Genomic DNA, 72,089 nt, shown 5'->3' on the forward strand with positions numbered 1-72,089 from the left:
GGTGAGACAGTGGTATGATGGTGTGAGCACAACCAACCACTTTCTCACTGGATATAAAGTCTGACAAGACTCATGACTGGCACTATTGATTGAACCAAATACCCATGAATGCTCAGAGCACAGGACCTAAAGGAGTTCTTACTAGTAATATCCTGCTATATGGAAATGGCATAAAACTGTCTCTTACTTTTACCTTTAGATATAAAGAGGAGTACACCTTTCACATCATCAGAGAAAATTCCCTTTACAGTAGACAATGATTATTAGAGACCCATAGTACCAGTTTGTAATTGTACATGGAATAAGAGACAATTGAGTGCTCAGAGCTCCATGACACGGCTATACATCAACCATAAATCCCAGGCCTAGGGAACGCATCAGAAGAAAAAGAAGAAAATATTGTAAGATCTACACATAGTGGGTAGGTATAATAAAACAGTTTTTCCTGGCTATGACAGGGATGTTGCACACATGAAAGCACAGTAACTGTAACTGTATGCACAAGACATACACAAGATATTTTCCAAGTAACACAGGCATTAATGAGGGAGGGACTCATGAAGTCCTATTCTTAAGTGAGGTGCTATTGGTTACTGACTGCTGCTGAGGAGAGGAGAGTCACTTTTCTTCAGGGATGAATAAATAGGCTCTGTTTTATTTTTCAACAGCACATGAATTTGGTCAGAAAGAGTGGTGTGAGCAGATATGGATGATTGGGAGGGGAGTAAAGTGTCAATATGATCAACATATATGTGTGTGTAATATTTTCAAACAGTAAAATAAATAAATTAAAAATAAATATGTTCTCCCTATCAATAGAGACAGGGTACAAATACAGAGATTTATGACTGGGCTATGAAGAGTAAATGTTGACATGCAACCACCCATCAGTATTTCTATACAGTTTACCAGCTGATATTAACTATGATGCAAACAGCAGCTGACAGAATAGAATAGTAGCCAGACAAGTATCAGGGAATTGTCTTCAGCTTGTCATGTGGAATGTGAGGCTCCAGGTAGTATCAGAAGAAACAGCTAACTTAACAGAATAAGTTGAGGTTGCCTAATTGGGAAAAATATATGCATTCAAGAAAGTGAACATTTACAAAGAACACTTCAAAATGTAATCCTACACAGAATTGTGAAATGTTTCATTGACAACACCAGAGGCAGAAGAAGAGTCAGTGGATCAAGTTATCCCATAATGTAAGGCTTTTCAATACAACCACATGCGGTTCTATAATCACATGATTTACTTATTGGAATTATGGGAACCACTGCTCTTCCAGTTTATTAGACTGAGGTACTCGTGTAATATAGCCTTTCTGGTTAATTAAGTTTTGGTTTAAAATGTCTTATTTGCATATTACACATACTAGTTTGTTTCATTTCACTGTATCTTTTAAAAAAGCTTTTAACGTGCTCGCTTCGGCAGCACATATACTAAAATTGGAACGATACAGAGAAGATTAGCATGGCCCCTGCGCAAGGATGACACGCAAATTCGTGAAGCGTTCCATATTTTTTTAATAGTGGGAGACTTCAACACACCACTTTCACCAATGGACAGATCATGGAAACAGAAACTAAACAGGGACACACTGAAACTAACAGAAGTGATGAAACAAATGGATCTGACAGATATCTACAGAACATTTTACCCTAAAACAAAAGGATATACCTTCTTCTCAGCACCTCATGGTACCTTCTCCAAAATTGACCACGTAATAGGTCACAAATCAGGCCTCAACAGATTCAAAAATATTGAAATTGTCCCATGTATCCTATCAGATCACCATGCACTAAGGCTGATCTTCAATAACAAAATAAATAACAGAAAGCCAACATTCACATGGAAACTGAACAACACTCTTCTCAATGATACCTTGGTCAAGGAAGGAATAAAGAAAGAAATTAAAGACTTTTTAGAGTTTAATGAAAATGAAGCCACAACGTACCCAAACCTTTGGGACACAATGAAAGCATTTCTAAGAGGGAAACTCATAGCTATGAGTGCCTTCAAGAAAAAACGGGAGAGAGCACATACTAGCAGCTTGACAACACATCTAAAAGCTCTCGAAAAAAAGGAAGCAAATTCACCCAAGAGGAGTAGACGGCAGGAAATAATCAAACTCAGGGGTGAAATCAACCAAGTGGAAACAAGAAGAACTATTCAAAGAATTAACCAAACGAGGAGTTGGTTCTTTGAGAAAATCAACAAGATAGATAAACCCTTAGCTAGACTCACTAAAGGGCACAGGGACAAAATCCTAATTAACAAAATCAGAAATGAAAAGGGAGACATAACAACAGATCCTGAAGAAATCCAAAACACCATCAGATCCTTCTACAAAAGGCTATACTCAACAAAACTGGAAAACCTGGACGAAATGGACAAATTTCTGGACAGATACCAGGTACCAAAGTTGAATCAGGATCAAGTTGACCTTCTAAACAGTCCCATATCCCCTAAAGAAATAGAAGCAGTTATTAATAGTCTCCCAGCCAAAAAAAGCCCAGGACCAGACGGGTTTAGTGCAGAGTTCTATCAGACCTTCAAAGAAGATCTAACTCCAGTTCTGCACAAACTTTTTCACAAGATAGAAGTAGAAGGTATTCTACCCAACTCATTTTATGAAGCCACTATTACTCTGATACCTAAACCACAGAAAGATCCAACAAAGATAGAGAACTTCAGACCAATTTCTCTTATGAACATCGATGCAAAAATCCTTAATAAAATTCTCGCTAACCGAATCCAAGAACACATTAAAGCAATCATCCATCCTGACCAAGTAGGTTTTATTCCAGGGATGCAGGGATGGTTTAATATACGAAAATCCATCAATGTAATCCATTATATAAACAAACTCAAAGACAAAAACCACATGATCATCTCGTTAGATGCAGAAAAAGCATTTGACAAGATCCAACACCCATTCATGATAAAAGTTCTGGAAAGATCAGGAATTCAAGGCCAATACCTAAACATGATAAAAGCAATCTACAGCAAACCAGTAGCCAACATCAAAGTAAATGGAGAGAAGCTGGAAGCAATCCCACTAAAATCAGGGACTAGACAAGGCTGCCCACTTTCTCCCTACCTTTTCAACATAGTACTTGAAGTATTAGCCAGAGCAATTCGACAACAAAAGGAGATCAAGGGGATACAAATTGGAAAAGAGGAAGTCAAAATATCACTTTTTGCAGATGATATGATAGTATATATAAGTGACCCTAAAAATTCCAACAGAGAACTCCTAAACCTGATAAACAGCTTCGGTGAAGTAGCTGGATATAAAATTAACTCAAACAAGTCAATGGCCTTTCTCTACACAAAGAATAAACAGGCTGAGAAAGAAATTAGGGAAACAACACCCTTCTCAATAGCCACAAATAATATAAAATATCTCGGCGTGACTCTAACGAAGGAAGTGAAAGATCTGTATGATAAAAACTTCAAGTCCCTGAAGAAAGAAATTAAAGAAGATCTCAGAAGATGGAAAGATCTCCCATGCTCATGGATTGGCAGGACCAACATTGTAAAAATGGCTATCTTGCCAAAAGCAATCTACAGATTCAATGCAATCCCCATCAAAATTCCAACTCAATTCTTCAACGAATTAGAAGGAGCAATTTGCAAATTCATCTGGAATAACAAAAAACCGAGGATAGCAAAAACTCTTCTCAAGGATAAAAGAACCTCTGGTGGAATCACCATGCCTGACCTAAAGCTTTACTACAGAGCAATTGTGATAAAAACTGCATGGTACTGGTATAGAGACAGACAAGTGGACCAATGGAATAGAATTGAAGACCCAGAAATGAACCCACACACCTATGGTCACTTGATCTTCGACAAGGGAGCCAAAACCATCCAGTGGAAGAAAGACAGCATTTTCAACAATTGGTGCTGGCACAACTGGTTGTTATCATGTAGAAGAATGCGAATCGATCCATACTTATCTCCTTGTACTAAGGTCAAATCTAAGTGGATCAAGGAACTTCACATAAAACCAGAGACACTGAAACTTATAGAGGAGAAAGTGGGGAAAAGCCTTGAAGATATGGGCACAGGGGAAAAATTCCTGAACAGAACAGCAATGGCTTGTGCTGTAAGATCGAGAATTGACAAATGGGACCTAATGAAACTCCAAAGTTTCTGCAAGGCAAAAGACACTGTCTATAAGACAAAAAGACCACCAACAGACTGGGAAAGGATCTTTACCTATCCTAAATCAGATAGGGGACTAATATCCAACATATATAAAGAACTCAAGAAGGTGGACCTCAGAAAATCAAATAACCCCCTTAAAAAATGGGGCTCAGAACTGAACAAAGAATTCTCACCTGAGGAATACCGAATGGCAGAGAAGCACCTGAAAAAATGTTCAACATCCTTAATCATCAGGGAAATGCAAATCAAAACAACCCTGAGATTCCACCTCACACCAGTGAGAATGGCTAAGATCAAAAATTCAGGTGACAGCAGATGCTGGCGAGGATGTGGAGAAAGAGGAACACTCCTCCATTGTTGGTGGGATTGCAGGCTTGTACAACCACTCTGGAAATCAGTCTGGCGGTTCCTCAGAAAATTGGACATAGTACTACCGGAGGATCCAGCAATACCTCTCCTGGGCATATATCCAGAAGAAGCCCCAACTGGTAAGAAGGACACATGCTCCACTATGTTCATAGCAGCCTTATTTATAATAGCCAGAAACTGGAAAGAACCCAGATGCCCCTCAACAGAGGAATGGATACAGAAAATGTGGTACATCTACACAATGGAGTACTACTCAGCTATTAAAAAGAATGAATTTATGAAATTCCTAGCCAAATGGATGGACCTGGAGAGCATCATCCTGAGTGAGGTAACACAATCACAAAGGAACTCACACAATATGTACTCACTGATAAGTGGATACTAGCCCAAAACCTAGGATACCCACGATATAAGATACAATTTCCTAAACACATGAAACTCAAGAAAAATGAAGACTGAAGTGTGGACACTATGCCCCTCCTTAGAAGTGGGAACAAAACACCCATGGAAGGAGTTACAGAAACAAAGTTTGGAGCTGAGATGAAAGGATGGACCATGTAGAGACTGCCATATCCAGGGATCCACCCCATAATCAGCATCCAAACGCTGACACCATTGCATATACTAGCAAGATTTTATCGAAAGGACCCAGATGTAGCTGTCTCTTGTGAGACTATGCCGGGGCCTAGCAAACACAGAAGTGGATGCTCACAGTCAGCTAATGGATGGATCACAGGGCTCCCAATGGAGGAGCTAGAGAAAGTACCCAAGGAGCTAAAGGGATCTTCAACCCTATAGGTGGAACAACATTATGAACTAACCAGTACCCCTGAGCTCTTGACTCTAGCTGCATATGTATCAAAAGATGGCCTAGTCGGCCATCACTGGAAAGAGAGGCCCATTGGACACGCAGACTTTGTGTGCCCCGGTACAGGGGAACGCCAGGGCCAAAGGGGGGGAGTGGGTGGGTAGGGGAGTGGGGGTGGGTGGGTAAGGGGGACTTTTGGTATAGCATTGGAAATGTAAATGAGCTAAATACCTAATAAAAAATGGAAAAAAAAAAAAGCTTTTAACATCATTCCTATTATTATTATTACTTCAAGAATTCTCATTTGTGTAAACAGCTTGCTAACTTCTGGTTTATTTTATTCATAGTCTAATTTATATACCTTAGAGCTTTAATGATCAATGAGAAGGATATAGAAGGAACTGAGGGTGTGAAGAAGATGCAGGACATGTACAGAGTTGAGATCCTGTTGTCTAGACATTCGTAAGCACTGCAGATGTGGGCGCACACATGCATCTTTGCACTCAAATGACATATACTGTTATTAAAATTAGAATTACCTTTAATCTTATTTTTTCCTTAGAGAAATGAGGTAGGTTTTCTTCCTTGGGGAAACAATATTTCCATGTTTTAAGCACTTCACTTTTACTTTGAAATCTTTTAAAATGACTTCCTTAAGATGCACCAACTGTGATTCACTAGGCTCATGCTGAATCTCCTTCGAAGCCTTGGCAGCAGGTTGATCTAAGAGTAGGGACCTGCTGTCATATTTCTGTTTAGTTTTGCTGTTTAGACAGTTGCTGAAGATGTGCAGGTAGAATGTTTTATGTTTGGTGGGGGGCTTGTTGTCAAAATAACTCTGTGTTTATGTATTGCAGTGTATGAATGAAGAAACAGGAGCAACCACTTTCTATTTATCAGTTAAATATCTATGTATGTGCTCGGCTCCTCACGCTGTTAAAATCATTTATAAAAACATGAACCAGTACACTTAATTTACTACTGATTACTGTGCTGACTACAATAAACACAGCTTACTTGTTAAATCTTCCAAAATGAATTACATGACATTTAATATCGCAAAGGATGCTTCATGTAAAAAATATTGCCTTACCCTGTCTAAAAATCTTCAGATTTAAGAATATGTTAAAGCCCATTTATCAGTAAATAGCTAGTTGGAAAGCTTACCTTCATAAGGCACCTCTGCAAACACCATTCTAGATTACAATTGCTACCATTCTGCTCTTTCAGGTCATTTAAAGGTCCATAGGTTTTTATATCTCCAGAGCTCAAATATCTTCATTTTGCTGTCAGGCTAAGAAAGTGACCTCCCACTCACATTATTAGAACCACTGCTGCCAGGGGCAACAGGTACATAGATGCTTGCTCTTCAATTCAAATCCAACTCTGCAGAGAAATCAGCTTAAATGCCCTGTGGTTGAGAAATGTCAGTTGTTAGGAATATTTAGGCAAGTGTCAGCCAGTGTTCTGTTAAGAGGAGAAAAGTCACTCAGAAATATAAATTCACACCGAAATGGCCTCCTGACCATAGCTTTATTGATTGTTATCCCATCAGTTTCCCAGCTCCCCTCCCTAACCTAATTGAGTATAGATTTTACATACCCACGTGCTTCAATTACTTCTGTCCCCTTCTTCACTGTAAAAGGTAATGGGACTCTTCAGATTACAGAACAAGTACTCACTATAAAAAGAATTCAAAATATCCACTTTCTAGTTTTGAGTCTATTTTTGGATCTTCTAATCCTTCTTGAATGAGGCATGCTGGCAAGTACTAATTTTGGGTAGTATTTATGGAGATTCTTTGCAATGTCCCTTTGCGTTATACCAGTTCAAGTCCTTCCCATACCATTTAATACTCACAAACCTCAAATACACACAGAATGATAAGCCATGCTGATGTCTTCCAAGCAATACAAGCCCAAAACAAAACAGATACACAATCATATTTTGCCACAGATCTTTCAAGGAGAGCAAATGTTTGTATGAGTCAGAAATGGAAGAAACTCTATCAGATTACACAAAATCATGGTTGCCCCGCCCCTCGTATAAACTGGATAACAGTACAACACCATCACCGCAGTTCGCAACAGCTGCAATAACTGAATATTCCTGAAAGTTATATAAGCTTAACAAGCGTTGAAAATTGAATTCCAGAACAAATTTAAAAGCATGGTGTTGTGCTGGGCATGGTGGTGCATGCCTGTAATCTCAGCACTCAGGAGGCAGATGCAAGGGGATTTCTGCATTCAGTTCAAGGTAATCCTGGTCTACAAAGTGAGCTCCAGGACAGCCAGAGTTATACAGCGAAACCCTGTCTCAAAGAAACAAACAAAGAAAGAAATGCCTGGTGTAGTAGCATAAGAATACTTTAATCTCTGCACTTGAATGGCAGCACTTGCAGGCAGATATCTGTGAGTTTGAGGCCAATATGGTCCCATGAGTCCCAAAACTGGCAGGGCTTCATAGAGAGACCCTATCTCAAAGAATGAATAAATTTAAAAATAAAATTCTATACACACAATGAAAATGTGATATAGTTATGCAAGGATAACACAATAGATGTAAATCAAATAAATGTAACTCAGTACAAAAATAGTCTCAAAAATTAATAGTTGAAATGTCATTTCAGTACCTGCAGAAAATGCATTGGACATGTCCATCATCACCTCATGATAAAATTCCTGAAGAAACTAGGAATAGGAGAAACATGCCTCACCCGAATAAATCTTCTATTCAACAAACATAGTCAACATTATAGTAATGGGAGAGAGAAAAAGTCTGTATAAAATAAGAAACAGGACCAGGGTATACATCCTCTCTACCTTATTCAACATAATACCCGAGACTTTGAAGCAATGAGCAAGTATAAAGAAACAAGATAGAAAGAGAAAATAAACATGTGGATCCCTGCAAACTCTACTTTCATTAGGGAAGTGCTCTTGGTGAAGTAAGAAGAAAAGTAAGGTCAGTTCAAATTAGTCAGCAAGGCTGGTTCAAACTTCTGGAGCTTGATGCCTAGTGGATGAATTTTTACAAATCTGAACTCAGTAAAACTTTGGAAAATGTTTCCTGTTGACAGGTACTACAAGAAAACTTTAGTTATGATTAGGTCAGAACTCCTCTTTACAGTATGTGACTTCAACCAAGCACCCATGACCTTTTCACCCAGAATGAGTTGTCCTGACAGAGAAAAGGCATGTGAGTTCTAGTAAGGAAGTCAAACTTACATTGAAGAAAGGATACCGTTATCAAATGGTGCCTGGCCATGTGGGTTCTCATATATGTGAACAGAAATCAGATTCCAAGGTATGACACTGGACTAAAGTCATATCACTATTAATTAAAGATCTTATTATAATAGGTAGAAATTCCTAAGAGAAACCACACCAAGATGTAGGTAAGGACACAGGTTTCTGGGTAGAATTCTAGTAATACAGGGGTTCACAGTAAATGAGATGAACAGATGATTCCAAAAAGGAGTGAAATGGTGAATAAATAATGAACCACATTAAATATTTTCAGGCATAAAAGGAATGAAAATTTAAAGAAAACCACACCAACATGCAATCTCATTCCAGACAGCATCTGCACAATTAAGGGAACAAACAACAAATGGTGTGGAGGATGTGAGGAAGGGAGCACTATTCACTAATACTGGAAACTAGCAAAGCCGCTGGAGAAAACTTTGGTTTAGAGGATGCTCAAAGTCCTGAAATAGAACTGCATTCTATGCTGTAATCCTACATTTAAACATTTAGCTGGAAGATTGATGTCAGTAGAGGTGCCTGCATACAAGGATGTGCACTGCAGCACTGTACACAAAAGCCACATTATAGACTCTGCCTGGAAACACATTACTAGACCAAAACATTGGGAAATAGGAAATGTTATTCAGAATGCACTTATGTCATCTGCTGAAGAATGGAGGGAATCGAAGACAGTCAAAGAGATGAAACGAACCAAAATCAAAAGGACAAATGCCACACATTTTTTCTCATCATGCTGAATCTAAACTTAAATTAAGATGATATCAAAGGTTTACTGGGAATATTCTGAGAAATGGTCAGTATAAAGGATGCGGTGTGACAGGAGATGATGAACAGAGAGAATTCTATGAAATGCATTGATTGCATTTGTGACAATATTGCAATGTGCACATAATAGATGCTATAACAGCCTATGTAATAATACATGGCAGTACATAATATTATACAAAAGCTTGAGGCCTGAGTTCAGAGTCCTATCACCCCTATCTAAAGCTTCTCATGGAGTCATGCACCTGTAATAACAGCAGTGGGGGGACACCTAGGCAAATCCCTGCGTACACTGGGGAGTGTAGCCAATTGCTGAGGTCCCTGATCAGTGAGAGATCTATTCTTCAAAATTACAATGTTACTGTGTTTGAGGCAGATTCCCAGTAGTGACCTCTGACCTCAACTTGTATGCACAACCCCAAACCCCCTAAAAGAATATTGTCATGAAGCATTACTGACTAATGTATTGATGTCATCCCTTGTAAACTTGGTATGCTTCATTATGTCTTCGGCTTCCACTCTGTTCAAACAACTTTCTGACAGTTCATTGCTTGGTGTCTTCTCTCTAAAAGTTGGTTTCTGTAGAGTAAATTGAATTATTTCATTATGGGTTTTTTTTATCATCTTCTTACACTCCAGGTTTTATTCCCCTCCAGGTCTACTATCTAACTCTTCCCCACCCCATACCTCTATCCAGACCCCATCTCTACCTGGATGTTCCCACGATATCCACAACTGTCACCACACTAGCCCTACCCTTCCTTGGGCCTCCAGTCTTTTAAGGGTTAGGTGCATCTTCTCTGACTGAACTTAGACCTGGTAGTCCTTTGCTGTATATGTGTTTGGGGCCTCATAAACGCTGATGTATGCTGCCTGGTTGGTGGTTCAGGGTCTGACAGGTCTCTGGGATCCAGGTTAATTGTGTCTGCTGGTCCTGCCACAGGGTCATCCTGCCCCTCAGCATACATGTCTTTTGGGTTTGAGTTACATCACTCAGTATGATAGTTTGTAATTCGACCCATTTGCATGCAAATCTCAGGAGGTTCTTGTGCTTAGTAGCTTAGTAGTATTCCACTGGGTAAATGAACCATATTTTCTATATCCATTCTTCTGTTGTGGGACATCTGGGTTTTCTCCAGCATCTGGGTATCACAAACAAGGCTTCTATGAACACCGTGGAATATGTAGCCCCTTGGTATGGTGGGGCACCTTTTGGGTTTATACCCAAGAGTGGTAAAGCTGGATCTTCAGGCAGATATATTTTCAATTTTCTGAGGAACCTCCAAATTGATTTCCTGAGTGGTTTTTACAAGTTTCCAATCCCACCAGCAATGGAGGAATGTTCCTTTTTCTCCACATCCTTGCCAACATGTACTGTCAGTTTAGGTTTAGATCTTAGCATTCCAGATGGATGTAACCTGGAATCTCAGGGTCATTTTGATTTGCACTTCTCTGATCACTAAGGACTTTGAATGATTTCTATACTAATGCTTTTTCATTTTGTTCACCCTTGTCAGGATTTTCTTTTTTCTTCTTTCAAAATTATTATGGATGTAAAAGAAAAGCAGGAAAAAATATAAAAGTAGATATATGTGTGTACATGCTTCACTCACTTTCTCCAGAGGTCAACTGCTTACAGTCATAGCAATGTGGTCCACACCAGGAAGTACAGACAGGCATGACACTTTTAGTCAACCTCTTCTCACACGACTCATTGTTCCACTCACCTTCTCTTTTGTCCTGGGTCTGCATCTAAGCCCTGTCTTACATCATGTTGCTTCCTCCTGTTTTCCTCCCATCTGTGAATGCTTTAGACTTCTTCATCTTTCTGACCTTAACTTTTGAAGAAGATTCAGAAAGTAATAAATAACTTCAAACACAAATTAGACAGAAGTGGGGAGGAGACAAAGAAAAGTAATTTTTTTTCAATAATTTGTAAGCCTGGACACATAAACTAATACTATGAAAATGAAAGCCAAGTAGTGATCCAAAGAGAAAAATCTTATGAGGCATTTTGTCCCTTATCTATAATTCTGTCAATTAGAAATCTTAGGCATAGTTTTATTATGAGATGTATGCCAACTTGAGCCATAGTGTTAGAAGCAGTCTCAAAAATTTTCACAAATTTAATTAGAGGAAGAAATAATGAAATAAACATAGATATAAAAAGAAACAAGAGCAAATGAAGAAGGAAATTAATATACGTGGATGAAAGGAAGGAAGGATCTAAGGAAGGTAGGTAGGAAAGAAAGAAGAAAGTATGGCTGGAGAGAGGGAACATGGGAGGGATAGAGGAAAGGAAGAAGGAACTCAGAAAAGGAGGAAGCACAGGATAATCTCTTTTAACTCTGGAGATCCCAAAGAGCTTAAATTCTAATCTCCCTATCTAGATTAAATGAACAAAGGCTCCATTCACTGTTACAATGAACTTCCACTGTACTTTAAGTTAAATGTGATTTCTTAGAATCAGGCAGTGGCATTTGTGGTGCATGATTTTACCTGAATCTCCCAAGGACAGCCTGGTGTATGGAGTGAGGTAGAGACCAGCTAGGAATAAACAACAGAAACACTGTCTCAAAACCACCACGAGAGAGAGACAGAGACAGAGAGACAGAGATAGACAGAGACAGAGAGACAGACGCAAACAGAAACATAATTAAGGGACACAGAGAGAGACAGAAAGAGAGACATAATCTCACTCTGGTCTAGACTATTCCCATGAGGAGAACACAGGAGGTATTCATCTACCTTGCATCACTAATAAGATCATACATTATTTGAACATAAACTGAGTCATGGACTGAGTTGGGAACGGTACAGCAGATCTCTGCTTTGCACACAAAAGCTTCAGTCTTGACAATATCTCTGTGGGAAAAAAAAAACGTTGTTCTCATCACACTCAGAAGAAACTTTTGATACAAGATGGAACACTTTTATGGGTTTCTAAAAAGGAAATCTAGTTTAGTTCCTTAACTTGTTAAGAGGCCTCAACCAGAAACACACACCACACTCTGTTCCTTAGTCAGGAATCAAAAGAATTTTCTTTAGAGAGGGAACTTTGACAGAAGATTTCCATCATTGGTTCCATTTAACCATTTAGGTCCAAGAAAAAGAAAGCAACATTCTATTTCTTGGTGTGAAAAATTAAATCATCGTTACACAATGATATCATTATTTACATACTAACTTAAGAGAAGGTAAAGGTGAGCCCCTTCTGGTCCTAGCAGCACTGGGCAGCTAGGGCGCACAGTCCTCTGACTACCGCCAGCTACCCACAACACGCGCCAAGTGATCTTAAGACTTCTGGTGAGTGGAACACAGCATCTGCTCCAATCCAATCGTGTGGGACTTGAGACTGCATTAGTCAGGGAAGCAAAAACCCGGTCTGAGTAGGGGCACGAGCCCCTTACGGTCCGAGCACCACCTGGGTAGCTAGGGCGCCCAGTCGGCTGACTACCGCCAGATACCCACAACACCAGCCATGCGATCTTAAGAATTATGAGGATTGGGATCTGCCCAGCGCGGGAGCGCTTTGCCTGAGCATCAGCAGCAGACATCTCAGTTCCGGGATCCCGCCGAGTGTATCCTGCACAGGCAGGTGACCATTTTCCCGGCCAGAGGATAGGGATCTGCCCAGCGTGGGAGCATTTTGCCTGAGCATCAGCAGCAGACATCTTGGTTCTGGGATCCTGCCGAGTGTATCCTGTACAGGCAGGTGACCATTTTCCCGGTCAGAAGATAGGGACTTGCCTGGCGCGGGAGCGCTTTGCCAGAGCATTGGCAGCAGACATCTTAGTTCTGGGACCCTGCCGAATGTACCCTGCACAGACATCTTAGTTCCAGGACCCTGCTGAGTGTATCCTGCACAGCTCCAGAGAATACCAGATGGCGAAAGGCAAACGTAAGAATCCTACTAACAGAAATCAAGACCACTCACCATCATCAGAATGCAGCACTCCCACGCCACCTAGTCCTGGGCACCCCAACACAACCGAAAAGCTAGACCCGGATTTAAAAGCATATCTCATGATGATGGTAGAGGACATAAAGAAAGACTTTAATAACTCACTTAAAGAAATACAGGAGAGCACTGCTAAAGAGTTACAAGTCCTTAAAGAAAAGCAGGAAAACACAACCAAACAGGTAGAAGTCCTTATAGAAAAACAGGAAAACACATCCAAACAGGTGATGGAAATGAACAAAACCATACTAGACCTAAAAAGGGAAGTAGACACAATAAAGAAAACCCAAAGTGAGGCAACGCTGGAGATAGAAACCCTAGGAAAGAAATCTGGAACCATAGACGCGAGCATCAGCAACAGAATACAAGAGATGGAAGAGAGACTCTCAGGTGCAGAAGATTCCATAGAGAACATCGGCACAACAATCAAAGATAATACAAAACGCAAAAAGGTCCTAACTCAAAACTTCCAGGAAATCCAGGACACAATGAGAAGACCAAACCTACAGATAATAGGAGTTGCTGAGAATGAAGATTTTCAACTTAAAGGGCCAGCAAAAATATTCAACAAAATTATAGAAGAAAACTTCCCAAACCTAAAGAATGACATGCCCATGAACATACAAGAAGCCTACAGAACTCCAAATAGACTGGACCAGAAAAGAAATTCCTCCCGACACATAATAATCAGAACAACAAATGCACTAAATAAAGATAGAATATTAAAAGCAGTAAGGGAGAAAGGTCAAGTAACATATAAAGGAAGACCTATCAGAATTACACCAGACTTTTCACCAGAGACTATGAAAGCCAGAAGAGCCTGGACAGATGTTATACAGACACTAAGAGAACACAAATGACAGCCCAGGCTACTATACCCGGCCAAACTCTCAATTACCATAGATGGAGAAACCAAAGTATTCCACGACAAAAACAAATTCACACAATATCTTTCTACGAATCCAGCCCTTCAAAGGATAATAACAGAAAAGAAGCAATACAAGGACGGAAATCACGCCCTAGAACAAACAAGAAAGTAATCCCTCAACAAACCAAAAAGAAGACAGCCACAAGAACAGAATGCCAACTCTAACAACAAAAATAAAAGGAAGCAACAATTACTTTTCCTTAATATCTCTTAATATCAATGGACTCAATTCCCCAATAAAAAGACATAGACTAACAGACTGGCTACACAAACAGGACCCAACATTCTGCTGCTTACAGGAAACCCATCTCAGGGAAAAAGACAGACACTACCTCAGAGTGAAAGGCTGGAAAACAATTTTCCAAGCAAATGGTCTGAAGCAACAAGCTGGAGTAGCCATTCTAATATCGGATAAAATCGACTTCCAACGCAAAGTTATCAAAAAAGACAAGGAGGGACACTTCATGCTCATCAAAGGTAAAATCCTCCAAGAGGAACTCTCAATTCTGAATATCTACGCTCCAAATGCAAGGGCAGCCACATTCATTAAAGACACTTTAGTAAAGCTTAAAGCACACATTGCACCTCACACAATAATAGTGGGAGACTTCAACACACCACTTTCATCAATGGACAGATGTGGAAACAGAAACTAAACAGGGACACAGTGAAACTAACAGAAGTTATGAAACAAATGGACCTGACAGATATCTACAGAACATTTTATTCTAAAACAAAAGAATATACCTTCTTCTCAGCACCTCACGGGGCCTTCTCCAAAATTGACCTTATAATTGGCCACAAAACAAGCCTCAACAGATACAAAAATATTGAAATTGTCCCATGTATCCTATCAGACCACCATGGCCTAAGGCTGATCTTCAATAACAACACAAATAATGGAAAGGCAACATTCACGTGGAAACTGAAAAACACTCTTCTCAATGATACCTTGGTCAAGGAAGGAATAAAGAACGAAATTAAAGACTTTTTAGAGTTTAATGAAAATGAAGCCACAACATACCCAAACCTGTGGGACACAATGAAAGCATTTCTAAGAGGGAAACTCATAGTTCTGAGTGCCTCCATGAAGAAACGGGAGAGAGCACATACTAGCAGCTTGACAACACATCTAAAAGCTCTAGAAAAAGAGGAAGCAAATTCACCCAAGAGGAGTAGACGGCAGGAAATAATCAAACTCAGGGGTGAAATCAACCAAGTGGAAATAAGAAGAACTATTCAAAGAATTAACCAAACGAGGAGTTGGTTCTTTGAGAAAATCAACAAGATAGATAAACCCTTAGCTAGACTCACTAGAGGGCACAGGGACAAAATCCTAATTAACAAAATCAGAAATGAAAAGGGAGACATAACAACAGATCCTGAAGAAATCCAAAACACCATCAGATCCTTCTACAAAAGGCTATACTCAACAAAACTGGAAAACCTGGATGAAATGGAGAAGTTTCTAGACAGATACCAGGTACCAAAGTTAAATCAGGATCAAGTTAACGATCTAAACAGTCCCATATCCCCTAAGGAAATAGAAGCAGTCATTAATAGTCTCCCAACCAAAAAAAAGCCCAGGACCAGATGGGTTTAGTGCAGAGTTCTACCAGACCTTCAAAGAAGATCTAATCCCAGTTCTGCACAAACTATTCCACAAAATAGAAGTAGAGGGAACTCTACCCAACTCATTCTATGAAGCCACAATTACTCTGATACCTAAACCACAGAAAGGTCCAACAAAGATAGAGAACTTCAGACCAATTTCCCTTATGAATATCGATGCAAAAATCCTCAATAAAATTCTTGCTAACCGAATCCAAGAACACATTAAAGCAATGATCCATCCTGACCAAGTAGGTTTTATTCCAGGGATGCATGGATGGTTTAATATACGAAAATCCATCAATGTAATCCATTATATAAACAAACTCAAAGACAAAAACCACATGATCATCTCGTTAGATGCAGAAAAAGCATTCGACAAGCCAAGCACTACACTGAAAACCTAAAAGTAAATAAGGCTCAGGATCTACCAGAGAATTGAAAGATGGACTAGAAGAGCCGTATCACTTGATGATGATTGGTTTCCTGTGTGTTTACAGCTGTCCCTTTCTGTGTCAAAGTTAGCTTAGAAAGAGAATGTGACCAAAGACAGTAGGCAACTGAACTTTTCCCCCAATCCTTCTCAGGCTTCTGCTTAAAAGCCCTGGTTTGACAGCACCAGTTTGGGGATTCAGGGGATTAATTCTTTCACAAATTAAGTCTCTGACTCACATTTAGTCTCAGAAATGAGATCTGTTACAGGAGACCTTCAAAAGAATGAAGCATCCACTGGAAGAAGTACTTCCTCAGTACTCTGAGATCTAGTGTGTTAAGATCAATATCATCCATCGCTCTCCCTTCCTAGCCTTGCACAGACATGCTCTCCAACATAGGCATGTGACCTTTATTTCAGGATCCATCCATGCAGGATAGTTTGAAGTTTCATCTCAACACTGGTTAGCTGGCCTTAAATGGTTATTGCTTCCTCTAACCCTACCTACTGAGGAACTTCTCAATTCTGCATTTCATCAATTAGGCACTTCATGCCTAGTCTGCATGGTTATCCTACATGAGAGGTGACAGATCTGATCCAACCTTGACAATTCTATGGCATTATCTTGAACCCACAAGAGCTTTGCATGGGTGCCAGGTAACCTAGGAAAATTAGAATTCCATCTTCAAGCACCTGAACCTATAGGTCTCCATAAACTTCTATCTTTGATTTTGGATGATCTTGTTCAATTAAAAACCACACAATCTGGAAGGACAAAGAAGAAATGTAGTGTAGGACAGGAAAGAAGGCTCTTCCATTAAGAACATTTCTCTACCCACCAGAGAACCCAGAGTGCATCTAACAATCCTATTAATGAGTCTCTGGATTGAACACCATGCCCTCTTCTGGCCTCTGGAGGAATTGCATGCATTTGTTGCACAAATGTGGTCATGGGGGGATTTCTAGAGCCCCCTCTGGTTGCCTTTGGAGGCCTGCCACTCTCGCCTGGCTGGCTTGGGTTTTGCCGTTTTTTGTTGGTACCAGGTGCGGGTTGCAGCAGGCAAAACATACATATAAATAAAAAAAAAATAACAACGGTCCAAATTCAAACAAATAAACATAATCCAAAAAGGCATCAAATGTGTAGTCACACTAATATTACTTAAAAAGAAAGCCATGTCTGAACATGTATGGGAAATCTCAACATGGGTAGTTGGGTGGTCTTTTTCTGGAAAGTCAGTATTTCTGCTTTACAGTTATCACCAATGCTGTACTTCAAGGAAATGAGAGGCAGATAGCTCTGGGTTTCCTGATTTCTTATGAACCCCAAATGAATATTCATTTCCTAAGAAGCTTTAGAGCAATACAGTTGTGACTCTTGGAAGTCGCTACATAAGGGCCGCCCCTTCTCACACCCGCGAGAGCTAGGTTTACTGCCCCAGACCCCCACCATCTTAAAGGCGGTTGCTTTTGCAGGGGTTGAAAACTTAAGGGCCAGTCCCAGTTAGCTAGGAAAGTCCTGAAGTTACTTTTTCAGGACAGGATGAGCGAAAGTGTGATGGACCTGCCTTTCCTACACCCTTGGGATCTTAGTGTTGGTGCGCGGGTGGGGGTAGGTGGCAGGACACTTCTCTTCTTCCAGGGCCCCTCACTCTTCCACCTCTAGTAGCCCCAGCCCTCCCCCAACAGATGGTCTGTCCTCCCTGAGTATCCACCAATTAGCTCCTCTGAGTTGGAGGAGAATTTCGTCTCCCACTAAGCTTGCCATACCCCAAAGCCCATTTGTGAGAGCTAGTCCCTTTCAAATGTCTCCCTGTAGAAAAACTGAAGGTAGAAAGAAAGGAAACAATCTCCAGGCAGATGTCTGACCACCCCCACTGGCATACTAGCAGCATCGGGTTACAGGGTCCTAGGAGCCCCAACCCCATTCTGCGGCCCCACAATGGTGAACCCCTGGTGCTTTCACGCCAGCTTCCGAATTACCCCAGGTTGACCCCCGCACGATTAGGACCCCGGAGTCAGGGAGGGCAGCGGAGAACAAAGATATAGGTATAAATATTGAGCCATGACATTGACGCGCCCGGCTCCTCCCATCCACCCGCGCTCCAGGCACACTCTGGGCTGCTCGGCACGCCCCCTCTCGTCCCGCTGCTTCCCGCGTGGCGCTCATCCCCGAGGGGCCCCAGCAACCTTTTCCTCGCGAACACTGCACGAGCCCTGCTGGAGAAGAAAAGTAACTTGGTTTTTCTCCGAGAAACCCAGTTGGATTAGGCAGCCAGGGCGAGTAGAGGGGAGGAGGAGGGGAGCTAGTGGAACCCGGTGGATGTCTCCCGGGCAGTCTGATCACACTTTCTCCTTGTCCTCCTGTCTCCTCCTCCTAGGTGCAGAGATTGTGGGCGGACCATGTAATCACTGAGGAGGGGGAAGAGGAGGGATAGGAGTTCTCCTGCAATGATGGCGCGGCGCGGCGTGGCGACTTGGCTAGGCGGAGTTTCATTGCTGCTGTGCTTGAGGTCCATCCTTCTAGCCTGGCGGCCGCGAGTCCGACTCCGTGCCTCCCCGAGGCCAGTAAGGCAGCGAGTGCGCACCCCTGTTCCACTGTGTCACGCCGGCAGCCTGAAGCTAGCATGGAGAAGGACAGCCTGAGTCGCTCTGATCACCAGTATGAGTGCGTGACGGAGATCGGCTAAGGCGCCTAAGGGAAGGTGTTCAAGGCCCGCAACTTGAAGAAAGGCTGCCTCTTAGTGAATCTTAAGCACTTGTGAGTGCAGACCAGTGAGGAGGGCATGCAGCTCTCCACCATCCGCGAGGTGGCGGTGCTGAGGCACCAGGAGAATTCCAGCACCACAATGTGGTCAGGTGAGCTGGGAGCCCTGGCCATGGGGTCCAGGAAGGTGCTGGGCAAGGGGCTGCTGGTGGCCCAACTAAAGTTAAGAGTTGAGTTTCCCCAGATAAAACCGGTGACCCTGCTAGACTGGACAGAAAAAGAGACCTACAGTGGCTTCCAGGCAGCCAAGCTATTCTGAAGAGCTTTTGGCTCTGCCTGCCCCAAGGGGTCCAGGGGCATTGGGTGTCTTTTAGGGACAAAACCAGACAACCCCAGAAATGTCCCTCCAGCCCTTACTTAACTTTTTCCGTCCGTGGGGGGATTTTTGAGAGACAGAGTGAGATAGTTATCCAGCTTGCAGATAATTAGAAGGAAACTTTAAGGGTAGAGCACAATGTAAGTAAAGTTTAAGAAAATGCAAAAAATGTGCAAGAATGTGTTTGCCAATCACACCCACAGTGGTGGCTTTTTTTAAAAAAAAATATATATATATATAGTTGTAATATGGCTTCTGATGGTCTTAGAAGTTCAGAAGTTTAGACCCTGACACCTAGTGTTAAACATTGTTTGAAAAATGTCTCTCAAGGCTGGGGTACTGGGAACACTGAACCAGGAAGATCCAGAATTCAAGACCCTCCTGAGCTACAAAAGACCCTGTCTGAGAAAAGAAAGGGAGGGGGAGGGGGTGGTAGGGTGGAGAGGATTGCATCTCAAAAGGTTTTCTGATTGTATCATTTAGTGTCTGTGGACTGGTATGAGCTGACTTAGAATGCCTCTCTCATTGGTTAGATGTGAGTCTGTGCTTTAGATTCTAAAGCCTCTGTTTTCCCTGGAAGAGTTGTGTGGGTGGGTGGGGGAGGCATTCCTAACCCACTCTCCTGTGATTGAAGAGAATGGTGTTTTCTTGAAGATGCTGGGATTTCCCCATTGTGCCTTTTTCTCATTCACTTTTAAAACACATGCATAGCTGGAAGTTAAAAGGGAATGCACAGACTTTTCTACAAATTAGGTGATGAGTTAACATTCTCAGCTCTTCTCTTTAGGGGGATGATCTTGGCATCTTCATCCTGTCTTCTCATTCCTGTAGGGATTCCTTACAACACATATGTGCCTACTGTATGCCCTGGTGCATCCCAGGATTGATGAGCCAATAGTGTCCTACACACAGATTTGCTCTAGTTTTACGTTTCATAATCTTGAATTCTGGAGCCTTTGTCAGAATAAGACTGTACAGCCAGAGTGTTCCCATTCCACAGGTCAGTTCTGTTCGTCATCCTTATAGACTGTGAATCTATCTCTGGAGAAAGTATTCCATGGCCACTGTGTGCTCCCTGAGATTAGTGTTTACTCCTTCAGGTTAGTCCAGCCTTGAGTAGACTTTGAAGGTACAGATAGAACCAGAGGCTGATGAACACCTCTTCCAAATGACTAACTTGTCCAGTCACTGGTTTTTAAGCTTTCCCATGTTATTTTATTACAGGATTATCAAATTGACTCCCTTTCTTTGATTTCTGGAGATCATATACAGACTTTGAAATGATAATCCCAGTCAATCTTATATAAAAGCACTAAGATTAGTGGTCCTGAAACTACTTAAGCAGTTACTCAACATCCTGTAGGAAGACAAAACACAAAATTAAGTACATATAATAGGGGACAATTTACTCCAAAGAGAGAGCAGGGTTTGTAGACAAGAGCAAACAGCCAGTAAGGCTCAGAAACCAGTGGGGCTCTGCAGCCTGGAAACGGGACAACAATGTATGGTTCGGTGCCATTCCTGACAGACAAGGTCAGAATTCATCCTCATCCTTAGGGAATAAGCCACCTCCAGATGAAAATTAAAATTGTTTCCTTCAACTACCCTCCCAGCACACAAAGAAACCTGTCTTAATCACACAAGGACACACAGGTTAGGAAGATTAGCCAAGACCTTCTCAAGTCTCATAATCTCTGGATAATTTAGAAGTTCAGTTTATTTATTATTTTTAAAATATTTTTTATTTAAATATTTTCTTTATTTACATTTAAATGTTATTCCATTTTCTGGTTTCCTCTCTGAAAACTCCCAATCCCCTACCATCTCCCCCTGCTCACTAACCCACCTACTCCAGCTCCCTGGTCCTGGCATTCCTGAGCACGGGGGCATCGAGCCTTCACAGGACTAAGGGCCTCTCCTCCCATTGATAACCAACAAAGCCATCCTCTGCAAAATATGAAGCTAGAGAAATAGTTCCCTCCATATGTACTCTTGGGCAGTGCTTTAGTCCCTAAGATCACTGGGGGTTCACATTGCTCATATGGGTTAATATGGGTTGATTCATATTGCTCCTCCTATGGGGCTCCAAACCCTTCAGTACCTTGGGTCCTTTCTCTATCTCCACTACTGCAGTCCCTGTGATCAGTCCAATGGTTGGCTGAGGGCATCCTCCTCACTATTTGACAGGCACTGACAGAGTCTCTCAGGAGATAGCTATACCAGGTTCTGGTCAGCAAGCTCTTGTTGGCATCCACAATAGCACCTGGGTGTAGTGACACTATAGGGAATGGTTAGACAGATGGGGCAGTTTCTCACTGACTTTTCATTCAGTTGCTGCTCCACACTTTGTCTCTCTGTCTCCACCCATGGGTGTTTTGCTCCCCCTTCTAAGAAGAATCAAATTATCCACATTTTGGTCTTCCTTATTTTGAGCTTTATGTGGTCTGTTAATTGTATCTTGGGTATTCCAAGCTTCAGGGCTAGTATCCACTTATAAGTGAGTGCATTACCATGTGTGTTCTTTTGTGATTGAGTTACCTCACTCAGGATGATATTTTCTAGTTCTATCCATTTGCCTAAGAATTTCACAAATTCATTGTTTTTAATAGCTGAATAGTACTCCATTGTGTAATTACATCACATTTTCTGCATCCATTCCTCTCTTAAGGGACATCCAGGTTCTTTCCAGCTACTGGTTATTATAATAAGGCTGCTATGAACAGAGTGGAGCATGTGTCATTATAATATGTTGGAGCATCTTTTCGGTATATGCCCAGGAGTGTTATTGCTGGGTCCTCAGGCAGTACTATGTCCAGTTTTCTGAGGAACCAACAAAATGACTTCCAGAGTGGTTTTCTTTTTTCTTTTTTCTTTTTTGCTGTGATTTATTTTTATTTTTTATTTTTTATTAGGTATTTAGCTCATTTACATTTCCAATGCTATAACAAAAGTCCCCCATACCCACCCACCCCCACTCCCCTACACACCCACTCCCCCTTTTTGGCCCTTGAGTTCCCCTGTACTGGGGCATATAAAGTTTGCGTGTCCAATGGGCCTCTCTTTCCAGTGATGGCCGACTAGGCCATCTTTTGATACATATGCAGCTAGAGTCAAGAGCTCCGGGGTACTGGTTAGTTCATAATGTTGTTCCAACTATAGGGTTGCAGATCCCTTTAGCTCCTTGGGTACTTTCTCTAGCTCCTCCTTTGGGAGCCCTGTGATCCATCCATTAGCTGACTGTGAGCATCCACTTCTGTGTTTGCTAGGCCCCGGCATAGTCTCACAAGAGACAGCTACATCTGGGTCCTTTCGATAAAATCTTGCTAGTATATGCAATGGTGTCAGCCTTTGGATGCTGATTATGGGGTGGATCCCTGGATATGGCAGTCTCTACATGGTCCATCCTTTCATCTCAGCTCCAAACTTTGTCTTTGTAACTCCTTCCATGGGTGTTTTGTTCCCAATTCTAAGGAGGGGCATAGTGTCCACACTTCAGTCTTCATTCTTCTTGAGTTTCATGTGTTTAGCAAATTGTATCTTATATCTTGGGTATCCTAGGTTTGGGGCTAATATCCACTTATCAGTGAGTACATATTGTGTGAGTTCCTTTGTGAATGTGTTACCTCACTCAGGATGATGCCCTCCAGGTCCATCCATTTGGCTAGAAATTTCATAAATTCATTCTTTTTAATAGTTGAGTAGTACTCCATTGTGAAGATGTACCACATTTTCTGTATCCATTCCTCTGTTGAGGGGCATCTGGGTTCTTTCCAGCTTCTGGCTATTATAAATAAGGCTGCTATGAACATAGTGGAGCATGTGTCCTTCTTACCAGTTGGGGCATCTTCTGGATATATGCCCAGGAGAGGTATTGCTGGATCCTCCGGTAGTACTATGTCCAATTTTCTGAGGAACCGCCAGACTGATTTCCAGAGTGGTTGTACAAGCCTGCAATCCCACCAACAATGGAGGAGTGTTCCTCTTTCTCCACATCCACGCCAGCATCTGATGTCACCTGAATTTTTGATCTTAGCCATTCTGACTGGTGTGAGGTGGAATCTCAGGGTTGTTTTGATTTGCATTTCCCTGATGATTAAGGATGTTGAACATTTTTTCAGGTGCTTCTCTGCCATTCGGTATTCCTCAGGTGAGAATTCTTTGTTCAGTTCTGAGCCCCATTTTTTAATGGGGTTATTTGATTTTCTGAAGTCCACCTTCTTGAGTTCTTTATATATGTTGGATATTAGTCCCCTATCTGATTTAGGATAGGTAAAGATCCTTTCCCAATCTGTTGGTGGTCTTTTTGTCTTATTGACGGTGTCTTTTGCCTTGCAGAAACTTTGGAGTTTCATTAGGTCCCATTTGTCAATTCTCAATCTTACAGCACAAGCCATTGCTGTTCTGTTCAGGAATTTTTCCCCTGTGCCCATATCTTCAAGGCTTTTCCCCACTTTCTCCTCTATAAGTTTCAGTGTCTCTGGTTTTAAGTGAAGTTCCTTGATCCACTTAGATTTGACCTTAGTACAAGGAGATAAGTATGGATCGATTCGCATTCTTTTACATGATAGCAACCAGTTGTGCCAGTACCAATTGTTGAAAATGCTGTCTTTCTTCCACTGGATGGTTTTAGCTCCCTTGTCGAAGATCAAGTGACCATAGGTGTGTGGGTTCATTTCTGGGTCTTCAATTCTATTCCATTGGTCTACTTGTCTGTCTCTATACCAGTACCATGCAGTTTTTATCACAATTACTCTGTAGTAAAGCTTTAGGTCAGGCATGGTGATTCCACCAGAGGTTCTTTTATCCTTGAGAAGAGTTTTTGCTATCCTAGGTTTTTTGTTATTCCAGATGAATTTGCAAATTGCTCCTTCTAATTCGTTGAAGAATTGAGTTGGAATTTTGATGGGGATTGCATTGAATCTGTAGATTGCTTTTGGCAAGATAGCCATTTTTACAATGTTGATCCTGCCAATCCATGAGCATGGGAGATCCTTCCATCTTCTGAGATCTTCTTTAATTTCTTTCTTCAGAGACTTGAAGTTTTTATCATACAGATCTTTCACTTCCTTAGTTAGAGTCACGCCGAGATATTTTATATTATTTGTGAATATTGAGAAGGGTGTTGTTTCCCTAATTTCTTTCTCAGCCTGTTTATTCTTTGTATAGAGAAAGGCCATTGACTTGTTTGAGTTTATTTTATATCCAGCTACTTCACCGAAGCTGTTTATCAGGTTTAGGAGTTCTCTGGTGGAATTTCAGAGTGGTTTTCAATCATCAGTGGACTCAGTTCCCAAATAACATGACATAGACTAAAAGACTCGAAAAGTATACAGCACCCAGGATTTTGCTGCATACAGGATATGCACCTCACTGACAAAGACAGATACTACCTTAGAATTAAAAGCTGAAAAACAATTTTCCAAACAAATGTTCCCAAGAAATGAGAAGTAGGCATTCTAATATGAAATAAAATCCACTTTCAGCCTAAAGTTTTCAAAAAAGATAAGGAAGTACACTTCATATTCATAAAGGAAAAATCTACCGAGATAAACTGTCAATTCTGAACATCTATGATCCAATTGCAAGGGCAACCAAAACCAGAAAAGAAGTTTTACTAAAGATCAAAGCACACATTGTAACTCACACAACACTGGAGGGAGACTTCACGTACCCCACTCTCATCAATGGTCAGATCATGGATACAGAATCTAAACAGAGACACAATGAACCTAACAGAAGTTATAAACTAAATTGATTTAACAGATATCTATAGAACATTTCATCCTAAATCAAAAGACTATACCTTCTTCTCAGCACCTCATGGCACCTTCTACAAAATTGACCATATAATCATTCACAAAACAGACCACAACAGATACAAAAAATTGAAATAAGTTGATGCAACCTATCATTTCACCACGGACTAAGGCTGGTCTTCAATAACAACAAAAACAACAGAAAGTCCACATACACATGGAAGCTAAACAATGCTTTCCTCAATTATAACTTGGCCAAGGAAGAAATGAAGAAAGAAATTAAAGACTTTTTAGAATTTAGTGAAAACAAAGTTACAACACACCCAAACATATGGGACACAATAAAAACCATATTAAGTGGAAAACTCATAGCTCCGAGTACCTCCTAAAAGAAACTGGAGAGAGTATATACTAGCAGCTTGACAGAACATCTGAAAATTCTAGAGCAAACAGAAGCAAATATACTCAAGAGGAGTAGATGGCAGGAAATAATCAAACTTGGTCTGAAATCAACCAACCAACCAATCAAACAAACAAATAAAAAACTATACAATGAATCAAAAAACAAGGAGCTGATTCTTTGACAAAATCAACAAGATAGAGAATCCCTTATCCAGACGAACCTGATGGCACAGAGACAGTATCCAAATTAACAAAATCAGAAATGAAAAAGGAGACATAATGACAGAAACCAAGGTAATAAAAAAATCATCAAATACTACTACAAAGCTGTAGTCAACAAAACTGGAAAATCTGTATGAAATGGACAATTATCTTAACAGATACCAGGTACCAAAATTAAATCAGGATCAGATAAACCATGTGAACTCTCCTATAACCCCTAAAGAAGTAGAAGCAATGGGTAAAATCTCCCAGCCAACAAAAACTCCGGACCAGATGTGTTTAGTGCAGAATTTTTTCAAACTTTCAAAGAAGACCTAATAATATTCCCTTCAAACCATTCCACAAAATAGAAACAAAAGGAATAATACTCAATGTGCTCTATGTAGCCACAGTTACACTGATACCAAAGCCACACAAAGACCCACCAAAGAAAGAACTTCTGAATTTCACTTATGGATACCAGTGCAAAATTATGCATTTCATTTCTCAAAAACTAAATCCAAGAACAAATCATGAAGATCATTCGTCATTATCAAGTGGACTTCATCCCATGGATGCAGGGATGGTTCCATATACAGAAATCCATCTGCATAATCCACTATCTAAAAATTCTGAAAGAAAAACACTACATGATTATTTCATTATATGTTAAGAAAGCATTTGATAAAATTCAACATCTATTTATGATAAAAGTCTAGGGAAGATCAGGAATTCATGGCCCATACCTAAACATAGTAAAATCAATATACAACAAACCTGTAGCCAATATCAAACTAAAGGGAGGGAAACTGGAAGCAATCCCACTAAAATGAGGGAGTAGACAAGGCTGCCTTCTAAGTCCCTACCTATTCAATATTGTACTCAGAGTCCTAGCCAGAGCAATTAGACAACAGAAGGAGGACAAAGGGATACAGATTGGAAAGGAAGAAGTTAAAATACCACTATTTGCAGATGATAGGATCATATACTTAACTGACCACAAAAGTTTTACCAGAGAATTCCTTCTTTTTTTCTTTCTTCTATTTTAAAAAATTTTTTCCTTTATATATATTAAACTCCAGATTTTTTTTGTTTGTTTGCTTTTTGTTTTTGTTTTGTTTGTTTTGTTTTGTTTTGTTTTGTTTTGTTTTGTTTTGTTTTGTTTTGTTTTGTTTTGTTTCGAGACAGGGTTTCTCTGTGTAGCCCTGTCTGTCCTGGAACTCACTTTATAGACCAGGCTGGCCTAGAACTCAGAAATCTATCTGCCTCTGCCTCCTGAGTGCTGTGATTAAAGGTGTGTGTCACCACGCCAGGCTAAACTCCAGATTTTATTCCTCTCCTGGTCCACCACCATACCATATGCCATACCACCACCCCTAACCCCCTGTGTCCACAGGATGTCCCCACCACCACGCCAACCAGACCTTTGAACTCTCTAGGGCCTCCATTGTCTTGAGGCTTATGTGAATTTTCTCTGACTGAATCCAGACCTGGCAGTCCTCTGCTGTATATATTTTGGGGGCCTCATAACAGCTGTTGTATGCAGCCTGGTTGGTATTGCAGTGTCTGAGAGATCTCCAGGGTCAGGTTTACTGTGTGTTCTTGTCCTCCAACAGGGTTGCCCCCCAGCTCCTGAGCTTCATCCAGCTTTCCAACAACAGGGGTTAGCAGCTTTCCATAATTCAACCACAGGGGTCAGCACACAACAAATGGTTAGAAGCAATGACCACTAGAGAAGTGCCAAACCTGATATACAACTTCAGTACAGTGGCTGGATATGAATTATATCAAACAAATTAGCATCCTTATTTTACTCAAGAAATAAACACCCTGAGAAAGAAATTAGGGAAACCACATCCTTCTCAATAGTCACAAACAAAAGAAAATACCTTGAAGGGACTCTAACCAGGCAAGTGAAATATCTGTATGACAAGAACTTCAAGTCTCTGAAGAAAGAAATCAAAGAACATGTCAGAAGATAGAAAGATCTCCCCTTCTCATGGATTGGCAGGATTAATATAGTAAAAATGGCCATCATGCATCTATAGATTCAACGCAATCCCCATCAAAATTCCAAATCAATTGTTCTTATACTTAGAAAAGCAATTTTCAAATTCATTTAGAATAATAAAAAAAATGTCATAGAAGGGTGAACAAAAGAGTCACAGGAGGAAATGTGGAGACAAGCTGTGGAACTGAGACTGAAGCAAAGGCCATCCTGAGAATTCCCACCTGGGGATCCATCCCATATACAGACACCAAACTCAGACACTATCAAAGATGGCAAGAAGTGTTTGATGACAGGAGCCTGCTACAGCTGTCTCCTCAGAAGCTCTGCCTGAGACTGATGAATACAGAGACAGATGCTTGCAGCAACCCTTTGGAATGAGCATAGGGTCCCCAATTGAGGAGTTAGAGAAAGGACTGAAGGAGCTAAATGGATTTGCAACAATTGGAAGAACAACAACGTCAACCAACCAGATACCCCAGAGCTCACAGGAACTAAACCACCAATCAAAGAGTACACATGGAGCAACCCAAGGCTCTAGCTATGTATGCAGCAGACAATGGCCTTATCAGACATTAATGGAAAGAGAGGCCCTTGTTCCTTTGAAGGCTCAATGCCCCAGTGTAGGGTAATGCCAGGGCAAGGAGACAGCAGTATTTGTGTGAGTGGGGAACTCTCTCATAGATGCAGATGGAGGGGGCATGAGATAATAGGTTTTGAACCAGAAACCAGGAAACAAGATAAAATTTAAAGTGTAAGATTAAAATATTTTAAAATAGAAAAAAAAAAAGAATTCAAGACCCAGAAATTTAACCACATATATTGACACATGATCTTTGACAAAGAAGCCAAAAATATACAATGGAAAAAAGAAAGCATCTTCAATAAATGGTGCTGGTCCTACTGGCAGTAAGTATGTAGAAAAATGAAAGTAGATCCATATTTGTCACCAGGAATAAAACTCAAGTCCAAGTGGATCAAAGACTTCAACATAAAACCAGATTCACTGAATCTAATTGAAGAGAAATTGAGAAAGAGCTTCTAACTCACAGGAATAGGGGCAAAGTTTCTAAATACACTCAGATGGCTCAGGTTCTAACATCAAAAATTGATAAATGGGACCTCATGAAACTAAAAAACTCATGTAAGGCAAAGGGCATAGCCAGTAGGACAAACTGGTAACCTACATATTGGGACAAAATTTCACTAACCTTACATTCCAAAATATCTAAAGAACTCAAGTAGCTAAACACCAAAAAGAAAAGAACCCAGTCTGAAAATGTCATAAAGAACTATAGAAAAAATTCACAACAAGGAACCTTGAATGGCTGAGAAGCACTTAAAGAAATGTGGAAAGTCCTTAGTCTTCAGGGAAATGAAAACCACAGTACTGAGGTTGGTATAAGACCGTATAATTTCCAATAAAGAATGGCCAAGATCAAAAACTGGTAAAAGCACATGCTGGTGAGAATGTGAGAAAAGAGAAACAAAACTTCATTTCTGGTGGGAGTGCAAAGTGCTATGACAACTATGGAAATCAATCTGGAGGTAACTCAGAAAATTGGAAATAGATCTGCCTGAAGGCCAAAGACTTACCTTCGTGGTCTATGGCTTCGTAATTTCATGTTTCACCCAGTGGCTTATTATTTAGATCTTCCTATTGGGCTTCGACTTTGATCTTGGTAAGCATTTGTTCTCTGTGATTTTCTTATGTTTTTGGTTGTGAGCCTCGCCTTTAATGGCTGAGCCATCTCTCCAGCCCAGGTCTCTTTGATTCTCAAACAGTTCTCTGTCCTCACACATTTTTGAGGTACTGCCAGCCCCAGGGACATATATTTTCCTTCAAATTTCTCCAAATCTGGGGACTTCTAATATTTGGGGAAACTGAGTGACAAAGGCAATGTATGTTGAGCATTTTAGTGTCCAGTGCTCATGAAACTATGTGTGTTTAGATATGGTAAACCTCTAGGAGATACTTTATGAAAGAAGCAGTATGCTCTTAGGTCCCCTGTTTGACCTCACTTAACTTTGCCAGCTTTGTGGGCTGCTGTACTGCTGCTTGGAGAACAATTGGAAACTCCTGAAATAGATGCCTCATGTCTCATTGCCTTTGCCAGGCTTAGGACACTAGTGGGAGTGGGTTTGATGGGACATTAACAAAACCAGGGCTTCTTGTGAACCATCTGAATGCAGCACCATGTTCCAGGACAGTTCTGTATGAACTTCTCATATCCAGGAAATGGAGCAAGAGGAAAGCCAAGCAGAAGGCATCCATTTCCAGCACCTCAACACCTTTTCACAGGACGGGGTAAGTTGACTTTGGTAGAAGAAGAGATGTCCTGAGATAGTTGCCCCTCATCTGATCAGAGAATAAGAGTTCATGAATTTTGGGGAAACATTGTGATTGTGGGGTTGCAGTAAGCATCATGTAATGTGAATGAGCAAAAACTATATTAATACTAAAACAAAGTTAAAGTATTATCAAAATGGGGCAAAATATATTGTTCTACTAACTCTAGTATGTATACACTGGCAAACACTTTAACATCTAGAATGGCTAGATGTTGTAAAGTAGGGTGACTGTGTCATTGACACATACTGTGGACATAGCAAAGATGAATAAAATGGAGGACTTGCATCCCAAAATCCATTACTCCCCTCACATCAAACTGACTATGCCACCTTTAATAGAAATCTGGAGGCTTCTTTTCATCCTGGTCTCAGGGCTCATCCATAATACAGTACCAAACATGCTCTGGCTATGTGTTCCTGTGTTGCTGGCAGACTTCTGCCTCAGGGTTCAGAGGCACTGAAGGGCCAGCTTTGGCCTTCTGAGGCAGCCATTCTTTCAGCTATACCAGGCCCTCTGCCACCTAAATGGAGACTTCCACAAAGGCCTGTCATCTCAAAAACAGAAGCTAAGTTAATCCAAAATATTGAGATACCACTCTACAGTCATGGTGAGTTGGTTACATGAGACCATACGAGGTAACTAATGTCTCTGTGAGTGTTTTCCTTATTTGAAAGTGAGTAATGAGATCGATCATATGAGGAGTAACCACTCCTGACTAACATGAATGATAGGACTGTACAGAGCATGGGCTTAACGTTCTAGGTACAGTGCAAATAGCTGGGGGAGTTAACAACAAAAACCAAAGGAAACAATGGGAATACTAACAACATTTTTTAAAGAACCTTCTGAGTGCTGGGATTAAAGGCATGTTCCCACTCTGGCTAGCTTTATTTGTAATAAAAAACAAACAAACAACCCTATTACAGTTCTCGCAGTTGCCGTAGAGGGAGCTGTGTGATACTGTGTGCTGCTTCCTTTCCCCAGATACCTCAGGTCTTCAGTCTTCTACCAGGTGAGCTGGACCTAAGAACAGCCTAGTTGACCTTCCTACTGGCATGGCATGATTCTGCAACAATCCTTTTCTTGATAAAAAAGAGCACGTATGGAGTAGACCCCTTGTTGGTGCATCCAGAATCCTTTAGGCCAGGAAACAACCAAGCCACAGATAGTGAAAAACCAAAGGAAAAATCACATTGCCAAAATATGGACTCCATATTGGAAGAAAAGGCCCTCAACTTCTAAGTTATCAACAATATCCACCCCCTCAATTGTGAGCTCTGCATGTTGGTATTGTGTGACTCCAGGTGGTAGTCAAAGGCAGATGTCTTCCCGCAAAAGATATACATGAATATACATGATTTTTCATCTTGCATCTCTGAGGGCAGGTTGCATTATAGCACACATTCAGCACACCCAGCATAAGAACACAGAAGCCTCAGATGACAGAGCCAAAGGGACTCCATCCTGAACTTATGGACCCATGAAAATTGAAGTTTAACCTGAACTCAGGCCATTCTACTCCTTGCCCTACCTCCTGAGATTTATGTTTGCCATGAGTAGAGTATTATGATAAAACCCCAGCATCCTCATGCCTGCACTTGGGAATTCAGGAAGACTGATATTAGAGAACTGATGGCTATGACGCTACAATGCAGTACAGTCCAGGTTGACCTTTTCTCATTGATGCCCACTTTAATTGTCTGGATGTATTTAGAAAGGGAGGGTGTGCAAGTTAATAATTTGAAGATGGGACGGAAGGTTTACAGCTTTATAATTGTCCTGTCACTGAGCTTGTATGTTCCAAAGAAAAGGGAGTTTTTCCTTGCAAAAGATGGGATTGTAAATGGGAGATTTTGTGAAACACATTGATATGTATATAGGAACAATGCCAACTATCAAGATATGTACAGTAAGAAAATATTGTCCAGGTTTTATACAATTAAAGGTATAGGAGAAAGATGTTGGCCTTTGTGAAACAGGGAAAACCTGGGGAAGTAGACCGTGTGTCACATGAATTCACTCAGATAGTATATTTATTATTGAGAAATATCTCTTACATTCACCATCCCTAGAGATTTGGATGCTAACAAAAATCTCTTATGCATGTCAGGGTCCTAATCAATGCTTCCCATCGAAAGCACTTGTCTTCTAATGAAGCAGATGAGAAAGCTCTGAATTTAGAAAGAGATTTTTGCCATAGGGTATTTGCCAGGTTACAGGAGAGGCTCCAGGAAAAGCACAACAGAAACTGGTCAGTTTGAGGAGAACTAGATATCAAATAGGCCTTAGCCTTTCCCAGTGACATCATCAGTAATGCCTTCCTTGGACATTCTATTGTATCTAGGAGAGAACTAGAATCTTCTGTGATGTCACCTGTGTTGTGGTTACAAAAGCTGCTTGTGGGATATTCCTTCAGTGCCTTTTGCGTTCTCAATCAGGCAGGTTTTCCTGGCTGCGCAGGCTATTTCACAGGGAGAATGGCAATCAAGGAGAGACAAGACCAAGGCAGAAGGAATCTGCCATCCCTTCTTGTAAAAACAGAAGAATGAAATCATTCTGGGGAAGGCACAGTGAGTCCTGGGCAGAGTTGGGGGAAATTTCTGGAACAGGTAGGCTTGAGCTGAGTCTTCCCTGAGTAGATATTAAGAGCTGGAGCCTTGGACTTTCTTAATGACAGACCAAGAGACTAGAATTTCTGACAATTCATTTGACAGAGGCAGGAATTGACAAGTCTGCAGTTCCTTTTGCAGTCGCTACTTAATTTCATTTAAAGTGTCAAAGAATGCCCTGAGAAGGGACTATGGGAATAACAATGTGTCCCTTATTGGTAGGGAGTTGAAGCACTTCATCTTCTATATTATTGCAGGATACATGCGTCTCTGATGCAGAGAACAGAGGAGGATTCTAACCTGGTCATGTGTTGAGGTCTCAGACACTTTGAGTTTGAACACACATGACTAGGTATTGATGGTGCTAAGCACTATGAACTTCAGGTTTTCTTGGCATAACATATGACATGAGCTGAAAATGTTCTCCAAATCTTCATATCTGAGGCAGGTTATGGATTTCAGGGCAAGGGGTAATGTAATAAAGAGTGTGTGTTAGTTGTGACCAACAGTGGTGGTTGGGAAGAGGAATATAGCTTAGCAGACCAGCTCAAATATAGCCTTTCTGCTTCTTCAGTGATTAATCCTTTCTCTAGCTTTTCTCTTCCTCAACCTTCTCTTTGGGACTCAGAATGGTCTCCCCTGCCCTCGGCCATCAACTATGCAAATGCATTTGTGTTTATCTATCTTCAGTGTCTGCTGGGAAAACATCATTCCAAAATTGCAACATCACTAATCATATGAAGAATATGAATAAACTAGACGATATGAAATTTTATATCAGGAAGATAAATGCTGAGAGGTTAGAACTTTTTCGAATCTTGGACATTGACTTGAATACTGATTTGAACTACAGGTAAAATTATGCCCTGTATCCTTTTGACTGTATTGTGTCCTCTCTGTAAACCCACATTTTCTCTCATAATGGAGTGTGTCATCTCTCACATTCATTATAAGAAGTCTTAACAGTTGTTTAATTGTTGCATGAGATAAGTACTGTGTGTTCTATGGTCATCCTCTTTTGTACTTGCCCTTGTGGGGCTTGGAGTCTGATTGGTTATGTCAACAGCTGGAAGGACCTGGTCACAACTGCTGCCTTACTGTGTAAAAGTGCAATGTCTGCAGGCCATTACTGCTTTACTCTTGTTTTACTCATTGTACTCTGAGACTATGGAACCTACCTGGATTCATTTGGCATTTTAATTGTGTGTGTGTGTGTGTGTGTGTGTGTGTGTGTGTGTGTGTGTGTGTGTGTGTGTGTGTGTGAAATTAGTTGTGTGTGTTTTGTTCAGGATCTGAGGTTCTGAGACCTTTGATGGGGTCTGAGGATTTGTTTGATACACAGTTTGTAGGGCATGATAGTGTTGAGTCCTTAGAGGCCCAAGTTAATCATCAGGGTACTTTGTTCCCTGTGTTTACCTTGGTATCACATAGGAATCTCCTGGGGTAGGAGGTGTTATAAAGCCTTTTTCTTTGTAAATACTAGTTATGTCCTCTGAGAATTCATGTAGCAATAGGATGGAAGGATTATCCCTTCCTTAAATCGAAGAGGAGAAAAAAGCCTTATATCTAAGGACCAAAGGCTGGGGGACAGTCTAGTAGAAACATCTCACAGAACTAGTATATTCCTTCAGGCTCACATAAGAAGCTCTTGAAGGTCAGCCATCTCCATTTGGTCCCCTGGATCTGCTGTCTTCTGCCCAAGATATTTAATCAGCACCAATAGGACCCACTTTAAAGGAGCAAGGATGTGGGATACAATTGGCTTGGGTAGTCCAGATACAGCCTTTTTGCACATGATACTTGATTGCTTAGTTCAGAGGATGATTTACTCTTTGGGCCATGCTCTACCACAGGATGAACACTGAATTCACCATCATTAAATCACAACATGAGAAGACAATGTTGGATATGGAAAAAATGACACAGTCAATAAGTGATACCATTGAGAAGTACAAGGAATTCATAGAAGATAAGGATTCCTACAGGTGAGTCCCAGACACAGCTGAGACCCTGCACTAGGCAGGGAATGCTTGTGACCTTCTAAGACTTTGAACAAAAGTGAGAGCTCTAGTTCTATACTATCTGTTTCTTAATAGGAGCCCTCCCTTGAGGAAAGGGTCTTGGATTTGTACTTCTTGGACTCAGTTTTCCTAAGTGTGAAGATTGTCCAAGACCATCAGTCTTTATTCTGCCAAATTCAGGATCCTCTCTATAGAAACAATTTCCACCATGCTGGGAATCTCAAGCAATCCTGACTTCTAGGGTTCTGACAGCAGATTAAAAGATCTGGGATCCATGAAAAAAATCAAAAGAGTTTATATTTTGGGTCTCCTCTCCTCCCTCAGAGGGGATTTGCACTCTTCCTACTGATGGTTTTCTGGTACCACAGACATATAAGCAACCATGAGGTACATTTCCTCCTCTGTGATATACATGGGACACTCTTAGTGTCAGGGTTTTCAGAAGTCCTTTGATTCTTGTGGCATGTGGCTGGTCCCTGGATTTGACCTGCCTCTATTTTGGACTGATGGGTATACTGTGGTCTCTAGTCTGGGGCTGTCTGGGGATCAGGACCCTTGCAGGTATCATAGTACTTGGAGGAGTGGCAGGCAAATGGAAGCTTGCTGGGAATTACCTTTTTTGTTTGTTTGTTTGTGGTTCAGCTTCACTCACACCTACCTCCTGAAAGAATGCAATCAATTGAAGGAAAAAGTAAGGATGTTGCTGAATGAGAACAGAAAGCTGCTGGTAGAGCAGGCTGACCAGGAAACATCCTATGGTGAAGAAAACAGGTTCTGTGATGAGACCAGCTAGAACATACATCCCAAGTGCTAAGCAGTAGCAGGTAGGATGATGTGTATCAGAGGCAGATTGGCCTAATGGCTAACCATATACATAGACAATCCAATGTAACAGTCCACCAACTTATCCAGGTACTTACCTGTATCTCCTCCAAGTGTTTATTTAGGTGATCATCTACAAGGCTTTCTCTGGAGGTAGCCTTTTTCAAGAAACTATATGCTTAGCAAGCAAATTTTTCTGCCCTGCTACAATCTGCAGTTCACTAGGGGAGATTAGTTGATTACACATCACAACTCTACATGATATTAAGTTTGAAGGGTGCTGTGCTGGAGCCCTTCTTTAGATCAGTGGAGAGTTTTGAAGAAAGAAGAAAAGTCCTGAAGCTCATTTGCTTTATGGGGATCAGGTAGGATTCCAGGAAGGACATCGATTGCAGGGATGATAGCTTATTGTAACTGACAAATAAGTGGATTTCACTGTTGCCTTTTGGAAGTTTTTGTCCCCCACCCCAACCCTTTCCCCTGTAGGTCTTGATTCACACTGAGTGAGCCTGAGTAACAGCATGTCAGTCCTATTTTCTTTGAGTGCTGTTGGAGTTTTCATTCCTGGGCCTTGTGGTCTGGAGCTCACTGAATGGGCAGGGATGTAGGAAAGGCTTCTCACAATCTCAGTTGGTGTGAGAGTTTTGAGGATTCATGAAATAATTTCTCCATATATACCCCTCATTCTTACCAAGAAGAATGTTCCTTAGGTATTTCTATTTCTCTAGTGAGAATACTAGAGTTGAAATTCGCAGTTTAAACATCTGCTCTGCATAGTCTAAAATATTTGTTCCTCTAGCATGACAGATTCTTCATTGTTTTTTGCTCCCTTGTTTTTATGTGTGTGTGTGCTTGTGTATGTGTGTTTATGGGTGCTTATGCCAATTTGTACCTTTGTGTGTATTTTGTAAGGCCAGTTAAGGACATCTGATTTTGTGTAGTCATTCTTTTTTTTTTCCATTTTTATTAGGTATTTAGCTCATTTACATTTCCAATGCTATAACAAAAGTCCCCCATACACCCCCCACTCCCCTACCCACCCACTCCCCCTTTTTGGCCCTGGCATCCCCCTGTACTGGGGCATATAAAGTTTGCAAGTCCAATGGGCCTCTCTTTGCAGTGATGGCCGACTAGGCCATCTTTTGATACATATGCAGCTAGAGACAAGAGCTCCGGGGTACTGCTTACTTCATATTGTTGTTCCACCTATAGGGTTGCAGTTCCCTTTAGCTCCTTGGGTACTTTCTCTAGCTCCTCCATTGGGAGCCCTGTGATCCATTCAATAGCTGACTGTGAGCATCCACTTCTGTGTTTGCTAGGCCCTGGCATAGTCTCACAAGAGACAGCTATATCTGGGTCCTTTCAGCAAAATCTTGCTAGTGTATGCAATGGTGTCAGCGTTTGGAAGCTGATCATGGGATGGATCTCTGGATATGGCAATCACTGGATGGTCCATCCTTTCGTCACACTTCCAGATTTTGTCTCTGTAACTCCTTCCATGGGTGTTTTGTTTCCTATTCTAAGAAGGGGCAAAGTGTCCACACTTTGGTCTTCATTCTCTTGAGCTTAATGTTTTTAGCAAATTATATCTTATATCTTGGGTATCCTAAGTTTCTGGGCTAATATCCACTTATCAGTGAGTATATATTGTGAGAGTTCCTTTGTGATTGGGTTACCTCACTCAGGATGATGCCCTCCAGGTCCATCCATTTGGCTAGGAATTTCATAAATTCATTCTTTTTAATAGCTGAGTAGTACTCCATTGTGTAAATGTACCACATTTTCTGTATCCATTCCTCTGTTGATGGGCATCTGGGTTCTTTCCATCTTCTGGCTATTATAAATAAGGCTGCTATGAACATAGTGGAGCATGTGTCCTTCTTATCGGTTGGGGCATTTTTTGGATATATGCCCAGAAGAGGTATTGCTGTATCCTCCGGTAGTACCATGTCCAATTTTCTGAGGAACCGCCAGACTGATTTCCAGAGTGGTTGTACCAGCTTGCAATCCCACCAACAATGGAGGAGTGTTCCTCTTTCTCCACATCCTCGCTAGCATCTGCTGTTACCTGAATTTTTCATCTTAGCCATTCTGACTGGTGTGAGGCGGAATCTCAGGGTTGTTTTGATTTGCATTTCCCTGATGATTAAAGATGTGAACATTTTTTCAGGTGCTTCTCTGCCATTCGGTATTCCTCGTGTGAGAAATCTTTGTTTAGTTCTGAGCCCCATTTTTTAATGGGGTTATTTGATTTTATGGAGTCTACCTTCTTGAGTTCTTTATATATATTGGATATTGGTCCCCTGTCCGATTTGGGATAGGTAAAGATCCTTTCCCAATCTGTTGGTGGTCTTTTTGTTTTATTGACGGTGTCTTTTGCCTTGCAGAAGCTTTGAAATTTTATGAGGTCCCATTTATCGATTCTCGATCTTACAGCACAAGCCATTGCGTTCTATTCAGGAATTTTTCCCCTGTACCCATATCTTCGAGGCTTTTCCCTACTTTCTCCTCTATAAGTTTCAGTGTCTCTGGTTTTATGTGGAGTTCCTTAATCCACTTAGATTTGACCTTAGTACAAGGAGATAGTACTGGATCAATTCGAAATCTTCTACATGATAACAGCCAGTTGTACCAGCACCATTTGTTGAAAATGCTGTCTTTTTTCCACTGGATGGTTTTAGCTCCCTTGTCAAAGATCAAGTGACCATAGGTGTTTGGGTTCATCTCTGGGTCTTCAATTCTGTTCCATTGGTCTACTTGTCTGTCATTATACCAGTACCATGCAGTTTTTATCACAATTGCTCTGTAGTACATCTTTAGGTCGGGCATTCTTAACTTATCTTTGGGACTAGGTCTCTCAAAAAACCTGATACTTCCTGTTTGATGTCCAGTAGACTTTTCATCTCCTGCCCACTACCAACAAATCATTAAACAACACTACTATTTTTAAAATAAGTATAGGATTTCATAATTTTTCCTGCTTAGAGTTGTTGCCTGGGAGATTCTGGCTTGTCTTATTGGCTTAACCATGAGCTTACATAGAAGCCTACAGTGCATGACTCTGCTGACATTGTTTTGCTAAACATATTTTTGGACAAGTGTTTGTTTCAGGATAGATTCTCACTCAGAGTTGTGCAGAGTGCTGCATTTCAGAAATGTCACAGCAGGTCATTTAACTAGATTTTCCCTTACTGATATTGAGGATGATTTAATATCACATAATATGTAATGTGTTGAAAAGTTCCTGAGTAATGATCAAAAGTCACAGTCTTCGTCGGATGCTAAAAAGGACTCAGTGTAGGTTTAGTGAGGGGATTGTGATGAGTCAAAATGTGGCTTACTGGAGGCTATAGGTAGAAATCTCTTTCTTGGCAATTTAGTGCTCTGTTGTCAAGGGTATCTGTGTAGAAATTGTAATGTCCTTATAGGACCAGCAAGTATCTGCATAGAAAAAGTTCCTGAAGAGGAGATAAGTACAGGTCAGGGCTGCAAAGCCCCCTTGAGTCTAAGAGCCTTGTACACATCATAGGTCCTACTACATGCTCATACAACAAAAATATGCTAGATAAGAGCAAGAATTTCATTGATGTATGTGTTTTTGTGTCAGTCTTTGTGTGGTATGTGGTGTGTGTGTGTGTGTGTGTGTGTGTGTACCAGCTGTGACTCGGTGTGTTTATTCTAAGTTGTGTGTTTGTGTAATGCAAAATGCCCTTGTAAGTGTTTGTGGTATAGATGCTTGAATATACAACTGTGTTTGTGTGTGTATATGTGTTTGTGTGTCTCTTTGTGTAGATGCAACTGTGTCCGTCTCTACCGACCAAGCATGATTAGTAAAGCCCCTGAGATTTCAGATTGCACCCATGAAAAAATCAAATACAGCAGTCCATTTAGTATGCAACTCTACCTAGCTCCCAAGGGAGGAAAAAAAAAAGGACACAAAAGCTCATGTAAAGTCACACTTTCCACCGGCTAGGGGCCATATTATTAAACCACATTGAAATCTTTGGAGAAAATCATTGGAATATAGTACATAGAGTTGAGGAGGAGGTTAGTATATAAAATCCATGTTATGTCCCTTTTCTGCTCTGGAAGAATTATGAAGGCCCACTGTAATGTCAGGTGGCTCACTGTGTCTTTTCAGCATTCCAGATTTTTTTCTCATTGCTTGCTACCATTGCCTTTCCAGCTTCCTCTACTCAGTAAAACTTTGCCTTATAATTTGGTTTGGATTCTAATCATTGAGAGATTGTGTTGCTTGTAGCTGTACCTGCATCCAGCAGAATTCCCATAGCTGGGGTGCAAAACAGGGCGTTTCAGGAGCCCCTTGAGGGTCATAATAATCTAAAGAACTCACACTATGTTATCTGTGTAGCATTCTGCAATTGCTGTTATTCAAAATCATTTTATCAGAGTTAGAATGAGCCTAAATGTGTGTTGGGAGAAATGAGGACCTTCAGACAGGTCTGGTAGTATAAAATCAGGTAGGTGTTTGAGAAGCAAGGTTCAGAAAGTAGAAAAGAAGTTCCCCTTGACCCAGAGATTCCAAAACAAGGAGTAGATATACACCGAGTCTCTAGGGCACATGAGGTCTGTAATGGTCCTCAGAGTAGTCCAGAAGAAGATGGTATCCTGATGTCCATCAGCTAAAGAGTCAAAATGTACTATGTGATGCAGCCCTTTCATGAACTATTGCTCAGTGTGAGATAATCCATGCAAGTAGTTGACGTTCAACTAGTTAGCCTCATATTACTCCAAATATCCCTGACACAGTTATATTATTTGAAGAACATTGTTCCATTGGATCCTATTTATAATGACTTCCTATTTTTCTGGGATCATACCTTTGGACACCAAATAGGTCAGGCAATGATAAAGGGAGCCTCTAATGGAAGGAACTGTTTACTTTGGGACAAGACTGAAACAGTGAAGGAGAGGCTAGTCCACCACCAGCACGAGATCCTTTGCTGGCAGAGAAGCCTACTCTACAGAGCCTTTGGAACTTGCTAAGACAGATTGAATAATGTCCCAAGAACCCTGGTTCATGAGGGGAAAGCATATCACTGACTGAGTGGTCTATATGCTTTGCCCACTATGTACCCATTTAAGATTTGTTTTTTATGTCTACAAAATATCCTGGGAGATTTTTATAATAGTATTAACTGGGGAATCTAAACAGTTTGCTGAAGTATAAGGTGCTAGTGTTATGTGAATACAAATAATTTGTATATTTGACAGAGTGCTCTACAACAGGCTTAGATATACAGGTGTGTTGTTATATTCCTTCATGGCCATCACTTTTAAAATTCAGTTCCTAGCCATGGGAATATTTTCAGTTAGCACATTCTTTCTGATTTTTGTACCCATGCAGTGCCTGTGGATTTCATGTGATATGTTTTCTCTGGTTATTTCCAGATATAGGAATTGATGAGTGGAACCCTGTCAGGATCCTGCAGTAGAGAAATAATCATAGCCTTCACTTCAATTCTAGGCAGGTTCCCCATAAGGCATCCACATGGTTTTCTAGGTTGTTCACATCTCCCTTGAACTCAGATTCAGACATTGCTACAATGTTATTATTCAATATATTATACCTGGACTATTGGCGTAATATAGTGTTTTTGTTTTACACTCCAGTACGGTGTGTAGTTCACAGCTCAGTTTCTAGCCATTTTTAAAAGCTGAGAAATAATTACAAGCCCAAGTGCTCTATGACACTTGGGGATGCAGGTAATGACCTCAGCAGATGATAGGTCATAATAATAGATTGTCTAGCTGAATAGATCTAGTGTGGGACGTAGAGCTGAATTGAAAAACATTAACCGGGCCGTTGTTCCTTCCTGCCCCAGGTGTGAAATACTCCAGCAGGAATTGGAACATGGAACAGACCAGGACAAGGTCTCCTTTGAAGATAAATTCTATAGGGGGATCTCTGCGTGTGCAAAGCAAATACTTCATCTCATCCCCAGTAATCATGGCTATCATCTGCTGCATTTTCTTCCTTTACTTTTGTTTCCTTGCAATGAATAGCCCTTAATTTCATCTGGGCTCAGGCTCAGCAAGAGTGAGCATGTAGAGGGATTCAGACACGTGCTGAGGCACATCAAGAGCTGCTGGGAAAACAGGAAGATTCTGAGAGTGTAAATTTTTCTTGTCCTTATATGTCATCAAGGAAAATTAGAAAATCATTCTACAAAATCACAAAGACTTTGAGCTAAATTCTGTAACATGTTTTCTGCTTAGTCTTGGGTGTCCATATTTTTCAAAACCATACTCCACAAAAGAGACCTACTTACATTCCTCTTGTGAAGATTGTTACCAGAAGTAACTTATTTTCTACTGTGTTGCCAAGGACAGCCATGGGCTGTAAGTCTGTGCTGCTAAATGACAGCCAAAGAAGGCTCTTTAGCACAATTCTTGCTTTTAGATTTTGGTTTGAGCTTTGATTACTTTTGTTCTTTGGTTTTCTTTAGTTTCCTTAGAAGTTTTTTTGTTTGTTTGTTTGTTTCTTTGGTGTTGTTTTGTTTTGTAATTGATTTAATATTTTGATAAGGCTATACACTGTACATATTGACTGCCCACTTTTAGTTACTATTGAGTAAATTGGATGTATTCTTGTGAATAAAACAGTGATCTCTAACTCTTCACTCTTAAGAAACCTCTTTATTCAGGTGTGGTATCACCCTATTGAAATCCCACACCTATCAGACAAAGATGGATCTCTGTAAGGGGCTTGGGTTCCATAATGACTTCCAAGCCAGACTGAGCTACAAAAGTAATAGATTGTACATTCAGTGTGTCTAGTGTGTCTAACTCTGTGGATTCCAACTTCAAGATGGAAAAATTATCCATGCTGTATACTTGCATGTCAAATATTTAGCTGCTGCTAAAATACTGTGAATGATAGTGTTGAACAAATTAATGGGAAATATATCAGTATTTCTGAAATGTCTTTCAGGAAATAAAAACAAATTCTAAAGGAATATAAAAGCTGGTAGAAAACACAGACATGTATGCTTCTGCTTTCCTTCAAATGTTCTATCAGTGGTAAATACTACTACAGATATTCAATTTTAAGACCTTTTGAGATAGGGATGTATTATTTTTTGTTATTTTGTTGTTTTTCTTTATTATGAGAGTGAATTTTGTGCTTGACAATACATTTGGTTCCTTTTTGGGGTTTTAACACAAGCACAGTGTGTAGTTCAGTATTCAGTATCCAGATGTTTTTAAAAGCTGAGACAAAATCCAGGCCCATATGCTCTATGAGTTTTCTCCCTCATTTCCCCCCCCCCCCCCCACCACCCAGTGGCGATTCTGTTTGTTATTTTGATTTATTTCATATTTATGCATGATTTGCCTCTGTAGCAACGGTTGTGCTGCCATTTCCCTAAGGCCAGAAGAAGTTATTGGGTTTCACCTGGAACTAAAATGACAGAGGACTCTTAGATGCCATGTGGGTCTTTGAGAAAAATATTCTCAAATGAAGAGCTATCTCTCCATCCCCTGATATGCACGTTTGTCCTTCTTTGTGTGCTATATTAGTGGAATGAATCATACCTATAGAAAGTGTTTCTTGAGGTATTTTTACTTTGTTGTAAAAAAGTAGAAGCACCCATTTCCTTTCAGAGCCAAAGCAGTTTAGAATGTGATTTGAAGTTTCTCTTTGGATCAGAGAAGCAGGTTTTGGGAGCAGCAACACCAGGTAACAGGGACAAATCATAGTGCAGAGCTCATCACTGACACTACCACAGGAAAGTGGGCAATGCAGAGAATACTGGCATAAGACAATGGAGCTGGTGCTAAGTTAAAATCCTGCAATTGAAGTGGCTCTGAAAATGAGATAGAGCCTTCCCAGATGGTGGCTGAATGGACTCTTCCATTTCTTTACAAAAGGAAACATGGTATCCATTTGAGTAGCTGGTATGTACTGGAGATCCAATCCCCTCCTTTGCAGGGTAGGGCTCTGCTGGGAAAGCCTCTACCAAAGCACTGAATGGGTCAGAGGTGCTTAACCCTTAACTCAGTATTTCTGCTAGCTTTCTGATTCTGTACATTGCACACAATAACCCTTGTAAGAGTCCCAGCGTTTTGACTTAGTTTGACTGGCATACGGTATGACATATTCTATACTTTACTATTCAGGACTACTTTCAAATGTTGTGTGAAAATAATTTTAGAACATCAATAACTTTTACATTTCTTGGTTCCTGATGTTATCTCTCTTTCATTTTCTAATAATTTCTTCAAACTTTCTTTGAAAGTTATGCATTAATCTGGAACCACCATTACACAATTATCATTACATTGTTTCCAAGATGAGAACACACAGCATACACTTGTAATATTTTAAACTGTGCTGTACTGAGCCCTTATATTTCAATTTTTTGTAGTTTAAGAATCATTACATCAAGAAACATTGAGGATCACAGACTACACCTGAGCAGAAGAAGAAAGAAATAGGAAATTCAGATATACTAGAATAATTATACATATCAAGGCCAGCTGAAAAGCTGTCCTGCACAATGAATTCTATGCAGTGATTGTACAGGGCTAAGATTAAGATAAAGGGGAATTACGTTTTAGTATGCACAGCTTCCACAGGCTATTGAGATGTTTCTATCACAGCCTACATCAGGCAATCCCTAATTTCAAATGGCAAGTACCCAGGAGGAATGTGTCTCCTGCTTCTCAAGACCACAGACACCATCCTTTTTTACAAGTAGCTGCTTCAGGCTGCTGAGAGGTTTCCATTGTGACCTGTAGTGGGCCGTCCCTCTAATTGCATGCTCTCTCCATCACCCTTTAAATGTAAAAATGCAGATAACCACTGCCAAACATTAGGCTGTGGTCAGAGAGTCTTGTGGAAGTGTTGGTGGAAGGGTTGTAGTAGCCAGAAGGGTTAGGAAGCCACAAGAGGACCTACAGTCAACTAATCTGGGTTCTTGGGGTTCACAGAGATGGAACAATGAGCCAACACCATGTAGGGGCTTGAACTAGGACCTTTACATAAATGAAACAGATGTACATCTTGGTCTTCATGTGGGTGACTAACAATTGGAGTGGGTGCTGCCTCGGATTTAGACTCTGTTACCTGCCTTTAGATCTCTTTTCCCTAGCTGGGCTGCCCTGTCTGGGCTCAGTGAGAGAGGATGCACTTATTCCTGATGCAACTTGATGTGCCAGGGTGGGTTGGTACTAGAAAAAAAAAAAGAGGGCCGCTTTCTCTGGGGAGAAGGGAATAGGGAATTGGGGGGGGGGGAGTGGGACATTGAGTCTGACTGGGAAGAGAGGGAGGGGCTGTATTCAGATGGAAATAAATAAATAATTCAATGAAAAAAATGCACATCCTTTGTTTCTTGAAGACTTTCTGTTCAAGTAAGTCTTTGACCATTTTCTCCATGGTCTTCCCTCCCCTCCCCTCCCCTCCAGGCAATGCTCTTCTCCTTCCCCATCACCTTCAGTTTTGAGACAAAATTTTAGTAGAACCAATGTAAACTCATCCTGACTTGCTTCCAAACAAATGACTCAGACTATGCTTATATCATTTGGCTTTGATGATTACTGTGAGGTGGTGCACACTTTTACTCCCAGCACTTGTGAGGCAGAGGCAGGAGGATTTCTGAGTTTGAGACCAACCTGATCTACAAAGTGAGCTCCAGGACAGCCAGGGATATACAGGGAACCCTGTCTTAAAAAAACAAAAATAGAGACAATTACGGTGGGTGGGGTGACCCCTAATCTGCTTTTCTAACAGCTCACCTGGCTACCTTTCCAGTGGTGCCCCCCAAATCCTTGCTGTTTCTCCTCCATATGCCCTCATGGTGCAGCTCCTCCATGGTGCCTTCTCCCTTTTTTCTAGTTTCTCCTCTTTTCTTTCACTTCTCCACCCACAACCAGATAACTAAAAACTCACCTATGTCTAATCCCTCCAGTAAACACCAGTAGTCAATTTTATTTTACCAATGGTTTTAAATTAAGCAACAATATTTGCACAACAAAATCTTTTGATAGGAGAATTCTCTCCTAGTTCCAGACCTTCCTAGGAACAGAATTTAGCATTGCAATACATAGCAACAGATGGAAACTCCATGAAGTTCTTAGAGTAATGAAGGTGACTTAAATTCCTTCTGTAGTCAAGGATGCTCCTGAACTCCTGATTCTGACCTCCTCTCCCAAGTGCTGGGATTTCAAGCAATGGTGTGAGATGTCAGTAACTCCAGTTTCACGGGATGTGAGGCCTTCTTCTGTGTCTCCTGACACCATGTACCCACAACAGTCATGGAAATACACGGTGCCAAAAAAAACCCGTCCAAATGTGGGCATGCATCTTACTGTATATGAACTGGTGGGACTATTTCCTTATAATTACTATGTTTAACACTCTTCTGTTAGGCTGGTCAGAATCCCCAAAGCAGATTATTCATTAGTCCCCTGGATGCACTTGCCTTGGAGCTGAATGAAGGCCTGGGTTCCACAATTTATCTGTGAATATTTGCATTATCCCCTCCTAGGAGTACAAAGTCCCCTTAACAGGTAAACCTAAAACCTCCAAACTCAGGAACTTATTTGACTTGATCCTGAATAAAAAATACATAATCTCCACCAACTGTTTAGATGGCATTGATTTCATAGCATTCTGTCTGCCTGTGCCTCTCCTGGTATTAAAGGCGAGTGCCACCATACTAGGCTAGATTATTGTGTCTTGCAAGATTGAACTAGATCATCTGGGCCATTTTTTTTTTCTTTCTTTCTTTATTTTATTTTTTTTTAATTAGGTATTTAGCTCATTTACATTTCCAATGCTATACCAAAAGTCCCCCTTACCCACCCACCCCCACTCCCCTACCCACCCACTCCCCCCCCTTTGGCCCTGGCGTTCCCCTGTACCGGGGCACACAAAGTCTGCGTGTCCAATGGGCCTCTCTTTCCAGTGATGGCCGACTAGGCCATCTTTTGATACATATGCAGCTAGAGTCAAGAGCTCAGGGGTACTGATTAGTTCATAATGTTGTTCCACCTATAGGGTTGAAGATCCCTTTAGCTCCTTGGGTACTTTCTCTAGCTCCTCCATTGGGAGCCCTGTGATCCATCCATTAGCTGACTGTGAGCATCCACTTCTGTGTTTGCTAGGCCCCGGCATAGTCTCACAAGAGACAGCTACATCTGGGTCCTTTCAGTAAAATCTTGCTAGTGTATGCAATGGTGTCAGCATTTGGAAGCTGATTATGGGGTGGATCCCTGGATATGGCAGTCTCTACATGGTCCATCCTTTCATCTCAGCTCCATACTTTGTTTCTGTAACTCCTTCCATGGGTGTTTTGTTCCCACTTCTAAGGAGGGGCATAGTGTCCACACTTCAGTCTTCATTTTTCTTGAGTTTCATGTGTTTAGGAAATTGTATCTTATATCGTGGGTATCCTAGGTTTTGGGCTAGTATCCACTTATCAGTGAGTACATATTGTGTGAGTTCCTTTGTGATTGTGTTACCTCACTCAGGATGATGCTCTCCAGGTCCATCCATTTGGCTAGGAATTTCATAAATTCATTCTTTTTAATAGCTGAGTAGTACTCCATTGTGTAGATGTACCACATTTTCTGTATCCATTCCTCTGTTGAGGGGCATCTGGGTTCTTTCCAGTTTCTGGCTATTATAAATAAGGCTGCTATGAACATAGTGGAGCATGTGTCCTTCTTACCAGTTGGGGCTTCTTCTGGATATATGCCCAGGAGAGGTATTGCTGGATCCTCCGGTAGTACTATGTCCAATTTTCTGAGGAACCGCCAGACTGATTTCCAGAGTGGTTGTACAAGCCTGCAATCCCACCAACAATGGAGGAGTGTTCCTCTTTCTCCACATCCTCGCCAGCATCTGCTGTCACCTGAATTTTTGATCTTAGCCATTCTCACTGGTGTGAGGTGGAATCTCAGGGTTGTTTTGATTTGCATTTCCCTGATGATTAAGGATGTTGAACATTTTTTCAGGTGCTTCTCTGCCATTCGGTATTCCTCAGGTGAGAATTCTTTGTTCAGTTCTGAGCCCCATTTTTTAAGGGGGTTATTTGATTTTCTGAGGTCCACCTTCTTGAGTTCTTTATATATGTTGGATATTAGTCCCCTATCTGATTTAGGATAGGTAAAGATCCTTTCCCAGTCTGTTGGTGGTCTTTTTGTCTTATAGACAGTGTCTTTTGCCTTGCAGAAACTTTGGAGTTTCATTAGGTCCCATTTGTCAATTCTCGATCTTACAGCACAAGCCATTGCTGTTCTGTTCAGGAATTTTTCCCCTGTGCCCATATCTTCAAGGCTTTTCCCCACTTCCTCCTCTATAAGTTTCAGTGTCTCTGGTTTTATGTGAAGTTCCTTGATCCACTTAGATTTGACCTTAGTACAAGGAGATAAGTATGGATCGATTCGCATTCTTCTACATGATAACAACCAGTTGTGCCAGCACCAATTGTTGAAAATACTGTCTTTCTTCCACTGGATGGTTTTGGCTCCCTTGTCGAAGATCAAGTGACCATAGGTGTGTGGGTTCATTTCTGGGTCTTCAATTCTATTCCATTGGTCCACTTGTCTGTCTCTATACCAGTACCATGCAGTTTTTATCACAATTGCTCTGTAGTAAAGCTTTAGGTCAGGCATGGTGATTCCACCAGAGGTTCTTTTATCCTTGAGAAGAGTTTTTGCTATCCTCGGTTTTTTGTTATTCCAGATGAATTTGCAAATTGCTCCTTCTAATTCGTTGAAGAATTGAGTTGGAATTTTAATGGGGATTGCATTGAATCTGTAGATTGCTTTTGGCAAGATAGCCTTTTTTACAATGTTGGTCCTGCCAATCCATGAGCATGGGAGATCTTTCCATCTTCTGAGATCTTCTTTAATTTCTTTCTTCAGGGACTTGAAGTTTTTATCATACAGATCTTTCACTTCCTTCGTTAGAGTCACGCCGAGATATTTTATATTATTTGTGGCTATTGAGAAGGGTGTTGTTTCCCTAATTTCTTTCTCAGCCTGTTTATTCTTTGTGTAGAGAAAGGCCATTGACTTGTTTGAGTTAATTTTATATCCAGCTACTTCACCGAAGCTGTTTATCAGGTTTAGGAGTTCTCTGTTGGAATTTTTAGGGTCACTTATATATACTATCATATCATCTGCAAAAAGTGATATTTTGACTTCCTCTTTTCCAATTTGTATCCCCTTGATCTCCTTTTGTTGTCGAATTGCTCTGGCTAATACTTCAAGTACTATGTTGAAAAGGTAGGGAGAAAGTGGGCAGCCTTGTCTAGTCCCTGATTTTAGTGGGATTGCTTCCAGCTTCTCTCCATTTACTTTGATGTTGGCTACTGGTTTGCTGTAGATTGCTTTTATCATGTTTAGGTATTGGCCTTGAATTCCTGATCTTTCCAGAACTTTTATCATGAATGGGTGTTGGATCTTGTCAAATGCTTTTTCTGCATCTAACGAGATGATCATGTGGTTTTTGTCTTTGAGTTTGTTTATATAATGGATTACATTGATGGATTTTCGTATATTAAACCATCCCTGCATCCCTGGAATAAAACCTACTTGGTCAGGATGGATGATTGCTTTAATGTGTTCTTGGATTCGGTTAGCGAGAATTTTATTAAGAATTTTTGCATCGATGTTCATAAGAGAAATTGGTCTGAAGTTCTCTATCTTTGTTGGATCTTTCTGTGGTTTAGGTATCAGAGTAATAGTGGCTTCATAAAATGAGTTGGGTAGAATACCTTCTACTTCTATCTTGTGAAAAAGTTTGTGCAGAACTGGAGTTAGATCTTCTTTGAAGGTCTGATAGAACTCTGCACTAAACCCGTCTGGTCCTGGGCTTTTTTTGGTTGGGAGACTATTAATAACTGCTTCTATTTCTTTAGGGGATATGGGACTGTTTAGAAGGTCAACTTGATCCTGATTCAACTTTGGTACCTGGTATCTGTCCAGAAATTTGTCCATTTCGTCCAGGTTTTCCAGTTTTGTTGAGTATAGCCTTTTGTAGAAGGATCTGATGGTGTTTTGGATTTCTTCAGGATCTGTTGTTATGTCTCCCTTTTCATTTCTGATTTTGTTAATTAGGATTTTGTCCCTGTGCCCTTTAGTGAGTCTAGCTAAGGGTTTATCTACCTTGTTGATTTTCTCAAAGAACCAACTCCTCGTTTGGTTAATTCTTTGAATAGTTCTTCTTGTTTCCACTTGGTTGATTTCACCCCTGAGTTTGATTATTTCCTGCCGTCTACTCCTCTTGGGTGAATTTGCTTCCTTTTTTTCGAGAGCTTTTAGATGTGTTGTCAAGCTGCTAGTATGTGCTCTCTCCCGTTTTTTCTTGAAGGCACTCATAGCTATGAGTTTCCCTCTTAGAAATGCTTTCATTGTGTCCCAAAGGTTTGGGTACGTTGTGGCTTCATTTTCATTAAACTCTAAAAAGTCTTTAATTTCTTTCTTTATTCCTTCCTTGACCAAGGTATCATTGAGAAGAGTGTTGTTCAGTTTCCATGTGAATGTTGGCTTTCTGTTATTTATTTTGTTATTGAAGATCAGCCTTAGTGCATGGTGATCTGATAGGATACATGGGACAATTTCAATATTTTTGAATCTGTTGAGGCCTGATTTGTGACCTATTATGTGGTCAATTTTGGAGAAGGTACCATGAGGTGCTGAGAAGAAGGTATATCCTTTTGTTTTAGGATAAAATGTTCTGTAGATATCTGTCAGATCCATTTGTTTCATCACTTCTGTTAGTTTCAGCGTGTCCCTGTTTAGTTTCTGTTTCCATGATCTGTCCATTGGTGAAAGTGGTGTGTTGAAGTCTCCCACTATTATTGTGTGAGGCGCAATGTGTGCTTTGAGCTTTACTAAAGTTTCTTTAGTGAATGTGGCTGCTCTTGTATTTGGAGCATAGATATTCAGAATTGAGAGTTCCTCTTGGAGGATTTTACCTTTGATGAGAATGAAGTGTCCCTCCTTGTCTTTTTCGATGACTTTGGGTTGGAAGTCAATCTTATCAGATATTAGGATGGCTACTCCTGCTTGTTTCTTCATACCATTTGCTTGGAAAATTGTTTTCCAGCCTTTCATTCTGAGGTAGTGTCTATCTTTTTCTCTGAGATGAGTTTCCTGTAAGCAGCAAAATGTTGGGTCTTGTTTGTGTAGCCAGTTTGTTAGTCTATGTCTTTTTATTGGCGAGTTGAGACCATTGATGTTAAGAGATATTAAGGAAAAGTAATTGTTGCTTCCTGTTATTTTAGTTGTTAAAGGTGGCATTCTGTTCTTGTGGCTGTCTTCTTTTAGGTTTGTTGAGGGATTACCTTCTTGTTTTTTCTAGGGCGTTGTTCCCGTTCTTGTATTGGTTTTTTTCTGTTATTATCCTTTGAAGGGCTGGATTCGTGGAGAGATAATGCGTGAATTTGGTTTTGTCGTGGAATACTTTGGTTTCTCCCTCTATGATAATTGAGAGTTTGGCTGGGTATAGTAGCCTGGGCTGCAGTTTGTGTTCTCTTAGTGTCTGTATAACATCTGTCCAGGCTCTTCTGGCTTTCATAGTCTCTGGTGAAAAATCTGGTGTAATTCTGATAGGCTTGCCTTTATATGTTACTTGACCTTTTTCCCTTACTGCTTTTAGTATTCTATCTTTATTTAGTGCATTTGATGTTCTGATTATTATGTGTCGGGGGGAATTTCTTTTCTGGTCCAGTCTATTTGGAGTTCTGTAGGCTTCTTGTATGTTCATATGCATCTCATTCTTTAGATTTGGGAAGTTTTCTTCAATAATTTTGTTGAAGATGTTTGCTGGACCTTTGAGTTGAAAATCTTCATTCTCATCCACTCCTATTATCCGTACGTTTGGTCTTCTTATTGTGTCCTGGATTTCCTGGATATTTTGAGTTAGGATCTTTTTGCATTTTCCATTTTCTTTGATTGTTGTGCCGATGTTCTCTATGGAATCTTCTGCACCTGAGATTCTCTCTTCCATCTCTTGTATTCTGTTGCTGATGCTCAAATCTATGGTTCCAGATTTCTTTCCTAGGGTTTCTATCTCTAGTGTTGCCTTGCTTTGAGTTTTCTTTATTGTGTCTACTTCCCTTTTTAGGTCTAGTATGGTTTTGTTCATTTCCATCACCTGTTTGTATGTTTTTTCCTCTTTTTCTGTAAGGACTTCTACCTGTTTGATTGTGTTTTCCTGTTTTTCTTTAAGGACTTGTAACTCTTTAGCAGTGTTCTCCTGTATTTCTTTAAGTGATTTATTAAAGTCCTTCTTGATGTCCTCTACCATCATCATGAGATATGCTTTTAAATCTAGGTCTAGGTTCTCAGGTGTGTTGGGGTTCCCTGGACTGGGCGAAGTGGGTGTGCTGGGTTCTGGTGATGGTGAGTGGTCTTGGTTCCTGTTAGTAAGATTCCTCCGTTTACCTTTCGCCATCTGGTAATCTCTGGAGTTAGTAGTTATAGTTGACTCTGTTTAGAGATTGTTCTTCTGGTGATTCTGTTACCGTCTATCAGCAGACCTGGGAGACAGATTCTCTCCTCTGAGTTTCAGTGCTCAGAGCACTCTCTGCTGGCAAGCTCTCTTACAGGGAAGGTGCGCAGATATCTTGTATTTGGACCTCCTCCTGGCCGAAGAAGAAGGCCCAAAACAGGACCTTTCTCAGACACTGTGTTGCTTTGGCAGTTCCCAGGTGGTACAGACTCTCACCTAAGCAGACTAAATTCCTAAGTTCCTTGGAGTCCCGGGACCAAGATGGCGACCGCTGCTGCTGTGGCTTAGGCCGCCTCCCCAGCCGGGCGGGCACCTGTCCTCCGGTCCGGACGGTGGCTGGCTGTCCCCGGCCCACAAAGGGTGCTGCCTCAGCGCCTCTGTGCTTCCGCCTGTTCCAGAAGCTGTCAGGTTCTCTGGCGCACCCTCTCACCTGTTCAGACTAATTTCCTAAGTTCGGCGGGTCCCGGACCAAGTTGGCGACCGCTGCTGCTGTGGCTTAGGTCGCCTCCCCAGCCGGGCGGGCACCTGTCCTCCGGTCCGGAAGGTGGCCGGCTGTCCCCGGCCCACACAGGGTGCTGCCTCAGCCCCTCTGTGCTTCTGCCTGTTCCAGAGGCTGTCAGGTTCTCTGGCGCACCCTCTCACCTGTTCAGACTAATTTCCTAAGTTCGGCGGGTCCCGGACCAAGATGGCGACCGCTGCTGCTGTCCATCTGGGCCATTTTAAAGTGATCTTCTGGTACACATAACAGGAAAGTAGGACTACATCCCTGTCATGTGAATGTCCAGGGAACAAGGTGGTACATGATTAATCCATGTGGGCTGAAAAGAGAAGGAGAATGTTCTACAGAGGAATGAACTACATCTATGGCTGTTTCTTCTTGACCTTGAGCCAACTCCACTGTGTATATTCAGAAGAGGAAGCAATTGTCTCAGCAGCAAATTCACAACACACACTGACTTTCATTACTCTCCTTATGCTGCCTAGAGCACAGATCCAAAGACCTTCTAGTGGTGGGAATACCTTCTACCTGGAAAACTGTCAGACACTCTGCACTAGGCCTCTGCCTGCACCTCACATTCCACTGTCAACTCCCAGGTCAATTTAATCGTTTCATAGCCTACTGTATCAGCCTGTGCATATGCCTCCATCTTAGGGTACTTTGTACTTTGCAACTGGTGTCTGCTTAAACCTAGGAGTGTTAGCACTGTAAATCGTTTCACTCTGTGTCACTGATAACTGCTATTTTGTCAGAGGAAGATATTAGCATATGACAGTACAGGCGACTGGAAGCAGCTGTACATCATCCAGGCCAGCATCCTCACTAAAGCAGACTCTGACAGCTAATGAGGCTTCAACAGGCCACAGGGATTAGTGCAAATTTCATCACAGTTTTTGTATCTCTTTGATGTAATCAGAGGTAGACAGTAAACAAAACTATAGCAACAAAGAAACAGCAATGAAACAACAGCATCTACTACAGTTGACCATGCATGTATTGAAAACCATTTAGAGCAGTTTGGAACACATGATGTTCGCACCTCAGTCACAAGTTCCTTATATCCATAATCCCTAAGCTGTGTTTCAGGTGATGGTCCTATGCTGGCCTCCTTGGTTTCTCTAGCTTCTGGGCAACAAAAGTGAAAATAAAAAAGTACTGAACCTCTCAAATGGTGCACAGCGTCATATAATTACATGTGTGTATCAGATGGAGAGTTCTCAGTGCAAATGAGCAGTGGGAAACTTGAGCTGCTAAGACCTGGTACCCCCACCTACATGAAAGTCAGAGGACAACTGATGGAGTTTTTTTCTCCTATGATGTGGGTCACAGGGAAGCAACTCAGTTCTCTACGCTTGGTCGAATTCCCTTTTCCACTGAGCCATCTCATCAGCCAGTCAACACAGACACAGAATTTAATGATCTATGTATTCGTATTTATATTCTGGGTTATACCCCAACTATGAAAACTTTCTCCTGAGAATATATCTACTCAATTAAGGGCAATAAATGAGGTCTGGGAGGAATCTATGAGGAGGGTGGCAGACTTTAAAAGCCTCCATAGAGCCTCAGTTTTTTTCTCCAACAAGTCTGGATGAGATGAGTTAATTTTTCTTTCTCTTTGACCTCCAAGTCCTATGATTAAACCTAATAATAGTCCATGCTCCCTGAGTTACATTCCAGGCCTATAACTTCATTCATCTGCTTCAACAGCTACAAGACAAGTGGCCATTTGAGACTCCATAGTCAGTTTGGATGCTACAAGATTGGTCCTTGAGAGTGGCTGACAGATTGCTTTCAAGCCTAGGAATATCTATCTGAAAGAGAAAAGGAAGTGTCTCAGTCCACACTGCTACTCGGGACAGTTTAGTCATTTAAAGACTGATGTCAAGCTGTTATCTACCTGCACAAATAGCATCACTAGATATCAGGTTAAGCTACCCGACAGTGTTACACCTGGCTCTGCTCCTCACAAGCTGAAGCACTCAGGAAAGCAGGCCCTGCAAATTGCCTGGGCAGCAAAGAAAGCTACCCCTCGTCTAAGGATATTATATCACAGCAACAGGAGAAGAAATTAAGTCACCATAGTTTTGAACTCCTGAATTTCAGAAAAGAGGATAAAAATCCTGTATTGATTAAGGCATCCACTTTGTGGTACTTTGTAATGATAGCTCCAGAAAATCAACATGGGACTTATCAAATGGCTATTCTTCAAACTTGCTGAAGTTTATTTCAGGGGAAATGATGTCAGCCTCCACTCACATGGGATCTGTTTGTTTCCTGTAGAATGTACCAGACTTGCATCTTTGGTGTTTGTGCAAGGGCATTTTAAAAACATGAAAACCTCCTGAAGGGGCCTCAGATGCAAAATTTCTAATCTTGCCCTTTTCCTCCCCAGACCAACTGTCTCAAAGTCCTGATGGCCTCTTATTAGTTTGCACCAAATCTCTATTTCTTGGGATTAGAGAATCCTGCTCTAATGAGGGAGAAGGTAACATTGTGGCTTAGGGCAGTGCCTGAGTATTACAATAACCATTAGAGCTTCCTGGAAGACACCTATGACTGATCCCATTCCTGCTGTTTAGAGTCAAAGACTGTAGAGTATAGGGGTGAGCCTTTAGTAGAATGACACCTCCAGAGGTCAGCATGCATCACCAGGGTTGACATTCACTGAAGCTCAAGGGCATTGCCCCTGGTTTTTCCTAGCAGGAATAATAGAGAGGAACCTGGAGATGATCCCATCACAGGGTTCCTGTGGAAGCCCTGGGGCTAATTATGTAAGATGTTAATTCTGTTCTCCTGTGAGTGTTTGTGAAAGAGGAATGAGTCAGCACTCAGGTGATTTCCTGTAAACCTGATTCCAGTTTTAATTTCTAAAATAAAGGAGAGCTGATGACTGGGCAGGTAAAAGGGAAGGTGGAGCAGAAGTGGGGGGGGGGGGTGAGGAGAAGAAGAAAATGGAAGAGGGAGAGGACACACAGGAGAAGGAAGAAGGAGAAAAGTGGAGCAGAAGCACATGGTCTGGAGAAACTGCAAGTTCTAAGAGGTCTCATAAGCTCAGAAAGATGGTAATGTAGTGGTAGATCTGCCCAATATAGGTGCACTGCATGTAATCATATTGTAATGTTGCTTGCCGGCATATATTTGGGTTGGAGAGATTTACAGCAACACAGGTTTTATTCTAGTCTAATTCCCTTTGATTATTAACACAAAAAAAGACAAAACTTTCAAGAAATCTCAGTAGGTTTTCCAAGTATGAGGAGAGGACAGGACTATAGCTATACAGAGTAGAAGAAAGTCACCATGACAGTGAGGAGCAGATGACATGCAATGAGAAATGGTAGGGGCAGCCTAGGGGGTTACCCAGGACCAAAGATTTCACTATGTACTGAATGCCTTATGCATTTCTAACTTTTGGCTCTGCTTACAGTTCATCGTTCTCTGAAGAATGGAAAGTCGGGGACAGGGCATGACATTTTTCAGTGGTTGTTAGATAAAATTTTTTTTATAAAAATGTGTGTGTGTGTGTCTGATATATGTGTACACATGAACATTTTAACATGGGGAGATACACACATTGTTTGGGGTTGGCTAGTGTAGTGTAGTGAAGTGTAGTATAATGTAATGCTTAATGTTTAATGTTTCCTGAGTGGGTATTAGACTTCAATGATGAACAACCCAAAACAAAATAACCTAAAACTGCCCCTGGGTTTTTCATTTGATTGTTTACTGGATTTAGGGGAGGCATAGTCAGCATAAGAGATTAATTCTATTTAAACCTCATTTAAACCTCATTTATATGGATTTGTATATTATAATGGTTCTACAATTGTTGGTTTCCATGTAGCCTTTCAAAAGTCTTCAGTCAGTTAATCCACCTCCATACTACCTCCTTCTCTTAGTGTGGTTTTGCTTTTTTGCCCTGCAGTAAATGTGTGGAAAAGCCACTGGGCAGACCAAATGCAGAGATGTTAGACTATATTTGCCAATAGCTCACTGTCTGGTATGGACCTGGATGGAAATGCAGCTACACTACTTAGATGGTAGGAAAATGTAGCATTGGATGTGGGAGGTTGAAACTGGGCTTATATTTTTAAAAATTTAGTACATTTTTGCCTTGGCAAAAGCATGGCATCATATGGGCAGACATGGTGCTGGGAGTTCTGTATCTGGAACTCCAGGAAGCAAGAATACCTGTCCTGAGCTGGTGAAACTTTAAAGCTGTTTTTGTCAAAAATTGTATTTTTCTCTCTATATTTTTAATAAATTGCATGTTATGATTATGTTGATGTTAACATTAAAGTGTATAAGATATATAAAAAAAGCTGTTTTTAATAACAGGAATTACAGAGGGCTACAGATAGAACATAGTGTTTGCGCTTCTGACTATCATGAGCCTAAGGGGCTGTCTGAGGCAGCCCTGTTCTTACACTTCACCATACTTATGGCCCTTTGGCTTGGGACAGTCTCAACTCCAAACAACTCAATATTTCAAATCATAACACCCTGAACAAACTCCAAGGAAGGGAGACTGAGTGAAGCATAGACAAAGTTGGAAAGAAAGTGGTAGTAGGCAAGGAGGAAAATAAACTAGGATGCCAAGAAGATGCAAGAAGCCCCCTGGTCCTCCACTGTGCAGTCACTATTCATGATGTGCACAGAGGGAACACAAAGGCTTAGCCAGCCTTTTTGACTCTCAGCCAAATGGGTTTAGCTCATTGCTAATTCCAGGTTCCACCTTCCTTTCTTTTCTTACAAATGATTTCATACAGATAAGCACTTTTCCCTGTACAAACCCTTCAAAATCTGACTTTAAGTTGTTTGCTCACAGAGTGACTATGTGAATATATACAATCAAATACATACATGTGTACAGAGACACATGAATACGTGCCTTAACATATACATACACACACAAAGAAAAGAAAAGAAAACAAGAATGAACAGTACTATATACTTGCACCTACTACAAGCAGCTACCATTACATAAATATGACACATAAACATGCTCACAAACACCTGGGCAAAAACACATACACACACAAAGATATATATACACACACACACACACAGACTCACACACAAATACACACACACACACACACAGACACACACACACACACACACACACACACACACAGACACACACACACACACCAATGAAAACACTGCTATATTACAGCACATTTCCTGACAACTGAGGAAGTATTAGGACCTGAGCTGTGTAATATATTCTTAAATTAACCCAACTTGTGCTGCCTGGGCCTGTGCTGATTTCCTTGTCAGGAACTTTTTCCATGCAGATATTTGCTGCTTCTACAAGTATGATATAAAACAGACAAGTGGGTCCTCTGCACACACAAGTGGGTCCACACAAGATTCAAGGTTCTAAAAAAGAGGGTTCAAAAGAACATCCTCCAGCAAGCTCCAAGTTGAAATATATTCTGCTCTCTAAACCTAGCTTAGCTACTTCTCATAAGACTCTCTAGCACCAATAAAAACAGTTAGCCATAGATATTATCCAGTAGCTGCAATTCAACACATTAGAGTTCATGTGATATAATGCAGGACCAGGAAGCAGGAGTGGGTAGGTTAGTAAGAAGGGGAGTGGAAAGGGAATTGGGGGAGGGTTTTTTATGAGGGGAAACTAGGAAACGGGATAATGTGAGTAAAGAAAATACCCAATTTAAAAACACAGTTGTGCGCGTGCGAGCATACATACAAGTTAATAATGTCAGCCAAAAAGAGGTTAGTGACTTAACATGCCTTGATTTTTCTGAAATGCAGCACACTGCAAAACAGTGAGAGGGAATCTGTACAGAAGCAATGTTATGTCTATGATACACTCAGCAAAACAACATCAGCAAAGGGATGCAGTGTAGGATTCCATGAATCCACTTGGTGAAGCCAGTAAGGCACTCATTGAATTCCAGGGGTTTATCTTAGTGCTATGAAGGCAAAGGAGTCTAAGTTTTCTTTTTAAAATGCTTACATGCTTAACTTTTTATTACTAAAGAGTTTAATTAGAAAACAATAAAACTGGAGACTGTCCTTCTGTCCTAGGAGTGTATTGGAAGCTCAGCTCTGAGATTAGCTGCCATAGAGAAGATCAGAGGACCTGGTTCCTAGATAATTCCGGAAGTGACATCCTGAGTCACCTCTCCATACCATAGAGCTGGAAGGGGTTGCTGTCAGGGGTCCAGGAACTCCTCTGCCTAGAAAGGAAAGCTAGCAGTGACCAACTGGGAGAGGGACAAGAGCATGTGGCTGGATTGGAAGTGGCCACGAAGGTCACATCTGGCCTGGTGTGCTCACCTTCTGCACAGGGGTCTGAGTATCTCCAGTGATCCCTGCCAGCATCCACGAGGCAGGCAAGAGAAAGAGTCTTTGTGAAGGCCCTGCAGCAGAAGAAAGACACAGAAGTGGAACTTCACGAAGAACCTTGATCCCAGGGCCACTGGAGTCTGAGGACCAGGTTTAGGTTTAGGATGGAGAGCCATGATAATCCAGGTAAGTTGGCTTCTGTGGTCCCTCAACCAACACCAATGCTTTCCCACCAGGCCAGGGAACCATCTTTTGTGACTCCGGGGTCCCTGGATTCCTGCCCCTTGACCTCCAAGACCCCCACACTCCCATCTTAGAAGGATAGGCTGTTGTTTTAGGTTCCTAAGTGTTCTTTCAATAGAAACATCGAGATCCTTGGAGCCCCGTTTTTTCTCATTTCTTCAGCTAGCTGTTTTTGAGCACTCCTTTTGTGCCCCATATCATACTCATATTCCAAGGGTACCATGCCTGCTTTGCGTTTTTTTCTCACATGGGTGGGCCTTCAAACCCAGGGTCTGGAAGTTGTAATGAATGAGGGAAGGACTGGGAAGGGGAATCTGAGGTCACATGGTAAGATTTGGAAAAGGTGGGCTGGACTATCTATGTTTTCATTCACTTTTAAATGTTGGCAACATGGTTTTCTTGGTTAAGAAAGGCATTAATTGTTGAAACACTCCACTGTGGATAACATGTAGCCCAGGTATCTTGGTTAAGACCACCTCTGGTCTACCCCCTCCCTACTACCACTTTCTGAAGTTTCCATCATGATGAGATAAAACTCATGAGAAGGCACAGTTAGCCAAGGTGTGTATCTGACACCTGAAGCAGACAGCATTGTCTTCCTCCTTGTTAATGAATTGGGACTTACAAAAATAAACAAATAAAAAAATTCCAAAACACTAAAATGTTTGTATAAAATTATAGAAAATAACACCATGATCTTCCTAGCTATGAGCAATTGAACCTCATAACAATTAATTGAGACCAAACCCTACAAAGATCTCTGCCTGGGAGGTGACAGGAGATTCAAAGATGCTGGTCAAACAGCTTAAACAAAACAGGAAGTGTCAGGTTGAGTGACAGACCTGGTTTCTAGGGAATATGTTACAGACAGGCTGAATAAAAAACAAACAAAAACCTGCTGTCCCAATAAACAAACAAACAAACAAATAAATAAATAAAGAAAGAAAGAAAAACTGAACAAAACCTTACATAAATAACTGGACTTTCAACATACCCACCAATATACATATTGGTACACACATGCTTATGCCACGCACAAACACATACTCTCTCTCTCTCTCTCTCTCTCTCTCTCTCTATATATATATATATATATATATATATATATATATATATATATACCTGTCACTCTCTCTGTCCAATAATCATAAGTGAGTAGAAAATTATGAGGAGATAACAATGGATGGTAGAGAAACAGTTGAATGGGGACTATGGAAGGCTTATGTTTAATGTGAGACACAGGACTCTGCTATCCATCCGTTGGGCACTAACATTTCTTAGGGGGCACATTTCTTAGACTAGGTTGAGAGTGTTAGTGAAATTTCATTCTTGAAGCCTCACACCTCTCACACCAACACTCAGGCTGAGAGAAGCCTTTCTCACATCCCTGTCATCTCCAGAATATAAGCTCTAGGAAAGAACTCTAGCAACACTGAGAGAAAACAATCCTGACAAGTACCTGCTCAGGCTCTTTCAGTGTGAGCCAAGATGTAGGCAGAGTGATGAGACCATCTTGCAATGCAGGGAAAGGGGAGAGAAAGCATACAAGCACCCCCAACACACAAACACACAAAAGGCAATGATTTACTCTAATATGGCAGTTACACTGAGATCTAATACTTGCAAATTTTGTACTGCCTGTGATCTCACATGACCCCTCAGAAGCAAATGAGCTGAAGCTCTGACTTCATCAATCAACATTCTGTGCTACTACAATGGAGGCAAGCACATGGAACTCATTTAGCATACTGGCATGTACTTGTGTACTATGTGTTCAACCTATCTATCATAAGGAAATGCAGCTTTTAGTTGAGCATGATTGTTTACTTCCCAAATATGTAGTTTCTTGAAGGAGGATAACTGCACATAAAGTCTTGGAAATGATCACAGAAATGAACAACTGGATGAGACATAGGAGAGAGCATGGATAAGGTACAAGATGGTTGCTTAGGCTTGACTGTGTTTAAGGTTAGACATGACTGCAACCTTCTCCTCATGATTTATGCACCCTACCTGCTGCTGCTTGGTACATAGGTCATTGGTTTTCAGGCTGCCTTCTTTACACAGCCTCTTTGATTCATTGGAGCATTTTCTAGTGCAATCTGCTCCTCTAGCAACTGTCTGTTCTCCTTCCACAACATCCTGACTTTGTGCTGGAGATGGTTAGATTCACTCTGGAGGTGGCAGTGCCCGATGCCGAGTCACAAACAAACAAATGATTACACAAGTCAGCATCCATCTTCCTCCCACTCCTCCAAGGACCATCCTTGCCACAATGTGCCCTGGTGCCCAGTCAGCCCAGACAACTGTCCAGACTGGCAACGGAGCATCACATTGAGAGAGGTGAAATCAGAGGACAGCCATATTTCAGAAGTAGAGGTACATCTGTAAACTGTGACACTAACAGGGACTTAAGTATCTCTCAAGAGGACCTGGAACACAGGTGTGCTTATATGTCCATGTGTTTAAAAATCACCTGTAGGTAGAAGGCAGACCTTCTCTAGGAGAAGAGAAGAGACCCAACCAACATACAGTCTTTCTAGGTGTCCCATGGAAACCTTATCTATGTATCTACATTCAAATATACTTTGTTGGAAAGGACAATGATTTGAGTTGCTCACAGACTCTTCACACTTGGCCAAAATGACTTTAAGTGGTAAAAATCCTAGAGCCTTGCTTTGAAGGAGCCAGGCTTCTGGTTTAGAGGCAAACACTATATAAACTGAGCCCCTACTTTGGTTCAAAGACAAGGATGGGCAGACATATCCTGTGCCTATCCTGTGCTTGGATGACGACCTTGTTAGTCACTCACCAGTAGAATTGATTTTCTTTAATCAACTCCTTGTACTTGTACAAGGCCTCACTGATGTCCTGGGGCATTCTCTTCAGGTCAGTCATCACCTGGTCATGTTGCATCTTGAGCATGAGTGTCCTAATTTTGATTCTGTGGGAGGGCATGGCCCAATGAACAAATAATCCCATGAACTAAGGATGCAAGGATCATGTTAATTCAAGCTGAATCGTGGACTACCCCAACACATATATGCCACGACATTGCTCCATGTTACCAGTTCCACTTGGAGCTTATCAAACTTATTACTCTTTGCCTGGGGTCAGTAGAGGCAGGGAAGTAAAGGCAGGGATTTGACCTACTTTATCTCCCTGAAGGGGCATGAAAAATAGACTAGCTCTCCAAGAACTTTCCAGGAACCTGTGCCATAGTCCTGGATCCACCTAAAACCTGTGATGACACATCTGTTTGTAGACAAGGAATTGTCAATCCTTTCTTCTGTTGCTACATAAACTGCCAAAGGACATAATCAGTATCTACAGGATACTACATTTCCAGTGTGCACCTAAGGTGAGCTCAGAGCTCATATGCTGTGCTCCTCAAAGTGAGGCTCCCTCTGTCTTCACTATTTTTGGCTGGAAACTGTGTCAAGCAAAATCCCAGGCCCCAGCATAACTATACAGACACTCCAGCTCTTAAGTGGAACACACACACACACACACACACACACACACACACACACACTGACACCCCCCTCATAATCAAACTCAATCAGAATGCCAAATGAACACACATTATCTAATAGTATAGTGAATAAAATTTGATAAAAGCAGTGATGAACTATGGCCAATCCAGTTATACTGAGAGACAGTATGTGGGACCAGGCCCCTCCAGCTGTTGACAGGACCAGTTGAACCCAAATTACTTCCAGGTCAACTGCAAACATGATTGGCCATAAACACAGTGTACTTTGCATCTCCCCAAAACTTATACCTGTATAGGATTCTTACAATGCAGGATTAGGGCTCACACACTACAACCCTTATGCCCAGACAGTAATTCATACCACAGGCTCTGATTTACCTTTGGAAAAATCAAATTGCCTGAGTCCCATTTCATGACTATCTGAACTTGAAGTTCTGTGTCAAAAATCCATTCAGCAAAATGAATTTGGATGTGTGGACAGCCTGGTGTGGTAGCCTCCTGTGATATGAGGGAATCTGAGGTTAACAGAGAGGGCCCAAGACAGTCAGCAAAGAATTGGGCATAATGACTACCTGTTGTTCAAATCCTTGTTAGTGTAATTGGCTAGGATTCCCTGGAGTCCGTCTCTCTCATTTTTGATATTCTGGAGATCCCTTTTGAGCTTTTCCATCCTCTTCATTCTCTGCTCCTGCTTATTGGTGGTGGAGGCTTGGGGTGATGCCTTTCCAACAGACCATGTAGGTTGACCAACACTAGTAAACTCGTAGAGATAATAGGGCAGGGAATGGAGACAACATGCTTTTCCTTTTCTTTGGGGCTCTTGTGAGATTATTCATTTCTTGTGTTTTCTTGGGTATAATTACACTCAATCTGTTGGAATTTTGCTTCTAGTATCTTCTGTAGTGCTGAATTAGTGGAAAGATATTGTTTGAATTTGTTTTTGTAGCAGAATATCTTAGTTTCTCCAACTATGGTCATAAAGAGTTTTCTGGGTATAGTAGCCAAGGCTGGCTTTTGTGTTCTCTTAGAGTCTGAAAGACATTTGTCCAAGATCTTTTAGATATTACCATTTCTGGTGACATGTCAATGTAATTCTCATAGGTCTTCCTTTGTATGTTACTTGACTTTTTTTCCTTAGAGCTTGTAATATTTTCTTTCTTTATTCTGTACATTTATACTTTTGTTTAATATGTGATAGGATGATTTTCTGTATTGGTCCAAATGATTTGGTGTGTTGTAGCTTTCTTGTAAATTTCAGGCCATATCTGTCTTTAGGTTAAGGACTTTTAAAAATCATATTGTTGAAGATGTTTTCTGGGTCTTTGAACTGTTATCCCTCACCCACTTTTTTTTTCCATTATTCTTAGTTTTGTTCTTTTTATTGTGTCCTGCATTAGCTAGATGTTTTGAGTTAGGAATTTTTTACTCTGTATATTCTTTGAGTGACTTTTTAATATCATCTATTATTATCATCTATGGTATTTCCTTTGCCTGAGATTCTCTTTTCTATGTTCTGTTGGTGAGGCTTGCATCTGTAGACCCTGATGTTTTTTGTAAGTTGTCCTTCTCCAGGGTTGCCCCATTTGTGATTTTTATACCTTTATTTTTACTTTTTCTTTATTGATTTTCTTATGTATTTCCATCCCAAATGTTATCCTCCTTCTCAGTTCCCCCTCCAAAAACCTCATCCCCTCTATTTCTAGCATTGCCTCTATATATGAGAGTGCTCCTATACCCCCTCGTCCAAACACTCCTGCCTCAGTGCCCTAGCATTGCCCATCCCTGGATCATCATGCCTGTACAGGACCAAGGGCACTCCCTCCCATTGATGCCAGATAAGGCATTCCTCTACTACGTATCCAGCTGGAAGTCTGGATATCCCCTCATGTACTATGTGCTTGGTGGTTTAGTGCATGTGAGTTTTGTGAGGCTCTGTTTGGTTGATTTTGTTGTTCTACTTATGGGGTTGCAAGCCCCTTCTGTTCCTTCAGTCCTTGTCCTAACTTCAGAATCTAGGCCCACTCGCTCGTTCTCATGTTTGGCTCCATGCATAGCATTTCAAGAGACACCAATACCAACAGTTACATTAATGAAGTAGCATTGCAATAATTACATGATATGGGGGCGGGAGTATCACCAAAACATGAAGAAGTACATAAAAGATTTGCTGCAGCATTAGGAAGGTTGAGAACCATTGCTATATACTGATGTACTGAGTCATCTCCTGATTACCCAAAATCCTACATAATTCTAACTTGATACAAATGTTATCTATCATTTTTTCACTGTGATTAGGGAAAAGGAACAAAAATGTTCTTCCACCTGAGGGGAAAAAAGGAGAGGGGGGAGGGAAGGAGGGAGGGAGGGAGGGAGAGAGAGAGAGAGAGACAGAGAGAGAGAGAGAGACAGAGAGACAGAGAGAGACAGAGACAGAGTCAGAGACAGAGACAGAGAGAGACAGAGAGAGACAGAGAGAGAGACAGAGAGAGGAAGGAAGGAAGGAAGGAAGGAAGGAAGGAAGGAAGAAAGAAAGAAAGAAAGAAAGAAAGAAAGAAAGAAAGAAAGAAAGAAAGAAAGAAAGAAAGAAAGAAAGAAAGAAACCAGGCTTCTGACAGCATCAGATTTCTTGACATCAGCAATAGTGACTGGGTTTGGTGACTCCAGATGGAATGGATCACAAGTTGGGGCAGTCTCTGGATGGCCTTTCCTTCAAGCTCTGCTCTTCTCTTTATCCCTGCATTTCCTTTTGAGAGAAGGAATTCTGGATTAATACTTTTGAGGTGGTTGGGTAGCCCCAACCTTAAAATGTTGCCATGCTTATCCAATAAATATGGTCTGTATAGTTCCTACTTCCCCTTTGTTTGGTATTTAGGCTAATGTCCTCCCTGTTGGAAATATCTTGGATCCCTGGCATCTGAGACTTTATAGTGGCTAAACACAGTTCCCCATCCCCAATGGGTACAGACCTCCTTTCAAATGACTTTCCCTCTGTAGTTTTTCCCCGTCTCCTCCCATATCTGAACCAGAACCCCCTTTACCTCCTACTCTTCTCTCCCTCCCAGATCCTTCTCTTCTCCTACTTCCAAACATTCTTTTCTTCCCCCTTCTGAGTAGAACTGTAGCATTCACACTTTGGTGTGATCTTCCTTCTTCTTTGGGTTCCCATGGTCTGTTAGTTGTATTGTGGGCATTGCATGCATTTTTTGACCAATTTCCACTTATCAATAACTACATACTATGTGTATCCTTTTGTGACTAGGATACCACACTCAGGATGATATTTCAACTTCCAAACATTGGCCTTTGAATTTCATGACGTAATGTTTTTAAAAGCTGAGTAGTACTTCTGTACACTGTACAATATTTTCTGTATCCATTCTTCTGTTGAGGGACATCTGGGTTGTTTTCAGAGTCTGGTCATTATAAATAAGGCTGCTATGAACATAGAAGTTCATGTTTCCTTTTAATATATTGGAGAATCTTTTGGGTATATGTACCATTGTGGAATACCTGTATTTGAGGTAGAACCATTTCCAACTTTCTCAGGAATTGCCAGATTGATCTCCAAAGTGTTTTTTCGAACTTGCATTCCCGCAGGAATGGAGGAATGTTCTTCTTTCTTCACATTCTTGCCAGAATCACCTGTCAGATGAGTTTTGTTCTTGGCCCATCTGAGTGCTGTGAAGTGGAAACTTAGGGTCATTTTGATTTGTATTTCCCTGATGACTAAAGATGTTGAACATTTCTTAAGTACATCTCAGCCATTCAAGATTCCTCAGTTGAGAATTTTCTGTTTAGCTCTGTACCCCATTCTTTAATAGGGTTATTAGGATCTCTGGAGTGTAACGTCTTGAGTTCTTTTTATATTTTGGATATTAGCCCTCTACCAGATGTAGGGTTGGTACAGAAGTTTTCCCTATATGTGTGTGCAATTTTGTCCTTTTGACAACATCCTTTGTCTTACAAAGCTTTTCAATTTGACACTGTTTTTGGTCCTACAGCATGAGTCATTGGTGTCCTGTACAGGAACATTTCCCCTTTGGCAATGTGTTTGAGGTTCTTTACTGCTCTCTCTTGTATTAGATTCAATGTATCTTGTTTTACGTGGAGGTCCTTGAGTGACTTGGACTAGAGCTTTGTACAAGGAGATAAGAATACATCAATTTGCATTCTTCTATATGCAGACTGCCAGTTGAAAAAGCACCAATTGTTGAAAATGCTGTCTTTTATCCACTGGATGGTTTTGGCTCCTTTGACAAAGATCAAGTGACCATATGAATGTAGGTTCATTTCTAGGTCTTCAATTCTATTCTGTTGGTCTACTTGTCTCTCTATACCAGAAACATGACATTTTTATCACTATTGCCCTGTGGTGTATTTTGAGATCAGGGATGGTGATTTCCCGAGCCATTCTTTTATTGTTAGGAATAGTTTTTGCTATACTGGGGTTTATGTTATTCCAGATAAATTTGAGAATTGCTTTTTCTATCTCTGTGAAGGAATGAGTTGGAATTGTGATGGGGATTGCATTGAATCTGTAGATTGCTTTTGGCAAGATGGACCTTTTTTACTATATTAATCCTGCTCATCAATGACAATGGGAGATCTTTCCATCTTCTACGGTCTTCTTTGATTTCTTTGTTCAGAGACTTAATGTTCTTGTCATTCAGATCTTTCCCTTGCTTTGTTCGAGTCACACCAAGATATTGTTTGTGACTATTGTGAAGTATGTAGTTTTAAAAAAATCTCTTCCTCAGTATAATTATCCTTTGAGTAGAGGAAAGTTCCTGGGTTGTTCGAGTTAATTTTGTATCCATTGACTTTGCTGAAGTGGTTTATCAGCTGTAGGAGTTCTCTCCTGGATTTTTTTGAGCTCACTTATGTGTAACATTCCATACTCCTCAAATTGTAGTGTCTTGAATTCCTCCCTTCCAATTTGTAACACTTTGATTGGCATTTTTGCCTGATTGCTCTGGCTAAAATGTCAAAGACTATGTTGAATACATAGGGGAAGAGGGGGAAGTCTTTCTTTGTCTCTGATTTTAATGGAATGGCTTCAAATTTTTCTCCATATATTTTGACATTGGCAACTGGATTGCTCTATTATGCTCGTTTCTTTCTGAAACGTGACTTTCTGATTCCTCCAATGCATTTATCTTGAAGTTATATTGTATTTTGTCAAACACTTTTTCAGCATCTGATGAGATTATCCAATATATTTTAAGTTATTTTATATAATGGATTACATTGATGGATGTCTATATATTGAATCATTCCTGCATCAGTGGGATGATAGAGTATCTAATGAGATGATCAAATAATAATTTCTTAAATTTATTACATAGTATATTACTTTGATGAATTCCAAAACATTGAATCATTCTTACATCCTATACATGATGCATATTGGATCATGGTGAGTGATCATTTGCATGTGTTATTAGAAACAGTTTCCAAGACGTTATTGAGTATTTTTGCATCAATATTTGTTATGGTTTTCATATGCTCAACCCACTGAGTGGCAACATAAGAAGGAGTGGCCAAGTTAGAGTATATGGGACACTGTGTGTGTGGTCAAAACCCTCACCCTAGCTGCCTGGACATTAATGTTCTATTAGCAGCCTTCATATGAACATGTAGGACTCTCAGCTTCTCCTGTACCATGCCTTTCTGGATGCGTCCATGTGGCCACCTTGTTGGTACTTGACTGATCCTCTTAACCTGTAAGGCGTCCACATTGAATTCTAGGAGAAGCTGCAGTGCAGCCAGATTTGGAGGAGTCCCAAAACCCTCCTGGGACAACTAGTCATGGAGTTTGTTCAGCAGCCATCCATCTGCAGCACTTAGGGTGTTCTTCAGAGTCACATCTCTTCTCTAAAGCTTTGAGAAACACCTGTCTGAGGGCCAGAAGCTCTTGTGGGTATCTGCTGATGCAGAGTTAGAAACAGCTCTACTAAGTACTCAGCCTGATGCACAGAGTCCTAAGGGGAGACACAGCAAATACAGAGGTCTGAAGGAAAGGACAAAGTACCCAAAATCTGAGTATCCAAGGCTGTATCCTCAGATTAGAAAGACAACAGAAAAAATGGAGAGGGAACCCAGTAAGTGACAATGGGGAGAAGGGAGGCCAGGTGTTCCTGGTGGTCATGAACTCTGCACAGAGATCACAGTAAATTTCAATGTGGATTATGAAAGTAGAAAATGTTCACTTTGTTTTATTACATTCACCTTGTTTGGGCAGATAATCCATGCAGGAAGGCTGAGAAAGGGCTAAGAAAGAAAGTTGATCTCAGAGAAACAGGAGGACTGGGGGTTCTCTAGTGTAGTATACTGTAGTGTGGTGTGGTGCAGTGTGTTGTGGTGAAGTACAGTGTATTCTCCTGTAGTGTTTGCTGCTTGGTATACATGAGGCCCTGGGCTTCCTCTTCAGTTTAGCCCACTTAGAGAAGCTGAAATTAGAATAACAGTTGCCAGATCTTAAGACAGATGTTGGGAGGGTGATGGGGGACAGGGAGTTGCTTTCTCGGCTACCAAGGGATTACCACGTCTATAGAAATTTGGTGGGTTGTAATGGGCCAAATATCTCCAAGTAACTGCAAAAGAGTGATAAATATGTTCTCACCACACAGAAAATAATGAGATAGATGCCTGAATTGATGCCTGTGCCAGATACCATCTTCTTCAGCAATGTGTTCTTACCATTATCTTCCAGAAAAAAGGGAAGGAAATGGCAGTAGTCTTTAATGATTGGGGAGAGTGTTTGAGACTCAATGATGAGCAACCCAAAACTAGATAACCCAAACTTGGCCCTGGGCTTTTCATTGGGTAGTATATTGGCCTATGTTTAGGAGTCTGGGGACAGGGACCCACAAAATCCTGGATATCTAGACAGTGCTGGGTTGCAGAGAGTTCACAGCAGGTTTGACTCTGCTGGCCTGCAAGGATAACTGGGCAAGGGGTTCTCAGAATCTTGGACATCCAGGCACTGCTAGAAGTCTCAGAGGAGCTGAGCATGGAGGAGGCCAGCAGGCTAAGAACTAGCCCTGAAATCATGGAATGGGGAATTCTGGATTAGCTCAGAAGTGACTAGCCCAGGAGTATTGAAGGGCCTTCTGTTGGAGACTTAGATGGCAAGGCTCTGTAGGCAAAGGCTTTTTCTCTATGTAACCCACAGTTGGTTTGATGAGAGAGACAGTCCTTGGTTGTAAACTGTTTATTGATTGATTTTCATGGAAATGAAAGCATAACATGTCTTAAGGTTAGACTAGAAGTTAAGTACCTTGTGAGGAAGGAATGTCCAGGAAGGGAAGCTTATTGACTGAACCCTACCATCTTCTATTACCTCATTAGCAGGGAGAACCCTATTCTCTTCTAAATAACCACAGACCATGTTCCTGTGTAGAGATTTTGGTCCCATGAAAGAGGCCTGGTAGGAAGCAGGTGACACTTTTGCCATCTACTGTGGGTCTGGGACTTCCAACCCACTCAACTTTACCAAATTCTGGACATGGTAGTCTACTGTCCCAGGTGTTAGTCTGAGATTTATTGATGTGAGGAGACACCAGGACATATGTTTAGTATGTGGGTCTCAATGCCTACCCTCCACACTGACACACTGTTTCTAACAAGGCCACAACTCCTAAAAGTACCACTCCCATATTCAAGCCACCACACTCCTCTGCAATCTCCCAAGACATTTACCTCACTCTGTCCTACTGTTTTCCTTTTTCTCCTTCACAAATTATGTGTTCTATTATTTTCTTGAAATATCCTCCTATAACCCAACACTAGTGCATTTACTTCTATGGATACTGCAGTTTAAATGCACATCTCTAGACATTCAATGTTACCATCCACATAAGACACATGATGTGGTATTTGTCTTTTTGGGTCTGGGTTATATCACTCAAAAATATTATTCATGTGTCCATCCATTAACCTGTAAATTTCATTTATGTTGTCATAGTTCATTACCATTGTGTATATGAACCATGTACTCATTATCCTTTCATCAGTTATATTTATGTCTGGGTTATTTTGATGTCCTGACTATTGTGAATAAAGCAGCAGGGAACATGAGCACACCCAGGTCTCTGTCTTAGGATAATGCCTTTGGCTATATGCCCTGGAATAGTGTCTGAGTCTGTGTTCTCTTGCTAGAAAGAGACATCAGGACCATGATGGACCTTTTAATGAGAGCATTTAAATGGGGGCCTGCTTACCATTTCAGAACTTTAGTACATTTTTGTCTTGACAGAATCATGCAGAGGCAGACATGGTGTTGGAGAAGTAGCTGAGAGTTCTAGATCTGGATCTGCAGGAAGCAGGGATACTGGCCCTGAGCTGGGCTTTTGAAACTTTAAAGCCCACCCCCACAACAAGGCCATAGCTCTGAATACCATCAAAGAGTGCTATACCCTGTTTACCAAGTATTCAAATATATTCTCATTCAAACCACCACAAATAGTACAGCTAGTTCTTATGGAAGATCTATCTCTAGCAATGTTTTCCAGAACATTTCTCCTGTTTTTCATAATGACTGTAAATGTGAATATATACTCTCTTACCCCACAGTCATTCCAAGAGTTGTGGTCATTTAGTCTACTTGTAATAGCCATTCTGACTGCAGTAAGATACAATGTTAAAACTATTTTAATTTGCATTTTTCTGATGAAGAAGGATATTAAACATTTAAATACATACCTATGATCCATTTCTTTCTCTTCTTTTGAAGATTCCGTTCAGTTTGACAGAACATAAGAAGGGAATGTGTTTGAGACTGGGACTCTCTACTTATCCCTGCTGTCCCAGAATCTAGTGCATAGACCAGGCTGTACGGAGGCTCATGCAGTTCGTCTTGCCTCTGCCATCTGACTGCTGGGATTACAGGTGTGCTCTACCATGGACAGCCATAGAACATTTTGAAATGTTTAAATTTAAAATGTTTTAATGTTTAACAGGTAGGTTTCCTGGTGTTTAGTTTTTAAAACCATCCGATTGTCTAGAAATGAACTCTCTGTTTATGTACACTTAGTGAAGTTCCTCTCCCATCTCGTAGCTGATCTTTCCATTGATTAAGAGTTTGTTTTGCTTTCTTATTCACTGTCTTATTGCTAGGACACACCTTGACCAGGATAACGTATAAAGAAAATATTCAATTGGGTTTGGCCAACAATATAAAAGGGTGATCCAGGATTGTCAAGGTGGGGAACATGGCAGGAGGCAGGCAGGCATGCATACAGACATCATGGCACTAGAGGAGTAGGTGAACTTACATCGGATACATATAGAGGAGGCAGAGGAAAGAGATAGATACAGACAGACAGACAGACAGACAGACAGACAGAAGCAGAGACAGAGACAGTGAGAGTGTAGACTGAGATATAGAGAAAAAGATAGAAACATAGTGAGATCAACAGAGACAAAGAGATAGTGACAAAGACAGGAACAAAGACAGAGGAAGGG

At 41.0% G+C, this 72,089-nt stretch overlaps 1 protein-coding gene and 1 non-coding gene across 5 annotated transcripts; both read left to right on the plus strand.

Annotated features, from left to right (window-relative positions):
• The first annotated feature begins 1,419 nt into the window (after positions 1-1,419).
• On the plus strand, positions 1,420-1,526 carry Gm22823. Its single transcript, XR_003951317.1, has one exon. It is a non-coding gene; the product is annotated as a U6 spliceosomal RNA (small nuclear RNA).
• A 16,877-nt stretch (positions 1,527-18,403) lies between these two features.
• On the plus strand, positions 18,404-42,220 carry Gm2832 (predicted gene 2832). Of its 4 annotated transcripts, XM_017316249.2 has the most exons (8): positions 18,404-18,554; positions 18,703-19,180; positions 29,978-30,079; positions 32,563-32,694; positions 33,424-33,586; positions 34,587-34,718; positions 35,397-35,578; positions 41,423-41,500. In XM_017316249.2, the coding sequence occupies exons 2-7, from the start codon at positions 19,108-19,110 to the stop codon at positions 35,545-35,547; spliced, it is 753 nt and encodes a 250-aa protein (XP_017171738.1). In that variant the 5' UTR covers positions 18,404-18,554; positions 18,703-19,107; the 3' UTR covers positions 35,548-35,578; positions 41,423-41,500. The 4 variants fall into 4 exon arrangements, with proteins under 4 accessions (XP_017171738.1, XP_017171737.1, NP_001361053.1 ...); XM_017316248.2 differs by lacking the exon at positions 35,397-35,578 and having other exon boundaries at positions 30,008-30,079; positions 41,423-42,220; NM_001374124.1 differs by lacking the exons at positions 32,563-32,694; positions 35,397-35,578 and having other exon boundaries at positions 41,423-42,220.
• The last annotated feature ends 29,869 nt before the right edge of the window (positions 42,221-72,089 follow it).

Source organism: Mus musculus, chromosome 14 (genome assembly GCF_000001635.26).
Source record: "Mus musculus strain C57BL/6J chromosome 14, GRCm38.p6 C57BL/6J".
In the NCBI taxonomy this organism is placed as follows: domain Eukaryota; kingdom Metazoa; phylum Chordata; class Mammalia; order Rodentia; family Muridae; genus Mus; species Mus musculus.

What these genes read in the sequence shown, in the direction of transcription:
- Gm2832 (XM_017316248.2), top strand. Translation starts at nt 19,108, where the DNA reads ATGCAGCTCTCCACCATCCGCGAGGTGGCGGTGCTGAGGCACCAGGAG. An exon ending in ACACCTTTTCACAGGACGGG is followed by an intron (nt 30,080 to 32,562) that starts GTAAGTTGACTT and finishes GTTCTCAATCAG; the next exon opens with GCAGGTTTTCCTGGCTGCGC. An exon ending in AATACTGATTTGAACTACAG is followed by an intron (nt 33,587 to 34,586) that starts GTAAAATTATGC and finishes GCTCTACCACAG; the next exon opens with GATGAACACTGAATTCACCA.